The following is a 72089-nucleotide window of genomic DNA, read 5'->3' as shown; positions in this document are numbered from 1 at the left end:
CACCGAGCGTTCCCTACTCACCTGATGTTGCTCCAAGCAGCAAGCAAGCGCACGGGTACTTACAAGTCTTTCCCTTACAATCTTCTCTTCTTTCAGGATGGAATATTTTTTTTTACTGGAAGCCTCTAACAGAATTCCCCTCTAAGTCTCCTGGGTCAGATCAGGCACCTTCCCCTGGTCACTGATAAAGGAGCTAAATTGCCATTATTGGCTCAGGCTCGTGGTCCTGCTCCTTGGCTGCACATCGGGGAAAATTTTAAAACATATTTTCACCTGCACCCAACTTGCAACGATTCTGATCGAATTGTTTTCGGGTGGTGCTGTAGCTCAATATTTGTAAAATGCTTTCACAGAGATTATAATGTGCAGCCAGGGTTAAGAACCACTGCTTGAATCAAACATGATTAATTCTCTTAATATTTCACAATGCCTGAGCAAATCACGGTTCTGTTAAGGAAGAAGGTAGAAATGCCTGAGGGATTGGCCATCAAGATTTATTCATCCAAATTATCTCATTCAAGGATGACCTATGGAATAGATGGAAATAATGACTAAATTTCCCACTTGATTTTCATCATCTAACATCACTAAGAGCTACCAGAGTCTAAACAAGTTATTTGACTAAATCTAGGAATAATAACACAACAGCTATTCTCTATTCCTTAGTTACCGGAAGTAAAGCCTTTCTGAATGAGCTACCAAACCACGTGGCACAGAGCTCAAGAAGTAACTATTCCTTTGTGGGGCACCTAATGAATTAGCCTTATTTAATGAATTATGTAATTAATTGCATGATTAATATAATTAATTATGGGGTGGGAACATGGAGAGATGATCAAAGGGTACAAAGTTTCAGTTAGAAAACATGTTTTTGAGATACATTGCACAGCATGGTGACTATAGTTAAAAATGTAATGTATATTTCAACATTGCTAATGGGGCGAATTTTAGATATACCACAAAAAATGATAAGTATGTGAGGTGATGGATTTAATTAGCTTAATTTAATCATTTTACAATACATAGATATAGCAAAACATCACATTGTACCCCCCAAATATATATAATTATTTGTCGATTAAAAACAATTAAAAATTTTTTTTAAATCCCTCTAGTTCTGAATTTGAGTTGGAAGTATCAGTATGATATTGTAACATTCTTTTTTTTTTATTTTCATTGTAATTAATTTGTGTGTGTGTGTGTGTGTGTGAGAGAGAGGGTCTCACTTTGTCACCCAGGCTGGAGTGCAGTGGCAAGGATCTTGACTCACTGCAACCTCCCCGTCCTGTGTTCAAGCGATTCTCAAAGCTCAGCTCTCCAAGTAGCTGGGATTACCCGTGCACATCACCATGCTCAGCTAATTTTTGTATTTTTAGTAGAGATGGGGGTTTTATCATGTTGGCCAGGCTGGTCTCGAACTCCTGACCTCAAGTGATCTGCCTCCCAAATTGTTGGGATTACAGGCATGAGTCACAGCACCCAGCCTCAGTATAGTTAATTTTATACTACAATTTAATTATCTTTATAATGCACTTATTTTTTTCTGTTTATTTTTTGAGACTGATCTCCCTCTATCGCCCAGGCTGGAGTGCAGTGGTGCAATCTCGGATCACTGCAACCTCTGCCTCCCAGGCTCAAGCTCTTCTCCCACTTTAGCCTCCATAATAGCTGGGACTACAGGCACAGACCACCACGCCCACCTAAGTTTTGTATTTTTTGTGGAGAGGGGTTTTGCCATGTTGCCCAGGCTGGTCTTGAACTCCTGGTCTCAAGCCATCTGCCTACATCAGCCTCCCAAAGTGCTGGGATTACAGGAGTGAGCCACCGTGCCTGGTCAGTATAATGCACTTACTTCTTAAACTCTGACTTTCTTTCTGCCACTTTTGCTTATAATTACATAATTTTTTGATATTATAATATTTACCCTTAGGAGAGATCAGAATCATACATCATTCCTCACAGAAATTGAGAGACTTTTTTCCTGTTAAACAGCATTTTTTAGTGATTTCTCTATTGCCATGGTAAGGCAAGTCAAGTTAAATCAGAGGAGAATGTTTAAAGGAATATTCCTGAAAATTGTCTTATTTCTTATCTTCACTTTTGTGAATGGATACAGAATTTGTGTCTATTTCATGAATTTCAGATTAACTTGTATAGAAAGATCATTATGCTGTTCTCTAAAATGCAAATGTGTTACGTTAATTTACAAACTGTTTGAAAAGTTAGGCATTTCCTTCATTCTCCTTTCATTTAAAATACATTATAAAAGCATAGACATATTCAGATCATGTAGAGTATGTACATCCAAAATAGGTAATTAAACAAATTATCTTGATTCTGCCATTGGAATTTTTAAAAACAACTTTACTGAGATATAATTCACATACTATATGGTTCGTCCATTTACAGTGTACAACTCAATGTCTCTCACAGTATTCACAAAGTTGTGTAACCACCACCACAATCAATATTAGAACATTTTCATCACCCTGAAAAGAAATTCTGCATCCTTTAGCCATCATGGCCGTCCTCTTCCATGTCTCTTCACTTTCACCATTCCTAGGCAAACACCATCTACTTTTTGTGTCCATAGATTTGTCTGTTCTGGACATTTCATATAAATAAAGTCATACAAAATGTAGTTTTCTTTTTTAAAAATTGTATGTTATTGGCCAGACAAGGTGGCTCACGCCTGTAATCCCAACACTTTGGGAGGCGGAGGCTGGTGGATCACCTGAGGTCGGGAGTTAGAGACCAGTATGACCAACATGGAGAAACCCCGTCTCTAATAAAAACACAAAATTAGCCGGGCATGGTGGCGCATGCCCGTAATCCCAGCTACTCGGTAGGCTGAGGCAGAGAATTGCTTGAACCTGGGAGGCGGGGGTTGCACTGACAGAGATCACGCCATTGCGCTCCAGCCTGGGCAACAAGGGCAAAACTCTATCTCAAAAAAAAAAAAAAAAAAAATTATATTTTAGATTCAGAGGATATGTGTGCATGCTTGTTACCTGGATATATTGGTGGATATTGGGCTTCTAGTTTACCCTTTACCCAAATAGTGAACATTGTACCCAAAAGGTAATTTTTCAGCCCTTGCTCCCTTCCCACCCTCCCCTCTTCTGGAGTCCTCAGTGTCTATAATTTCCATCTTTATGTCCATGTGTACCCATTGTTTAACTCCCACCTATGTGTGAGAACATGTAGCGTTCGGTTTTCTGTTTCTGAGTTAGTTCATTTATGATAATGACCTCCAGCTCCACCCATATTGCTATGAAATATATGATTTCTTTTTTTTTGTGGCTATGCTTCTTTTAAAAAAGTATTTTGTTTTACCTTTGGCCACTGAAAAGACCTGGAGATAATGACCAACCCAGTAAAAATAACACCTAGCTCACAGACTGTCTTATAAATACCATTTCCAAATCAACGGAATTGATGCTTGGAGGAATGACTGATTCTAGATATGGACCAGAAAATGTATGTGATGAGGCTAAAACATCATGTCATGACAAAAAGCAAATAAATGATCAATTCTACTGGGATCATATAAAAAACACATGGTGCCAACTTGAAGAAGCTGCCACTGTTCAAAGACAGGACAATTTGACCACTAATATGAATAATGGATTAATCTATTGCGATAAAGTGCAACAAATATGTTTAGAGCTATAAATTCATAATGATGCTTTAAAAAACCCTATTGGTCTTCTTCAGAGCACAGGAGGAAACCAACTCATTATTTTGAAATCTGATAAAGAGCATTTATCATACATTTATTCTGCCTTTCTTGTATGCATACAGATAATGAGGGGAAGCCAGGTGTGGTGACTCACACCTGTAATCCGTGCACTTTGGGAGGCCGAGGCGGTGGATCACCTGAGGTCAGGAGTTCGAGACCAGCCTGACCAATATAATGAAACCCCGTCTCTACTAAAAATACAAAATTAGCTGGGCATGGTGATAGGCGCCTGTAATCCCAGCTACTTGGGAGGCTGAGACAGGAAAATCCCTTGAACCCGGGAAGTGGAGGTTGCAGTGAGCCAAGATTGCACCATTGCACTCCAGCCTAGGCAACAAGAGCAAAACTCCGTCTTGAAAAAAAAAAAAAAAATTCTCAAAAAGAAGCTATCTAACACTATGTGCCTCCTAATAAAATTACCACCTACAATGCAATATTATCAAGCAGACAGAAAACCTTTAATCTGAACAAGCCTCTGTCATTACCAATTTACAGAAAATACAAGAGAGAGGACCCTGTTCAATAGCACCATTGAACTATCAGAATCCATTTGAGAAAAAAGTTTTTAAAAATATATACATAAAACAATGCACCCTGTGAATGCAGTCAGAAAAATCTAGAATATGGACTATCTATAGGACAAATAACCCAATTTTTTCAACAAATAAACTGCAAAAAAAAAATTGAGAAAGAACCTATAAATTAAAAGAAATATACCAACCAGTTGCAGTGTATGGAACTTATTTGAATCCTAAATTGAACAAACTAAAAAAAAAATGAGATAAACTTGAGCAGTGATTAGATACACTGGATACTTGATTATATTAAGCAGTTATTGTTCATTTCTAAGTGTGATAATATGATGGTATGTTTAGAAAAAAGAAATTATTTTTTAGAAATCCACAATGAAATATATTCAAATGAAGTGATATTGCTTCTGGGGTTTGCTTCAAATAATCTAGTATGGTGAAGGGTGTTGTATTAGGTATCTATTGCTGCATAACAAATTACTCCTACATTTTACAACTTAAAACAACAAACATTTATCTCAAAGTTTCTGTGCATCAGGAATCCAGACCTGGAGCCATGGCTCACACCTGTAATCCCAACATTTTGGGAGGCCGAGGCAGGCAGATCACTTGAGGTCAGGAGTTTGAGACCAATCTGGCCAACATGGTGAAACCCTGTCTTTACTAAAAGCACAAAAATTATTAGCTGGTCATGGTGGCGTGTGCCTGAAATTGACTGTTTGAACTCAGGAGGCGGAGGGTGCAGTGAGCTGAGATCATACTCTAGCGCCTGGGCCATAGAGCAAGACCCCGCTTCCAAAAAAAAAAAAAAAGTTTCTGTGGGTCAGGAATCCAGAAGCAGCTTAGTTGCATGTTTCTGGCTGAAGGTCACTGCAGTTATCTGAAGTCTAGAGGGTCTGCTTCCAAGTTTACTCGGTGTTTGGCTGAACTCATTCCTCACTGGCTGAAGCTAGAGATCTCATTTTCTTTCCACATGGGCCTTTCCATAGACTGCTTAGTTAATAGCAAGATGTAGCAGCTAGCTTCCACCAAAATGAGAGCCTAAGATAGAAGCTTCAGTCTTTTATAATCTAATCTCAGAAAACACACACCATCGCTTCTGGCATATTCTGATGGTCACACAGACTAACTCTGACACAACCTGGAAAAGGGACCACTGATGGGTATAAATACAATGAGGACCATTAGGGGCCATCTTAGGAACTAGCCACCACATTGACCCAATGTTTTATGGACTTAGGTCAAGTGTTCATCCTTCCCCTGACCGTAAACCCAAGCCTGACTGGTGGACCATAGTAGTATTTCTAGTCTTTGGTTTCATTTTTCAAACAGAAATTGCTGGTAAATTTTAGATCTTCTTCTACAAGGAACAACCTGATTTATATGTGCAGCCAGGCAAGCAACTTAATGCCAATATTTATACTTGGAAGTTTATCCTGTTAAGTTTTTTACTTTTCGAGCTGCATTTCTGTGATGGGTTTGAATATCGAGATGCACCAATGAACACTATCAAACCTGACTGTATTTACTTTTATACATAGCATATTTAGCTGGCATAACAAGTATTGTTTAATTAATGTCTAAATATTTGCTTTTTCTTTCCTTTTTTTCTTTTTTCTTTTTTTTTTTGAGATAGAGTTTCACTCTTGTTGCCCAGGCTAGAGTGCCCCTCTAGCCTGCAACCTCTGCCTTCCAGGTTCAAGCGATTCTCCTGCCTCGGCCTCCCAAGTATCTGGAACTACAGGCGCCCACCTTTATGCCTGGCTAATTTTCGTATTTTTAGTAGAGACAGGGTTTCACCATATTGGCCAGGCTGGTCTCGAACTCCTGACCCTCAGCTGATCCACCCCACCCCCCGCCCCCCTTCCCCCGCCTCGGCCTCTCAAAGTGGTGGGATTACAGGCATGAGCCACTATCCCTGGCCAATATTTGCTTTCTTTAAATCTGTGTCTTAATAGCATCCAGCTGATAGCTAGCTACCCATGAAAATTATTTGAATATACTTTTGCAGCAGGGGCATTTTAATATGTTTCTTTTGCAATCCAGAACCTTTAAGGAGAAGTTGTTTTGGTTTAGATTACTTGTTTTTATTATACTATAGCCAGTAGTTCATGTTTAAATTTCGAACTGCTAGTCTAAATTCCACGAAGGCAAGAACCTGGTTTGTCCTCACCACTTTGTCTTCATTGCCTGATAATAGGATGTAATGTTCATGCAATGAGTGTCTATGGAATTAATGCATGATTTCCGGATTCTAGCAAGTTGAAAAACTGAATACCTCCCTCAAGACTGAAAATTTAAAATCCTAGCATACATGATAAAAATTAAGTCATAGATACAAAATACTAACTAGTAAAAATAGAAAAGAACAAACATTTACAGAGCTGTTTTCTTAGCATTCTGTCTGATTTTGTTTTTTCTTTTTTCTTTTATTTATTTATTTTTTTGAGACGGAGTCTCGCTCTGAAGGGCAGTGGCGTTATCTCGGCTCACTGAATCTTCCGCCTCCCAGGCTCAAGCAATTTCCTGCCTCAGCCTCCCGAGTAGCTGAGACTACAGGCACGAGCCACCATGCCTCGTTAATTATTTTTTGTATTTTTAGTAGAGGCGGGGTTTCACTGTGTTAGCCAGGATGGCCTTGATCTTCTGACCTCGTGATCCGCCTGCCTCAGCCTCTCAAAGTGCTGGGACTACAGGCATAAGCTACCGCGCCTGGTAATTGATTTTTTTTTTTTTTTTTTTTTTTTTTTTTTTTGAGATGGAGTCTCGCTCTGTCTCACCCAGGCTGGAGTACAGTGGCGTGATCTTGGCTCACTGCAGTCTCCGCCTCCCAGCTTCAAGTGACTCTTCCGCCTCAGCCTCCTGAGTAGCTGGGACTACAGGCGTGTGCCACCACACTGGTCAATTTTTGTATTTTTAGTTTCACCTGTTGGCCAGGCTGGTCTCAAACTTCTGACCTCAGGTGATCCACCTGCCTCAGCCTCCCAAAGTGCGGGGATTACAGGCATGAGCCACTGTGCCCGGCCAACTGTCTGATTTTCTTATGATTGCATTCAAGTTAGGGGAAATACCGCGGTAGAGACTTTTCTGAAACAGTTTCCTTGCAAAGAAAACAGATATTTAGATACAGCATGCTGAAACTGGGCACAAGCCTGGTTGCAGGTTTTATCATGTTACAGATTTTGCATTATTACGATAATTAAAGAAACCTGCTGTTGAGTTAGTTCTCTCAGGCTGGATTCTTCATTGACAAGAAATGGAAGTTACTGGTGGAGTTCTGTGGCATCATCTTATCAACATTATTTGTTGGCCTCTAGTGTTGGCAGGTCGCTAACAAATAGGTAACTGAATAAAAGAATTTTAATGAATCACACCTACCCAAATCCCATTTGATCCAGTTGAATTCGGTTGCTTATTCCTTCAATCTAGGGGCTTTTAGCTGTATATTCATTGTTTTGTGTTCCTATGTTAATGAAGTTCTAGTGGACGTTCACTTGTAAAACAGGTCTTTATTTTCGCACTAGTAGTGTCTAGTACATCCAAACCTATTTATTGTTCTTCTTGCCAATGAATGTAGCCAATAACACAATGTAAACAAATGAAACTGGAATTTAAGTTTCTGAATATTATGAAGTTGTGAAAGTTGGCAGAATCAAAATGCAATCATTAATGTTAAAACAACAACAACAAAACTCTAGAGCCAGGAAAGGCCATGAAGAGAGGGTTCTCATGCTTGTATGCTTGATAACAAAGACTATCACAAAGACTCTACAAAAAGCAACCTTGCACAAAGGCCATTGCAACCTTACACAACAAATTCTTTTGCAAGGACATCTGCCCAGTAACTGCCTATCCAACCCTGGACTGGCGTCACCCTTGTTATTGATCTTTGCAGCCAAGGATAATCATTTGAAAACAATTATGTCATCCTCCTTCTTTTCTTAAAAACCTTTGTATTATTTTACCTCTGGGAATATGCCCATAGTTTACTCTGACTTGAATAATCCCACTGCAATACCCTATTCCCAAATAAGTACCTTTTCTTTTAGAGAGCCTCTCTCTGTTGTGTAGGCTGACAAAGTCAATGAAAGTGATGTTTGAGAGCTGCTCAAATGACAACAAAAGTTATTGTCAGATAAGGATCTGGCAGAGTTAAGTCAATTAAAAATTGAAAAAAATGAAAATTTATATGGATGCTGTATTAAATGCTTCAAGACAAAATTATCTAAATAATAACTGGCTAAGGCTGGCCTTTGGAAAAATTAAAGTCCTGAAATATTTTTGCAGAAAATAACGAATCTGTGATCATATTCTGCAAGTCAGAAGTGAAATGGACATTATATTGTCACTCCCCCAAAAATCAACACTTGATGGCCGGGTGCGGCGGCTCATGCCTGTAACTAAAGAAGGTCCCAAGTGCAATTCTTTTTATCATTTTACTATAAAATCTGTATTTATTTTTTTCATGATTGAGAAGTAATGGCCTTGCATGGTGGCTGCATAAATGTCATCTTTTGAGAGTGTCTGTTCATGTCCCTTGCCCACTTTTTGAGGGGGTTGTGTTTTTTTTTTGTAAATGTGTTTAAGTTCCTTGTAGATTCTGGATATTAGACTTTTGTCAGATGGATACACTGCAAAAATTTCCTCCTATTCTGTAAGTTGTTTGTTCACCCTGATGATAGTTTCTTTTGCTGTGCAGAAACTCTTTAAAAGTAATCCCAGCAGTTTGGAAGGCCAAGGCGGGAGGATCACCTAAGATCAGGAGTTCAAGACCAGCCTGGCCAACATGGTGAAACCTTTTTTCTACTTAAAAAAAAAAAAAAAAAAAATTATCTGGGCATGGTGGCCCATGCCTGTAGTCCCAGCTACTCAGGAGGCTGAGGCAGGAGAGCTGCTTGAATCCAGGAGGCGGAGGTTGCAGTGAGCCATGATCACGCCACTGCACTTCAGCCTGGGTGACAGAGCAAGACTCCATCTCAATAAAATAAAATAAAATAAAATAAAAATAAAATACTTAAATTGAAATTAAATGAATGAGCTATTTCATATTACTGTAGATACCTCCATTATATTATCACTTCCAAAAAATGTGTATATTGCCACCTCTAAAAAAACAAAACGTGTTTATATATGTGTGTGTCAGTTTGGTTATCTTAAAAAAATGAATAATGTCAACTTTTCGCAGTGTGTTCTGCAGAACACTAATCCCAAGCAGTCATCTGTGAAAAAAAAAAAGGCATCTGCAGTGGTACAGGATGTTTTCTGTTTCCCACACCCTATTCTCTATTCTGCTTTGTTCCCAAAAGGCTGATCTATATAGACTGCAGGTTCCTTTGCCCTCTGCCTGGGGAGAGAGGGGAAAAGAGAGACCAGTAGGACATCAAAGGGGATGCGGAAATGCGGCTGAATATTTCTAGGTCTTTTATTGGCCTCCACCTGGATTGTTGTTAGTTGGCTGTATCTTCCAGCTAAGATCACAGCTTCTTTGAGGAAGTCCTAGCCATTTAGCTCTTCCCTTCAGTCCCAGTAACTGGTCCCCCTCCCTTGCCTTTTTAGGTTGGGAGGTGGCAACAGTATCACAACATTCCTGTTGGCTTCCCTTTATTAAATGCGTCTTTTGCCGGGCGCGGTGGCTCACGCCTATAATCCCAGCACTTTGGGATTATAGGCCGAGGTGGGTGGATCACCTGAGGTCAGGAGTTCGAGCCAGCCTGACCAAAATGGTGAAACCCCGTCTCTACTGAAAATACAAAATTTGCTGGGTGTGGTAGTGCATGCCTATAATCCCAGCTACTTGGGAGGCTGAGTCAGGAGAATCACTTGAACCCGGAAGCAGAGGTTGCAGTGAGCTGAGACAATGCCTCTGCACCCCAGCCTGGTGACAGAGCGAGACTCCATCTAATAGATAAATAAATAAATAAATGCTTTTTTCCTTTTTATAAATTTAATTTTAAGTTCTGGGATATATGTGCAGAAGGTGCATGTTTGTTACACAGGTAAACATGTGCCATGGTGGTTTGCTGCACCTATCAACCCATCAACTAGGTATTAAGCCCCGCATGCATTAGCTATTTATTCTGATACTCTCCTTTCCCCCACCCCCCATCAGGCCCCAGGGTGTGCTGTTCCCCTCCCTGTGTCCATGTGCTCTCACTGTTTAGTTCCCACCCACTTAATAAGTGAGAAGATGCAGTGTTTGGTTTTCTGTTCTTGTGTTAGTTTGCAGAGAATAATGGCTTCTAGCTTCATCCATGTCCCTGCAAAGGACATGAGCCTATTCCTTTTTATGGCCGCATAGTATCCCATGGTGTATATGCACCACATTTTCTTTATCCAGTCTATCATTGATGGGCATATGGGTTGATGCCATGTCTTTGCTATTGTGAATAGTGCCGCAATGAACATATGCATGCATGTATCTTTGTAATAGAATGATTTATGTTCCTTTGGGTATATACCCAGTAATGAGATTGCTTGGTCAAATGGTATTTTTGGTTCTAGGTCTTTGAGGAATTGCCACACTGTCTTCCACAATGAACTAATTTACATTCCCACCAACAGTGTAAAAGTGTTCCTATTTCTCCACAGCCTTGCCAGCAGCTGTTGTTTCTTGACTTTTTAATAATTGTCATTCTGACTGGTGTGAGATGGTATCTTTTTGTGGTTTTGATTTGCATTTCTCTAATGATCCGTGATGCTGAGCATTTTTTCGTATTTGTTGGCTGCATAAATGTCATCTTTTGAGAGTGTCTGTTCATGCCCCTTGCCCACTTTTTGATGGAGTTGTTTTTCTTGTAAATGTATTTAAGTTCCTTGTAGATTCTGGATATTAGACCTTTGTCAGATGGATAGACTGCAAAAATCTCCTCCCCTTCTGTAGGTTGTTTGTTCACTCTGATGATAGTTTCTTTTGCTGTGCAGAAACTCTTTAATTAGATCCCATTTGTCAATGTTTGCTTTTGTTACAATCGCTTCTGACATTTTCATTATGAAATCTTTGCCTGTGCCTATGTCCTGAATGGTATTGCCTAAATTTTCTTTTAGGGTTTTTATAGTTTTGGGTTTTACACTTAAGTTTTTAATCCACCTTCAGTTAATTTTTGTATAAGGTATAAGGAAGGGGTCTAGTTTCAATTTTCTGCAGATGGCTAGCCAGTTTTCCCAACGCCTTTTATTAAACAGGGAATCCTTTCCCCATTGCTTTTGCCACGTTTGTCAAAGATCAGATGGTTGTAGATGTGCGGTCTTATTTCTGAGATCTCTATTCTGTTGCATTGGTCCGTGTGTCTGTTTTTGTACCAGTACCATGCTGTTTTGGTAGCCTTGTAGTATAGTTTGAAGTCAGGTAGTGTGATGCCTCCAGCTTTCTTCTTTTTGCTTAGGGTTGTCTTGGCTTTAGAAGCTCTCTTTTTTGGCTCCATATGAATTTTAAAGTAGTTTTTTCTATTTCTGTGAAGAATATCAGTGGCAGTTTAATGGGAATAGCATTGGATCTATAAATTACTTGGGGCAGTATACCCATTTTCACGATATTGATTCTTCCTATCCATGAGGATGGAATGTTTTCCCATTTACTTGTGTCCTCTCGGATTTCCTTGAGCAGTGGTTTGTAGTTCTCCTTGAAGAAGTCCTTCACATCCCTTGTTAATTGTTTTCCTAGTTATTTTATTCTCTTTGGAGCAGTTGTGAATGGGAGTTCACTCATGCTTTGGCTCTCAGCTTGTCTATTATTAGTGTATAAGAATGCTTGTGATTTTTGCACATTGATTTTGTATCCTGAGACTTTGCTGAAGTTGCTTATCAGCTTAAGAAACTTTTGGGCTGAGACGGTGTTTTCTAGATACAGGATCATGTCACCTGCAAAGAGACAGTTTGACTTGCTCTCTTCCTATCTGAATACCCTTTCTTTCTTTCTCTTGCCTCATTTCCCTGGCCAGAACTTCCAATACTGTATTGAATAGGAGTAGTGAGAGAGGCCACACTTGTCTTGTGCCGGTTTTCAAAGGGAATGGTTCTGGCTTTTGCCCATTCAGTATGATGTTGACTAGGAGTTGGTATAAATGGTTAATGGTTCTTACTATTTTGAGGTATGTTCCATCGATGACAGTTTTTAACATGATGGGATATTGAATTTTATCGAAGGCCTTTACTGCATCTATTGAGATAATTGTGTGGCTTTTGTCTTTTGTTCTCTTTATGTGATGCATTATAATATATTTATTGATTTGCATATGTTAAACCCGCCTTGCATCCCAGGGATAAAGCCAACTAGATCGTGGAGGATAAACTTTTTTTTTTTGAGGATAAACTTTTTGATGTACTGCTGGATTCAGTTTGCCAGTATTTTATTGAGGATTTTTACATCAATGTTCGTCAGGGATATTGGCCTGAAATTCTTTTTTTCTTGTTTCTCTATTAAATGCTTAATTATCCACTGTGAGTGAACAATCTGTCTTCTTCTGGGACACTGATTGATATAATGGATAAATACAACATTGTTCTCTTGGAAAGATTAAAAATTCACACCTGCATATTAAAAGCTCTAGTATTGCAGTAGATAATGTCTAAGTTAGGCCAGTGTTTGCCAAACTTACTCATGAGACTATTTCTCTAATATATCTAAGAATATCCCTTGAAAATATTTGATTATAAAATTCCTTGCCTTAAAAACCACAAAATGGGCCGGGCACGGTGGCTCACGCCTGTAATCCCAGCACTTTGGGAGGCCAAGGCGGGTGGATCACGAGGTCAGGAGATCGAGACCACCCTGGCTAACACGTTGAAACCCCATCTCTACTTTAAAAAAAAACCAAAAAAAACAAAACTTGGCCGAGCACAGTGGCTCACTCCTGTAATTCTAGCACTTTGGGAGGCCAAGGCAGGCAGATCACTTGAGCTTTGGAGTTTGAGACCAGCCTGGGCAACATGGAGTAACCCCTTTTCTACTAAAAATACAAAAATTAGCCAGGTGTGGTGGTGCATGCCTGTAGTCCCAGCTACTCAGGAGGCTGAGGTAGGAGTATCGCTTGAACCCAAGTGGTTGAAGATGCAGAGAGCCAAGATTGTACCGCTGCACTCCAGCCTGGGTGACAAGTGAGACCCTGTCTCAAAAAAAAAAAAAAAAAGTAAATGCAGTACTAACCTAAACACACACACACACAACCAAACTTAATGGTTTATACTCTTGATGACTATTGTCAATCATTGTAAGCATCTAATTGTTCTGTGCTGTGTATGAAATATCGATTTCCTTAAGGTCAATTGAGGTGTATAAGCTTAAAGCTGTTAGTCGTAGTATTGACTTGTTCCAAGTGGCTGTACTTTTTATATTGTTCAGTTTTTATGATTCCAAATTTGTCTCGTATCAGGCTTACAAATGTATCTTAATTGCTACCCACGTGCTTCTCAACTTTAGTGCCTGAATTTCATGACATCTATTTTGGCTGCCTGGAAACTTTAACCCCTTATGTTCAGCATTTCAGTTATGTAAAATGTTGCTGTGCATGTACTCTTTTAAACCCTGAGGTGGAGGTGATTAATTCTGTGTAGTTCTGGCCTTTCAGCACATGATAGAATTGTATTTCTGAGTTAAGGGACATGTATGATTTCTTAGTCAAGCTTTTAATCACCATGTGAGACGCTCTAAATCCCCTTTTGCCTTCTGTCACAGTTAGGTTTCTCCTAAAAATACTAAATTGGTCAAGTGTGGTGGCCCATGCCTGTAATCCCAGCTACTTGGGAGGCTGAAGCAGGAGAATCACTTGAACCCGGGAGGTGGAGGTTGCAGTGAGCTGAGATCAGGCCATTATCTCCAGCCTGGGCAACAAGAATGAAACTCCATCTCAAAACAAAAAAACTCATGCATATTTATTTACATAACTGTGTGGTGTAGTGGACAGGCTCAAACACAGGTTTGAATCCCTGACTTCTACCACTTATTAGCTAGTCCCCTAGCTGGAGGCCCAAATCCCTTACTATAAAATTGGGACAACACTGTTGGAAGGGAATCAAATTATAAGAATTACCTGAAAATAAAATCATTAATAAATAGTAGCTATCAATTTAAGTATATTAACTGGTTACTGTGGCAATATATATAATTATAAAATCACCATCAATCCTTTCATTCATACGTTAACACATATCACTGGTTTAATTCATTGAAGGCAAATACAACTTTTCCCTTACTCTCCTTCCAAGATTCCACTTAGGCTGGTTACCCCAAATGTAATGGAGAAACATTAAGTGTCACTTTTAAACCAGTCTTTAATTTTCAATTCAGGTGTGAGGCACATATATACACACAAACATTAATTTAAGGAAGCAAGAATGTAGAATATAAACATGTACGGCAGACATTACTTCATGTATTTTAAAACTTACTTTGAATTAACTTCATTGTTTACATGTAAAAGAAAAATATTCACTTATACTTCCACTTCCCTTTAAAGTATTCTCAAATTATATTTCTTGAAACTCCAATAGAAAGCATTCTCTCTTAATCATGGCAAGGGGTGGGGTACTTATTGGTGACCAAAATCTAGTGACACCATCTTTCATGTTCTTTGCCATACTCTTAAATGCCTGGCAAACAGTAAATATTTACCAGATGAATATGACATTTAAAAAATAGATTTCAAGAGATTGAGATTCTCTAGCCAAGTTGAGGGACTACATCATTTTGAAGCACTCTAGAAAGGGGATGTGATTAAATGTGACTGCATGCCTGGGCTGGCTGCTTCTAGGTATAGAGCTGTGTTAAGGCGTGGGAATAGGAGAGCAACGCCCTAGGGAAAAGAGGGCACTAGGGGAAACAATGGTTGCAGTGCACTGCAGAATGACCAATGGCACCTACTTCCAGAGTTTTCCTTCAACTAAAAAGAGATGGCATTTTCTTATGATTCAGTAACTGCATTACTTACATCAGCAACATTATGGTTTTTATAGATAAGCCTAGGCAACTAGTCTCTATTTACACCATCCCATCCAAACCCAACTAACCAAATTTTAGAACACCATCAGATAGTTTCTTGCATTCAAGACTTCAACTCATAACTCTTTGAACTCGTATTAGATATCAGGAATCTAAGATGTATTATAGGCATTCCTATAATTAGCCATATTTACAAGATACAAAATATTTGGATAAAAAGCAAATTTCATCACATCGTATAATGTACAGATAAGGTTTATAAAGTAAATTAATTTATTTTTAGCACCATATATACAATCCAAACACTGCAAATTAATTTCTTTTCAAACTCAAAAGATATTTTTCATTAATCATGATGGCACATCCTCTCTCTCAATAAACGCAAATGCTGTTTTATGGGCTGTGTGGTAATAGTTTAACATTTAGTAATTGATGATATAAAATTATTTTCTCATCAAGACTAGGCTGTATTTCCTTTAAAAAAAAAAAAAAAGCTCAGGTTAAACAGCCAAAAATTTGTGATTATCATCACAAATAATCCAAGATTTAAATAACCAAGGGCCTCCAGAGGCCCCTGTTCTTCCTTTTGCCTGTCTAAAATTCAATGGAATATATTAAGTGTTAAACTGGTATGAAGAGGTGGAACTAAATTCTTTGAAACACAAGGTAGAATATCACTTTTTACTTAAACTTGGAGTCCTTTACATTTATAACTGCTATTCAAAAAAAATTAGACAAAGACATCTAGATTTAGATTAACATGAACTATCAAAGGGATTATTTTGGATCATTAAAGGAAACTTAACAGTAAGCCTTCATGTACCAAATACTAACATTTAAATTAATTTCAAAATCTATAAAGGTATGTAATTATTAATTTGCAAAGGAGAAAACTGAGGCTCAGAAGTTGCACAAAACCATGGAACTAGTAGAACTGAGCTTTAGAAACCAAGGCTGTCCTCCTCTACTATACATTATTTCTCCTCAGTACACAATAATAAATTGGTTCAAAATTATCTAGACCTTTAAAAAGTATATAATGGAAAGTGCTTTTAGTATTAAAACAGTTTTCATGAATGACCCTAACAAATTTTGTCTAAAAGCTTACTAAAATGCTGACATCATTTATAATCCTTCATTTATTTGTAAAAAGATGAGGACACACATTAAGTGAAGTGCAATTCATTTGTTTTCTACAAAATAAGTTAATTTTAAGCAAAACAATCTCAATGATGATAAATGCATGTCATTATTTATTTAGATGTTTCAGCTCTCGCACTAAGTTTTTACAAGCTGGTGAACACTGACAAAATTATTTCTCCCACAGAACTATAACCACACATCCCCAGACAGTATAAATATATGGTTGAACTAACATTAATACACATCACCATTTTATCAATTACATAATAAAACAAATTATCAAGTATCCAAATATTAAGTTACACAGCTCAAAAGGCATATAAAATATTAGATGTCTGCTCAATTCATTAGCAGAAACCCATTTCTTTTTTTGCAAGAGAGGTTGGGAAGGAAAAAAAAAAAAATCACACTTTCAAACAAAAATAAGTTGGTAAACACGCTTCTGATAAGTATGGAAAAAAAATTACAAGAATTTCAGGAAGTTTATGATTACAATAACAAAGCATCTCTACCTTTTAAAAAAATATTTTACTAAATTAAAGAGCATATTCTACATGTTCTGCACAAGACAAAGGCAACATTTTGCTAAAAATAATTAATAGCCCCCTCCCATTCTTTTCTCAGGCCCTCCCCGTTAAGTTGCACCTCAGAGTGCAAACATTAAATTAATGTAAGGCTTTTTTGTCTGAAGACATTAAAGACATGTGCTTCTGTACAATGTAGATTTTCAAAATGGAGGTTTTTTTAATAACAGCACAAAGTGAGATTTATAGAAACATATTAAATAATCACTGTAAGACTTGGTAAAAAAAAAAAAAAAAAATCAATGGTTAAGCAAACCTGATGTATACCGGTATGAATGTGGGAGATGTAAACATAAAGTGAGCAGGCAAATAACCATGTAGGCCCTACTTTCAATGTTTGAAATGAGTGAAGGAATAAACCACATAAGGTCTAGAGTGTTCATAGTTCCTGGGATTTTAGTTCTGTATGGTACTAAAAATATACAAGTATTGTGCTGGGTATTTTGGCACCTAATCTTCCTAAATTTCTTATGTATTGATAAGATTCTGGCATGGGAATAGATTTAAACAAGTCATAACTCAATACTCCATGATTTTGGGAAAGGTCAATTGATACAAATGACAAGCACATTTTATACGCTGACAGCAAGAATCTTTTGCCAAGTATCCAAATAGGTTGACTGTAACCCAAATACAGAGGTTGCCAAATCTGTCTAGCTTGTGGCCTGGTAAAACTGCCTTTCAATACTCCTATGGAAGCTTCATTAGACTTACTAAGCCAACATGTTGGCTAATATGTATAACAAATTAGACCCTATCTCAAGTTCCACTTCCAATAGCATTAGGCACCCCAATTTTATTGAATGCAACAGTTGTTTCTATGACCGTTGGAATCTTTGAAACGCAGCCGCATTTTAGGACGATACTTCTCCAAATACAAAAGTTGCTTGCTGTTAAAAGCTCCACGCCGCTTTCTGGGAGGGAGAAAAAAAAAAAAATGAAAGAAGGCAAAAGCCCCCTACAGTAATATTTAGTGTCTTATGGACAACCATCACCTTTCTTGTGGCAATTTATCTTTTGATTAATTAGGCTGTGACCTGATGCAGAAATGAATATGAACAGGCACATCAGTGCAAATGGAAAATATCATAAAAAGTTAATTTTCCATATATCTTCTTTTGAGTATTAGTTATAATAGTCAACTCACAAATCCATTTATATGTAAGTCCAAGAAAAGACAAAACTAATTTATAGTGAAGTCAGAAGTTGCCTCTGGTAGCAGTGAAGATGACTACAAAAGCCACAAAAGCATATTCTAGAGCACTCAAAATATTCTGTGTCGTATTGGATGGTTAATTTGACTGTTATTGTCAACTGGTCTCCTTTAGAGACCTGTGCATTTTATTGTCTCTTTAATTATATCTTAATTATACCTCAATAAAAATACAAAATAACAACCAACATATTCAATCAAGTATTTAAAGCAAAACAATAATTCAAAAACTCTTGTTGGATTAGAATCTTAATAATATAAGCATCTGCATGAAATGCAAAAAAGAATGTAGTATCTTGATTTCCTGGTTTTAATACTATCTCAAAAAAAATCATGATTTGATGGGCTATTACTCACTGACATTCAATAAGGAAATGAAAAGAGAATCCATTACTTACTGTCTTATGAATTGTACTGCATCTTCGTATTTCATTCCACCTTCAATCAATGCTAGGGCAACAAGTACTGGAGCTCTGGTAAGGCGAGAATTTTGATAAATACTTTTTTCAAATTCAAATCTTCATAAATTTATTTCTCCAAACACTCCCCAACTCAGAAGTATCATTATCTACCACCCTTCCTGTTCAAGTAATACCTATGACAAACGTTGACTTTATATTTAAAAAATTATAAGGATGTTTCAAGTTTCTGTATTTTCATTATCAACCCAGACTTTTACCTAGAATCAAATTGATAAATTCATTTACCTCCCAAGGCCTGCAACGCAATGAACAGCAATACAACAACCAGGTTCTTCACGAAACTTAATTTTTACAAGACTTAACCAGTCATCGACAATCTGGTTGGATGGTGGTGCGCCATCATCAAAAGGCCAATCCTAAGTCAAAAGAATATTTAAATATTAAAAATTAAATATCTAAAATAGATCATTAATATAAACACTGTAGTAATAATCCTAAATTTCTAACATGCAAATGTTTTCAAAAGCATTCTCATTGTTATGTTTAATCACATCTTACTAAACCTTGTTGTCTACCAAATGTGACTAAATGCTCAATCTTTACAAAAATGTTTCACAACTTCAAATCCTTGCTTAGCTTTTCACCTTTATTTAGAAATTACGATTCTGCACAACAATATAATTTTTTAAATAGCTTTCTGAGGTCTATTTATGACTTAAATAGATATTTGAATTTACTATTTAAATAAACTTTTGTAGCACAGCACCATAAAAACAAAGGAACTGTTAAATACTTACAAGAACATGGATACCTTCTTTCTCCACAAGAGTAGTGTCGTAAGTTGCTTCACACACTCTTACTATTGTGGTAACTCCATACTTCTTAAGTTCCTGGATAAAACATACATTAAACTAATCTTAATGGCTAACCACATCACCATTACTCAACATTTTATATTCTGATCATCTCTGATCAGTAAGTATGCTGGTTAACAGAAAATCATTTAAATAATGAGATAATCTATTTATGTTTAACACAAAAGCAAATTTTGTTTTAAATGACAATGCTAGAATGTAAAAAGAAAAGTTCTAAATACCATACATATTTTTAATAAACTGGAGTTTTCTTTTTTTTTTAAATGGTGTGCCCCCTTCATACATTGAAGTTGTTTATAGTTATGGTAATACCAGATTGGGATGAAACATTAACTAAAAGGGGCTAGCATCAATGCAGACAAAGGTAAATATAACTAAAGGCATTATTTATAACTAATTGAGTAATCTGACTTGACTCAATTATACTCACTCCTTAAACTTTACTCATTTGAAATACATAGAATGAAGTCTTAAATACAGTAAAAAAGCGCACATACCATTTAAAACTACAGGCTTCAAAATGCATTATTACTAATTATAACTCTCCTGACATTACACACACACACACACGTATATATATAGTAACAAAAATTATATATATACACATAAATAAAATATATGGTAATAAAAATTAAAGTACCATTAAAGTATTTCCCAGCCAGGCGTGGGGGCTCACACCTATAATCCCAGCACTTTGAGAGGATGAGGTGGGTGGATCACCTGAGGTCAGGAGTTTGAGACCAGCCTGGCCAACATGGTGAAACTCCGTCTAAAAATACAAAACTTAGCTGGGCAAAGTGGCGCACGCCTGTAGTCCCCCCACCCCCCCACCAGCTACTCAGGAGGCTGAGGCAGGAGAATTGCTTAAACCCGGGAGGCAGAGGTTGCAGTGAGCCAAGATCACGCCACTGCACTGCAGCCTGAGTGACAGAACGAAACGCCGTCTCAAAAAAAAAAAAAGTATTTCCATATGTTCTGAGAGGCCTATTTGCTGTTTCTTAACAACTGTAGGTATTTATAAAGTAAAACATGTGCACATCCTGATATATTATTCAGCATTCAATTCCTTTCTCCTAGTAAAGAGGCAGGTAGAGTTTTGGCTACATAGCTACCATTAGGAAGGAACAGAATTTGTAGTTGAGGGATTCTAAGCATCAAATGGGGTCCAAGACCAACCAACTTTGATTTATGGCTTTAGTCATTAAGTTAAGCAGATATATAAAAAATCCATAAATGGCAACCTTTCCCATGCAAATTTCTTGCAAGATAAGTAAGAGTTATACTGTTTTACTGTCCACATATCAATTTAAGCAAACTCAGGTGCAAGAATTATTAACTCAAGCACATGCCCTTCTCAAAATGTATAAATATACCTCTAACCTATAGAAGACACTGACATTTATTTCTGGGAACTGGAATTGTACGTATACCATCTCATATTTTCCAAAGTACTATTTATTTTGTTAGCTATAAGCTCCACTATTATATTGCAATCAATTTAAGCTACTAAAACATATCAAATCTTACCTCTATAAATTTGTTTAAGGTCGCATTGGTTGGATTGTGTGTAATAAGAAATCTCATGTTCTTGTATGTGACTTCCACAGGAGCTGGGCGGTTCATTCGAGCCATGTTAATTTAGTTAAAAAACACTCAATAGGGTTATGAAATAATTAAAAAAAAAAATCGAATACAGAAATGATGCAAAGAAACTGAAGTCTACTTCAATATACTCCACTTGAAATTCTCAGTGCTTGAGTATGAAGTTGTAAGTAATGATAAATGAAATGAACCTCCTAACAAGAAGCAGCAATTCTTCAATCCAGTAATACTGAGGCCAACAGAAAAGAAGTGCACTGAGGTTTACCCCATCCAGGTCAGAACTCTTGTAAAATGCTCTGTGGATTTCAATTCAACACTTCTGTGTCCAGGATAACCACTCTTATGGGGGCTTCTTGGTGGAGTAGTAATCAGTTTCTACAGTTCACTTGTCTGCATAGAGGTCGTGCTGTGCCTGGCAGTAATCTCCACTGCCCTTCAGAAACTCCATAAATGTGTGACCAAGAACACCACAGAATTGCTGTTTAAAACAAAAAGACAGAAAGAAAGACAGAATAAGTTATTTTCCAATTCAAAAGAAATATATTAGGGTTTTACACTATTTAAGTACACAACTATCTAAAGCAGGGCCTGAGCCACTTCATCAACTTTTACTTGAATCGCAAAATTCAAGGGGTGAGTACAGATTAAATCAATCAGCATAAAACAAGCAGTCAGATAGATTAAACTGAAATCCATGATCTATTACTAAGATTCCTCAGAAAAGAAAAAAAAAGCCCATTGTTACATTTTTGTGAAATTCATATACATACTCTCATATATACATATTCATATATATTCTATCTATATAGTTATATTCTTTCTCTATATCTATATATAACATATAATTATGATTCTATTAATTATTCCTTTTGATAGTTGTTTTCTTTACTTTGTAATTACATACATAACTTTGTTTTTTCCAACTAACGAAAACATTTTTACACATTAATACAAACTCCAGATAACTCTGAAGTTATTAGTCTTGCATAATTTACTTAACTCATAAACTGAAACATCTTAAGTTCCTTTCCAACTTTATGCTTTTATATCCTTTTCTTAGACTGATTTAAGTGTGTCTATATTTAGAATCTCATTTTATCCTTAACAATCTGTTATCATTCCCATTAAACTGAAGACGAGGAAAATGAGTCTCTGAAAATCAACTTGTTATATGAAATATAAGAATGTATGCTTATGAATTTAAAAAGGAACTCTCATTTATAACTATAAAGAAAATATTCATAATTTTAATAGTGTTTTTTTTTTTTTTTTTTTTTTTTTCAGACGGAGTCTCACTCTGTTGCCCAAGCTGGAGTGCAGTGGCCGGATCTCAGCTCACTGCAAGCTCCGCCTCCCGGGTTCACGCCATTCTCCTGCCTCAGCCTCCCGAGTAGCTGGGACTACAGGCATCCGCCACCTCGCCCGGCTAGTTTTTTGCATTTTTTAGTAGAGACGGGGTTTCACTGTGAGCCAGGATGGTCTCGATCTCCTGACCTCGTGATCCGCCTGTCTCGGCCTCCCAAAGTGCTGGGATTACAGGCTTGAGCCACCGCGCCCGGCCAATAGTGTTCTTTTGTATTTTAAAACCAAAATGTCACACATACAACTCAAAACTGAAATCCAACTCAGAGAAGGGGGACAAAGGGATGTTGAAGGTGGAAGTGGTAGGTCTCAAAGTAAAGTAACTATTGTAACCAACAAATATAAACAAATATGAATGTATTTATATTTTCTCTAAGTTCCCCCTTAAGAACTAAATCATTTTATGCCAATATCAAACATTAAACCAATAGTCACAGGATACTTTTAAAATATGTACATGGAAGACACTGATGTTAATAATTAGTCTTCTTCCAAATACTTTATAAAGTACCCGTGTACTTGGGAGTAAAGAGGGCTCTAAGGAAAGCATTAATAACAGGTTAACAAGAGCAGTAATTCATAGCCACTTCCTAAAGCATTTCATGTATACTCTCATCACCAAAAAAGTTTTAACAAAAGGTTCCATTAGTTTCTACGCTTAAATGTAAGCATTTGAAGTCTTAAAATTCAAACGATCTGCTCCCATTTCCATTTTACACCTTTAAATAGTCCCATGCTATAGTTTCTAGAACTTTGCTAAATTTTAAGAATAATTCTTATGATGATTACTGCAGAAAACATCAAGTCAAAAACCCAGTCTACTTTTCTGGTAAAACACAGAAATAGCATTAACGGTCATTTATCAAAAGGTCCCATAAGAAAGGTAACTTTCATTATCACAAGTTTATTCAAACAAGCCCTCAGAGGTTACTCCCCCTACTTGGTCAGCTGGGTTAAAAAATTAAGTGTTTAAATTACAAAGACATCACAGTTACAGTGAATAGAGACTGTAGCAATCTGAAAGTAATTTCATTATACTTTCACCCCAAGTTCTAAATACTATCTCTGTAGAATAAAGTGTATTCTGACACTTTCCCAATGACATACAATGATCTTTAAAAGCTTTATAATGACTTAACACAGTATTCTAATTTCCAGGTATTACTTCTCAATTAAAAGCTGATTTGAGACAGTATTTCACACCACTATTTCCCTATTTAACAGCTAAACTCCTGTTGGCTACAACCTAGTCGGGCCATATCCCTTCATGTAAGTAACCACTTTGATCAGGAAGCAGAGAAAGCACTATATTAAGAATTCCTTTCCTGAACTGGTTATTTTTACTGAGTGGAGCCACCTAGTGGCTGGGGGGACTCGTCTGTTAAAGCAGTGGTGACGACCCATAGCTTTCTGTTCCGCCCAAGACACTCCTCCATTCCCAATATCCTACCCACAGGAAAAACTATCCATGATGGGGATTTTTTCCCTCCCACATATCAGTTGCATTATAATCACAATCGTATACAAGAGGGGAGAGGAGGAAAGAGCAATCTCTGTGCAGAAGCTTAAGTCACTATTATACTGCAGAGTCAAGCCAATTAATGTGTATAACTCTTTTGCCAAATAATTCCTTGAATAGTCTGTTCCACATCTACTTAGGTCTTAGGGCACCTAGGAAAGCATGCGTAAAATGCTGCTCACTCTTGGGAATGATCTAGTTTTCAACTGACTAACAGGAAGCACCGCCTCAGGATCTGGATGTCGAGCAGGTCAACGGTTCCAATCGTAGTGCAAATCACTTAATACTCGTGGACTGGTAGGGGGCTCCGCGGCCAGAAGATAAAAAACCCTCAGAATTCTGGCTGTGGTTGGCTACTGCTGCCACAAACCAACAGGAGGCAACAACATATTACACCACAGAGTTCAGGAACAGTTCTAAACAGTCCCCGATTAAAAGGACGCCATCCAGGGCCCTTCCAAAATTGGCAGGGGAAACGTATGCTGGTGCCCGGACGGGAAGTCCTTCGCGTCAGTGTAACTAACAGTACACTGTCAGTTTCCAAGACGCTCCGACCCAGGCCATTTCTCCACGACTGGCCCAGAGAAAGGACAAGACTAGACTTGTTCCCATTATCACGAGCCCGAGGTGGGGCGATAAATCCGGAACAGCTCGAATTACCAGGTGGAGCCTGGGAGGAGGGCGGGGCGGAGGGCCGAAGTTCTCACCTAGTAGAACCCCTCTCTGGCCCGGGCAGGGGTGCAACTCGCGGAATGCCCCCGAGGGCCGCCGCCCCGCGCACGCGGCTGTGTGCGCCCGAGCACGCCCGCTGCGCCCCCTCTCTGCGCCGCAATCACGGGTTCGCGCCGCGCCTTCAGTCAGGCGCGGGCGCCGAGGCCATTTTGTCTGAGGCTCGGGTCCCGGCCGTCGAGCACAGGAGTGCAGCTGCACCCAGTGGCTGTCCCGCGCCCACCCCGGAGCTCCGAGAAGCTCTGGGACCAGATCGTTACCACCCGTGCCAGGCTGTCCCGCCTACCCCACGCCCGCCCGGATCTGGAGGCGAACCCGCCACCGCCGCGCCCTCCCCGTATCCGGCTCCGCAGTGACACGCGCAACCCTCGCCCCACCCCGGGCCACGTCTCCCGCTCCCAGTACAGCCACTCTCCTCCGGCCGAACAAAGAGGCCCCGGGACGCCGCGGAGCCTGCCATGCCCGGACGGGTCGCACCAGACCAAAGGGCCAAGGGCGGAGGCGGCGGTCACAAAGCGGCTTTTGTGCCACCCACCCGACCCGCTGCGGAAGCCGAAATTACCCCCGGCCGCCGCGCAAGCCGGACCGCGCCGCCCCCGTCGCCCCGGGCTCGGGAGGGACTCAAAAGCCTGTGCCTCCGGCGGTCAACCGCCACCCTGCAGCCCCGAGGGGCCCGGCGTCTGCCTCCGCACAGCCGGCCGCAATCGGCCGGCCACAGGGCCGTAACCAGCCCGCTCCCACCCGGGACCCACCGGAACTGCAACCCCGGGCAACCTGGAGGAGACGCCGGGCTCCGAACAAAGGCGACAGCAGGGATGGGGGGCCAGTCGTGGATTCCCAACCCGAGAGGCGACGATGCGACGGCTACTCACAGGAATATGTTTACTCATTGAAGATTGTGGCCTAATCATACAGCCGGTCCCGAGGCGGCGGCGACACAGGCGGTGGTGGCGGCTGCAGGGCAGGAGGCGGCGGTGGTCGTGGCGGAGCGGCGGTGGCGGCGATGCAGGCGGCGGCGGGGGCACCAGACTCTACCATGCAGTGAGCGGCTCGGAGCAGAGCGCGTAGCCGAGCCGGCCCGCAGCCGAAGGAGCCAATACACGCGCCGAGGCGCCCTTGCGTCACAAGCCCTCCCCTTTATAACCGGTGCGACGTGCAACCCTCCAGCCACCAATCGCGGCCTGGAACCACGGGCCGGGAGACCACAGGCGGGGGCGGAGACCCGCCCCCCGCGGACGTCACTCCGCGGCGGCCGCCGCCGGTGTGAACCGGTTGATGAATGGCTAAGCGCCGAACCGGAGCATCCCCCGGGCGGGGGAGGGAAGGGGCTGCCGGGAGGACTCCGGGATGCAGGAAGCCTGAGGTTAAGAATGGGTGGGAGCGAGAGAGATTCCGATCTATCGACTGGAAGGACTCCTGCTGCAAACCACGTTTCTCATAATTAAAACCATCCAGGAGTGCACACTTGTCACATGAGGAGACTCGAAGTTTGCCTGAATGGTAAAATGCAATCCCTCTAGGGCTGGAACCGCGTCTCAGTGTCGACCCTATTTTCTACTGCCTTAACCACGGTCATCTTTGCCAGTGGTTTACCTTGGCACCTGGGCCCCGAGTACATTCGTCATCAAATAATATTTATGTCGCACGACCGCTGTACTCGGTGACTCAACACCTTGCATGCCACGGCCTTAGGCTTGGTCAAGATGAAGCGTCCCTGGGGGCGCTTTCAAGCGGGGAGAAACTTACCTTCGCAAAACTTAATGCTATAGAAGATGGGGAGAGTATCTTTTGATGTAGACGAAGCCCTGTGCTCCCTACATTCTTTTTCTGATCACGCCTCTATACTACGTACGCGTGCAACTGCAGTTGGCTCAATTGTGGCATTTCGAAATCACATGCATCCTTTGTACTGCTGCTCACTTGATATGTTGTCTCAGATAATGAAAGGTTAGGAAGTGCTTAAAGAAAGTGTTTTGAGAAATTAAGAATCTTCGGCTTTGTCAAACACTGATGTAATTCTTTGCGTCAAAGCTAAAGCTCTTCTTTATGTTCGTTTTTTTATGTTCGTTTTCAGTCCTCTTTTACTGACTTCATTATTTAAGCCCCTAAGAAGTAAAGTCTTATCGCAGTTCTGTGCCATACAAGGGCAACTCTGTTACTTATAATCTGAAAACTCTTTCTCCTCAGCTCTGGGGAAGGAGTAAACAGGATCTTTACCTGCTTTTGAAGAACTCAGTTTTCCACTAACACTGAAGCCTTTGTTTGTTATTTTCACTGAGTATGAGATTGGAGAGGTCTTTAGGGATCAATTTTTGTCCTCTCTCAGTGCGCTGCAGCATCCTAGGATTTATTTAGAGACTCTGGTTGTATAGTTACTCAACTTTCTTAACACTGTAAGTAAAATAAAAACTTTCAAAAAACAAAAACAAAATCCTGGGCCAGACTTTCAAAGGAACAAAAACTAATCGTCATTTTGAAGAAAATGACTCACCTAGGACACATTTTAATCCATTAAAATCAAGGGAAACTAGCACACTTGAGAAATATGTCCCTTTACAAATATATGATTTAAAAAAGTAAAGACTCTAAAATCTTAAATTCTAAAAAAAATATAGAAAGCTTAAAAAAAATCTTGGGTGGTAGGGGCAAAGCTAAGCAGGCTGGGGAATTCAAAGTCAAAAAGGGACAGATTTCATCATATATAAGAACTTAAAACTTTTATATGGCAAAAGACTTTTGAGAAATGTTAATTTCACACTGGGAGAAAATATTGGTGATACTTCATGGGTAGGGTTAATATAAAAAGCTTGGCCAGTGTATATAATAGTGTAGTTAAAAAGCACATATTCAATCAGCCACTCTTACTCCAAAAGTTGGCAAACACACATAATTGGAATAATGAAACTTTTTCATGTAATGGCGTTTCAAAAAATACGTTTGGTGGGACAAGATATAAACTCAGCAAATGATTAACAGAGCCAAATCTGTGTTAGCCAATTTTCTTGTAGAACTTGTGATACAAGTTGTGAGCCTTGTGATCCACAGATCCTGTAATTACCACAAGCAGTGCTGACATGAAGTATCCAGTCAGCTATGCTCATCAAGTTCTAAAAGCTCTCAAATTCTCAAGTGGCATGGGGGTCTTAGCCTCTCAGACCAGGTACCATCTTATTCTACGATGGAAGTAATATATTTAAAGGATGAAAAAATAAGGCTTTTGCTGTTGAGAGAAATGACGCACTTTATTTTATTTTATGTATTTATTTGAGATGGAGTCTTGCTCTGTTGCCCAGGTTGGAGTGCAGTGTCACGATCTTGGCTCACTGCAACCTCAGCCTCCTGGGTTCCAGCGATTCTCCTGCCTCAGCCTCCCAAGTAGCTGGGATTACAGCCACCTGCCACCACACCTGGCTAATTTGTTTGTACTTTTAGAAAACCCCATGTTGACTAGGTTGGTTTTGAACTCCTGACCTCAAGAGATCTGCCTGCCTCAGCCTCCCAAAGGAAAGGACACATTTTAAACAAGACGTAAGTGTGGTCTTACTGACCAGTCCATTAAATATTCCTGCTTCTTTGTCAGCTGCCATTGCAGTTCACTGCTATGCTGAGGGTGTCTGCTGTATTGAGTTTAATACTGTTAAGCTGCAGATTCTTAGAGAACAGTAGAACATCCCAACATTGGTCAGGAGACTCCTGTGATTTGAGGACTCACTAACCCTTACAGACTTGCACTCAGAGCATTAGCACCTGTACTTTTTTAAAGTGGGTCTCTAACAAACTTGAAAATAGTGCTTTCAGACATCAAAAAGTGAGAAAACACCTCTAAAAGTCAGTGCTTACTCTGAGCTCCAGGAGAAGCTCTAATATAGAGGATTTTCCCTCCTGCTAAACAAGATTCTCGGCTGGAAGTTACTTCTCTCAGCAAAACATGTGTCCTTGACCTCATCACGATAGGCAGGACTTTCTACTGACGATTCAAAACATAAGAGCCAACAGTTGGGAAATAAGACTAGAAGAATATTATAAGGAGGTTGAGCGTAGTGGCATACAGACTCATGCCTGCAATCCCAGTACTTTGGGAGAACAAGGTGGGTGGATCACTTGAGGTTAGGAGTTCAAGACCAACCTAGTCAATATGGTGAAATCCCATCTCTACTAAAAATACAAAAAATTAGCTGGGCATGGTGGCAGGTACCTCTAATCCCAGTTACTTGGGAGGCTGAGGAAGGAGACTCACTGGAGGGCCGGGAGGCAGAGACTGCATTGAGCTGAGATCGTGGCACTGCACTCCAGCCTGGGAGACAGAGTGAGACTTCATTTCAAAAAAAGAATATTATAAGGAATGTTTTTATGGAAGATGAAAGACTGCAGAAGGCAAGAGTGCAGAGGAAGACTGGCAAATCTTGATGAAGAAGAACAGAGAAATCTTTGCCAGAACGGCAGATCTAGTAAACATTGATTCCATTTATACCAAGTTTACAAAAGGAGTGAAGGATTCCTTGATTTTCAGTCTTCTCAGATTGGTTGGGGCTACAAGGAAGTCTGATAAAAAAACATTTAATATAGCAAGAGTAATATCATTGCAATGATAGATTAAATGGGACAATACCAACCTAGAAAAAGACACTAGATTGCAAGATATAATGACAGTCTAGCAAATATACTTAGTAGAGGCAAATACCCCAATGGGCCATAATCTAGTAAGTGTCTGGATACTGGTGCGGAGGGTAAGTTCCCATACCCATATTTAACAAGAGTCCTAAAAATTCAAGTATGCCATGGCTACTGTCAGCATTGTTAAAGTTTATTTCCCTCTTGCTGTTTTAGAGCAGTCTATTTTATATCCAATTAATTTTCTTATATGATTATTAAAATAAATATGTAGTATACAGGCATGCCTTCATTTATTGTGCTTTGCAAATACTGTTTTTTTTTTTTTTAACAAAATGATGGTTTGTGACAGCTTTTTGTCAAGTCCATCAGAGCCATTTTTCCAATAACATGTACTCATTTCATGTCTCTGTGTTACATCTTGGTAATTCTCCCAATATTTCAAACTTTTAAATTATTATTACATCTGTTATGCCAACTTGTGAACAGTGATCTTTGATGTTACTATTGGAATTGTTTTGGGCCACCACAAACTGTACCCATTTAAGATGGCAAACTTATTTGATAAATGTATATATTCTGACTGCTCCGCTGATCAGCCAGTCCCTCAGCGAGACATGGCAATACTGAAATTAGGCCAATTAATAACCCTACAAAGGCCTCTAAGTGTTCAAGTGAAAGGAAGAGTCCTTCATCTCTCACTTTAAATCATAACTAAAAATGATTAAGCTGAGTAAGGCAAGTTGAAAGCAGAGATAGGCTGAAAACTAGGCCTCATACCCAAAACAGTCAAGTTGTGAATGCCAAGGAAAAGCTCTTGAAGGAAATTAAAAGTGCTACTCCAGTGAACACAGGAATGATAAGAAAGTGAAACAGTCTCATTGTTGATAAGGAGAAAGTTTTAGAGTTCAGCATTCTCTTAAGTCAAAGCCTAATCCAGAGCAAGGCCTTAACTCTCCTCATTTTTATGAAGGCTGAGAGAGGTTAGGAAGTTGTAGAAGAAAAGTTTGAAGATAGCAGAGGTGGGTTCATGAGGTTTAAAAGTAGAAGCCCTCTCCCTAACATAAAAATGAAAGGTGAAGCAGTAAGTGCTGATGGAGAAGCTGCAGCAAGTTATTGAGAAGATTTAGCCAAGAACATTGATGAAGGTGGCTACACTAATTAACAGATCTTCAATGTAGACAAAACAGTCTTACATTGGAAGAAGATGCTATCCAGGACTTTCATAGCTATAGAAGTCAATGCTTGGCTTCAAAGCTTTGGAGGACAGGCAATTCTCTTGTTAGGGGCTGATGTGGCTGGTAACTTTAAGTTGAAGCAGATGCTCATTTACCATTCTGAAAATCCTAGGACCCTTAAAAATTATGCTAAATCTACTCTGCTGTGCTCTATAAATGGAAGAACAAAATCTGGTTGACAGCACATCTGTTTAGTGTGGCTCACTAAATATTTTAAGTCCACTGTTGAGACCTACTGATAAAACATGATTTATTTAAAAATACTATTGCTTGTTGACAACGCACATGGTCATTGAAGGGCTCTGATTGAGATGTACGAGGAGATTAATGTTGTTTTCATGCATGCTAACACAGCATCCATTTTGCAACCCATAGATCAAGGATTAATTTTGACTTTCAGGTTTTAATATTTAAGTACATTTCATAAGGTTATAAGTTGCCATAGATGGTGATTCCACTGATGGATCTAAGCAAAGTAAACCAAAAACATTCTGGAAAGGATTCTAGATGCTATTAAGAACATTCATGAGAGGAGGTAAAAATATCAGCATGAACAGGAGTTTGAAAGAAGTTAACTCCAACTCTCATGGATGACCTTGAGGGGGTTCAAGACTTCAGTGGAGGAAATCACTACAGATATGGTGGAAATAGCAAGATAATTTGAGTTAGAAACAGAGTCTGAAGAGGTGACTAAATTGCTGCAATCTTATGATCAAACTTGAATGAATGAGGAGTTGCTTCTTATGAAGGAGAAAAGAGAGTGGTTTCTTGAGATAGAATCTACCACTGGTGAAGATGCCGTGAGCATTGTTGAAATGATAAAGAATTTATAATATCACATAAACTTAGCTGATAAAGCAGTGGGCGAGTTTTAAGAGGACTGACTACAACTTTGAAAGGTGTTCTCTTGTGTGTAAAATACTGTCAAACAGCACTGCCTGCTACAGATAAATTTTTTGTGAAGAGTCATCAATGCAGCAAACTCCAGTGTCTTATTTTAAGAAATTGCCACAGCCACCTTAACCTTCAGCAACTACCTCCCTGATCAGTCAGCTGCCATCATCATTGAGGCAGGATTCTCCAACAGCAAAGATTGTGACTTGCTGAAGGCTCAGATGATTGTTAGCATTTTTTAGCAAAAGTATTTTTAAATTAAGGTATTGTAGGGTACCCGTTTCCCCCACTTCCTTTCTGTGTCCTGACCAAAATCACAGTGACCCACCAGCCGTAGCCATAGGTTTTCCTCAGCTGGCTTGAACCCAAACCAGCTTGAACATTCCCAGGCACTGATAATAGTATCTAGGTTTACTGGAAAGAAACTGACCCCGACCCTGAGCCAAATTCCTTAAATTTTCATGTAAACTCCATCTTCTCACCCCCTGACTACAGACTTATGTGGGTAAAACAACCCTTTTCTCTTGCTGTCCATCACAATGATACATTGCAACACCCTGCAAGTTTCTTTAATCAATGTTTTGGACTGATCACTCTGGCATTTGGAGCTTCTTTCTTTGAAACCTCAAACCAGCCCTGTCTCCAAATGGTTTGGGGTACTCTCTTGCAGGAATTCTCCTGCTGCTGCTTTTAAGGCAACTCCAGCTATGGGTTCAGTGGGACAAAACAGGTATGTACATTTTCTAGACATAGTGCTATGCACACTTAACAGACAACAAAGTAGTGTAAATGGGAAACAAAAAAATGCATGTGGCTTCCTTTATTGTAATATTTGTTTTATTGTGGTGGTCTGGAGATGAACTTGCAATATCTCCAAGGTATGCCTATGCTTGAATCTCTATGAACATATAATTTGCACTGCGTAAATATTATTCAAAACTAAAACATGCTCTATGTTAAAAAGTGACTTAATATTCTTCCTTAAGACATTGATTTAAAGTTTTAAAGTTTTATCAAAAGTCTTGAATAAGTTTTGATGAATAATCAAAACGCTGTAGCAGTGCTACATCCTAATTTCAGTGGGAATTTTAGACACAGAAATTTCCAATGAGCAAATAAACTTGTCACAACAAGCCTTTTAAGGAATCTGGCCTAAAGACAAAGTCCAAAGGTCAATAGCTGCCTGTAGGCTACTGTGTTTTGTTCAGAGTCAGATATATAGAAACAGTCACCCACCTAGGAGGGTACTACAGATGTAAATGTTTATCTTAATAAATGAATCCTGCTGCATCAGAAGTGACATCTTATCAAGTCATCAAATCAAACCATTTGAGGTAATATTTTTTCTGTAAAATTGATTAAGGCAATTTTGAACAACTTTTTTTTTTTTAAGTCTATTTTAAGAAACAATTCTCTTCAATCAGTCTCTATTAGGCCCATTCTCTGTCCCTTATTTTTCATGTCTAATTGTAATCAATCTAAATATAAACCTGAAAGTTGCCTAGGTAGTCTCCAAATCAAATGAGAATGTGTATTCACGTTAGTAATTCTGCCGCTTAATATAGTATTTACTTCTATAGGAGCTTAGTATGCATGTTAAGGACTTAGTATGCGTATTAAGATGTAGTCAACACAGTCAGACCCTGTCTCTACAAAAGAAAAAAAATTATCTGGGCATGATGGTGCATTCCTGTAGATGTAGCTCCCTGGAAGGTTGAAGTCAGAGGATTGCTTGAACCCAGGAGTTTGGGGCTGCAGTGAGCTGTGATCATGTCACTGCACTCCATCTGGGGCAACAGACCAAAGACCCTCTCTCTCAAGGAAAAACAAAAAAGAAAGGATGGACAGATTGATTAGTAAGATAATACTTTTCATTTCCATGCTGAAAGTCACCATTTCCTTGGGGCACTGAATAAAGGATTTATTATGAATCTATAAATAACTCATGACTGATTTGCCTACTGGTACCTGGAGGAATCTGGTTTGAGAAGACTCTTCTTATTTTAGTAAATTTGGTGAAATTTCTGTTGCTGTTCTATAGCCTGAATAAAAATCATTTGGGAACTGAAAATCAGGAAGGCCGCAGTCTCCATGTGATTGTTTAGAACATGTTGAATTATGCCACAGTCTGAACTGAGGCAAAAATAGCTTAGGAAAGGAGAATTTAATCTGGCTAGAGAAAGGGAATGGAGTATAAATAAATTTTAAAGGTTGGATATGCATGCTATGGCAAAGCTGTCACTTGACAGGTTTAATTTACAGAGTTGGCATTTAGGCTGCAGATAATCCAGACAGACACTGACCTAAGCAGCATTACTGGGGCAGGCCTTACATAAGGAGAAATGTTGTTGAACAATTTCCTGCAAGCATAATAATATTTATTTAACAAAAGCTACAATAGTCATGCTTTTTTCCTATCCTGACACAGTTGCTTTTTAACTAGGGATGTTCAACAAACATTGCTATCTTCGTGTATTTCTATAGCTCCATTCATGGTTGGAAGATACTGAACAAAAGAGAAAATGAGTATAAGCCTTTTGAAATTTTTTTTTTTTTTTTTTTTTTTTTTTTTTTGTTGAGACAGAGTCTCGCTCTGTTACCCAGGCTGGAGTGTGCAATGGCGTGATCTTGGCTAACTGCAACCTGCATCTCCCGGGTTCAAGTGATTCTCCTGCCTCAGTCTCCCAAGCAGCTAGGATTACAGGCACCTGCCACCACACTTGGCTAATTTTTGTATTTTTAGTAGAGATGGGATTTCTCCATGTCAGCCAGGCTGGTCTCGAACTCCTGATCTCAAGTGATCTGCCTGCCTTGTCCTCCCAAAGTGCTGGGATTACAAGCGTGAACCATCATTAAATATAGTTGTCCTATAATGTATTTATTTAATCCTCAGACATATTAATGCACATAATAAATACTCAACCACTATTTATTTGGATTCTATCATATTGCTTTCCCACATAAAATTCTATTAGGGCATCCCATTCCCAGTTTTTCTAAGTTTTCTTTGCAGGGTTCTTAGTCTCTTAATCCCATTAACAATGGTGTTCACTAGAGTTTTGTCCTAGGGCCTCCTGGACTCACTTTCCACTTTCCTTGGGGTTTTCACCTACATCCACAGCTGTGGCTGTCAACCTTCCCTCCTTCCCCAGCACATATGTGTTAAATGCCTAGCATATGCCAGGCACTCTGCTATCTTATGAAAAACATAAACATGTTTTCTGCCCCAGTGAAATTTATATACAGATGAGGAAAGAGAGAAAATAACAAGTAAATAAGCATAGAATATATTTATAATCTGTGCTGTGAAGGAGGTCAACAGAATGGCTGGGGTGACTTACTTTAGACAGTGAAGTCAGGGGTGGTGTCTCCCAGGAGATCCACATCTAAATGATGAGAATGAATCACAAAAAGAGGGGGAGGAAGAGAGATATTTTTGGTGGAGGAAATGACAACACAAAATTTCAGGTGGGAGTTTGGTGGTACTCAAGGAGTTGGAAGACCTGAGGGACTGCAGCAATATAAGCAAAGGAAATAAGCCCAGACATCTAGCAGGGACTGGATCATGCAAGACCTTGCAGGCCATGGAAAGAGTCTGGATTTATTTCAGGGACAGTGAATCACACCACATATCAGGAAATGTGTTTTAAGAAAATTGTTTTTCTGTTCTGTGGAGAATGGATTGGAGAAGGCCCTAGAGTAGAATTATTTTAACAGGGTGAAACACTTGAGATTTCCTCCCTTGTCAAATGGAAGGCAATGTTGGTGTTGACTATGATCAGGACAGTGGAGTCAGAGAAAGTGGAGAGATTAGAAATATGGAAATACAATGGAGAAGATTTACATCACAAAATGCCTCACTGCCTCCAAATTGTTGTCAAAGGCCAGAGATATAAGGCCATGATTTTGAGCCTATTTTATGTTGTGGTGCTGAATATATAGGCACACTGATGAAAAGTTCCGTAATTTCACATTTTCATTAGCAATATGTTTGTAAGGAATAAACCAGAAACTTAAAATAAATAAAGGCACTCAAATTATACTTAGAGAAAGACACTATTTCTGAGGGTTTTGAGAATACAGCAGCGGGACTCCTAAAAATTGTGTATTTAGGTTTTAAGAGAACAATTAAACTCTTGATAGATTACTATAACAGCAAGTATAGCTAAAATTTATTGTGCTCTTATTGTTTTCCAAGCTATGTGCTAAACACATATTTGCACTGTTTTGTTGAATTTGTTAGAATACTCAGACTCTGAGATAGAAATTAGTTAAAAAATCAACTCATAGTGGGTGATATCACTTGAAGTATCTATATAATGAAATACTTTTCAGATATTAAAACTATCTTGGTGGCTCACGCCTGTAATCCCAGCACTTTGGGAGGCCAAGACAGTTGGATCACTTGAGGTCAGGAGCTGGAGACCAGCCTGACCAACACGGAGAAACACTGTCTCTGTCTCTACTAAAAATACAAAATTAGCTGGGTGTGGTGGATGGCGCCTATAATCCCAGCTACTCGGGAGGCTGAGGCACTGGAATCACTTGAACCTGGGAGGCGGAGGTTGTGGTGAGCCGAGACCACACCATTGCACTCCAGCCTGGGAAACAAGAGCAAAACTCCGTCTCAAAAAAAAAAAAAAAAAAAAAAGAAAGAAAAACTTAATGTCTTTAACATAAAGAAATAATTGTAATGTTAAATAAAGAGAAATAACACTATGAAAAAAGAGAAAGAAATAAACTAAAATGTTAACAGGTAATAACTGACATTTAAATACTTTATGGGTGTCACTGGGTGATGTGATGATAAACAATTTTTTATTTGTAACTTCCTATATTTTGTAATTTTTTTTCCAAAAATGTTGCTCTTACAGTTGGGGAAAAATCATTTCAGATAAATGCTCAAAGAGGTTGCACTGATAGGTCTGTAGCCTTATTGTACTTTCTGCAGCAGAGATAGAAACACCAGCTTATCCTAACCTGACGGCAATTGTCAAAAACATTATAACCACTTTCATTGTGATTCCGTGTTCTTGGATAGTTAATCTGATTATAATTTACTTTCAATGTGTATTTATTAGCCATCAAATGTGAGAATATAATGCCCAACCAGTGAGAAGCTCCCTGGGGACTTAAAGTTGTTTATATATCATGTTTGTGGCTATAAACCAAGAAATTGCCTCTAAACGTTTGGAAACATCTAAAACCCAAGGTGACTTGGGTATAACTTAAGGGAGGCTGCCCTGGAATGTGATTGTAAGCGAAACAAAATCAATTTTATTTTATCTGCCCAGAGGAAGATTGTGAGAACAGAAGGAAGATGATGACTGGCTACACAGAGGAGAAAGGTCTAAAGATTTGAAGGTTGTCAGTGTTTATCAGGCACTGTCTAGGGAAGAGGCATTGAATCTGTACTAAATATGCTGGTTGTTGTAGAAATACACCTTATTTTAGGATAGTATTAATAACTGACATTTATTGAGTGCTTACTATGTGTTGGCTACTGTATTAAGCACTATATTAATCCTTTCATAAATCTCTCCAGATTGATGTTATCCCCATTATCAAAATCAGGACATGCAGCCTCAGAAAGCTTAGGGTCATACAAGTATTATGTGATGCAGCTGGAATTCAAATTCCAGTGGCTTAACTGTAAGAGTCCCTGCTTCCATTACTCTGTTAGGCTGCACTCATGGCCTTGAAATATCCCTTAAGGTTATTTACTTTCTTATTCTCTGGTTCTTTGCTAAACAAACAAGCTGTCAATTATTAATTTGGCTTCCTACATATTCTGATCCTGTAAAGGAATTATTCCATTACAAATGCACTGGCATTTGGGCTTATATGTCATCCTTCCATGAGTTTAGTAAAAGTGAATCATAAAATATGATTACGCAATACTTTACTGAAAATCTGCCCTTCCTTTTCATTCTGATGGCTATTTCAACAGAAGTTGTTCCCTAGACTAATGCTACTCCCACTGTAGTCTGTGAACTGGTGCCAATCTACAAACTGATCTGAGAGGAGATAAGCATAGAAATTGAGAGCAAGCATTTAAAAACTTTTACAGCAATTTGACAGGGTAACTTTATTTCTATTGAACTTAATTTCAAAAATTAGACTTTGTGGCCAGGTGCAGTGGCTCACACCTGTAATCCCAGCACTTTGGGAGGCCGAGGAGGGCAGATCACCTGAGGTCAGGAGTTAGAGACCAGACTGGTCAACATGGCAAAAACGTATCTTAAAAAAATATACACAAATTAGTGGGCCATGGTGGCACATGCCTGTAATGCCAGCTAGGGTGGCTGAGGCAGGAGAATCACTTCAACTTGGGAGGTGGAGGTTGCAGTGAGCCTAGATCGTGTGCACTGCCTTCCAGCCTGGGCAACAGAATGAGACTGTCTCAAGAGAAAAAAAAAAAAAAAGGCTTTGTGTTTTGTTTTTTACTTTTCACTTCTCTTTTCTTTTTTTCTTTTTCTTTTTTTTTTTTTGAGACAGAGTCTTGCTCTTGTCATCCAGGCTGGAGTGCAATGGTGTGATCTCAGTTCACTGCAACCTCTGCTGCCTGGGTTCAAGTGATTCTCCTGCCTCAAGGCTGATTCTTAGCCTCCCAAGTAGCTGGGATTACCGGTGCTTACCACCACACCCCGCTAATTTTTGTATTTTTAGTAAAGACAGGGTTACCCCATGTTTGCCAGGCTGGTATTTTTCACTTTTCAAGTAATTTGTTTTTATTGGGAGGCACTATTGTAAATGATGAAAACTATGGAAATTGGTTAGATATGTTATGAAATACATTACCATGAGGTACCTTCCTTAGTCTTTCATGAATGAGGCCACTCCCTAATCTTCCACAATATTATATATTCCTGGTATGTCCATCCTGGGTTGCTGTTGTCAAGAAAAAACACCATTCTGGCCAGGTACGGTGGATCACCCCTGTAATTCCAGTACTTTGGGAGGCTGAGGCAGGAGGATTGCTTGAGCGCAGGAGTTTGAAACCAGCCTGGGCAAACCTGCCTCAGACTCCCAAAGTGCTAGTATTACACGCATGAGCCACCATGTCTGGCTGTGAAATTCATTTTTTTTTTCTTTTTTGAGATGGAGTCTCATTCTGTCACCCAGGCTGGAGTGCAGTGGCGTGATCTTGGCTTACTGCAACCTCTGCTTCCTGGGTTCCAGTGATTCTTCTACCTCAGCCTCCTGAGTAGCTGGGACTACAGGCATACACCACCATGCCTGGCTAACTTTTGTGTTTTTAGTAGAGACAGGGTTTCACCATGTCGGCCAGGATGGTCTCCATCTCCTGATTTCATGATCCGCCCGCCTCGGCCTCCCAAAGTGCTGGGATTACAGGTGTGAGCCACTGCGCCTGGCCGTGAAATTCATTTTTTAAACCAAATGATTTTTTTTTTTTTTGCTGCTATTTAAGCCATTTTTCTTTTATTTAGTGTTCATTGTGAAAAGTAAATTTTCTGTTTTTACAAGTAAGGATGGAAATGAAACTGTCAAATAGCTTTATACACTATCACTTCCCCTAATAACTCCACTGAAGTCCCTGCTGTTTACAAGTATCATTATATTATGATCCTTTTAATTAATGTAGAACAGTTTTTTTTTTTTAGAATAGCTTTAATAATCTTTGTTACAAGGGAGTATTTATAAGATATATTTTTCTTCATTGGCATGTTATTTGTAAATGTGAACTGATTTTGGTGAAGTTAAACTTGTTAATTTCCCGCTAATGGACATGGTGAACATCAGTGATTCATCTCTCCAGTGTTCTTTTGACTGATAAGGGGAGCAGAGTGAGCAAAATGATCTATCCTTCATGCCTCCATACAGTCAAGCAATCCTTATGGCCTTTGATGTGTCCTGTTTAAAGCTATTCACCCTTCAACATTTATTCAGTGCTTACTATGTGCAGGCACTGTAATAGACACTTTAGGAGCATTATGTAAGTCTTACGACAATCCTACCTGACAGATGAGGAAACTCATTCCATATCTTTATTTCTTTCTTGAAACTCTCTTGTTTTGCCTACATTTATGGGGACCCCTGGGATGGCTTGTCTTCCTCTGCCTCGCTGCCCTATAGGTGTTGGTATTTTAAAGAATATTTCCTATTCTCTCTCTGCCATTCTCATACACTTTACAGTTTCAGACTTACTTAGAGGACTTCTTTGATCTCAACTTCCAAACATTCAATGATGACTCTAAGATGTGCTTCCAGTAAAGTCTTCTCTTCTGAGCTCTGGGTGTATATATATTTCCATGGGATGAACTGAGGCACCTCATATTCAACATGGCTTAGACTGAGTCAATAATCTCTTTTCCCCCATGAGACCTGTTCATCTTACTGTTATCATGAGACAATGACTGGAAACTTTGTCCCTCAGGTGCTCAAGCCACAGACATGGCAGTCTTACTAGACTCCTCCCTTTTCTTCTTTTCTGTCTGACTAGCTACCACATTCTATTGAGACTGGAGAGCAGTGGCTCAGAAACTGTCCCCCTCCTTCTAATTTTTTACTGTGAAAAGCATTATTTGTTCATTTGCTGCTTCTTTCCTTCCCTGCTTCCTTCTCTCCTCCATCCCTCCCTCCTTCTTCCTTTTACTTCCTTCCACAATATTTTCTGAGTTGTACTGCAATAACTTAATTCAATGACTTGTCTTGTCCCATCTAATCCACCCTGCATTTGAAAAATGCATATGTAGTCGGGCGCGGTGGCTCACGCCTGTAATCCCAGCACTTTGGGAGGCCGAGGTGGGTGGATCACAAGGTGGTGGATCACTAATTTTTGTATTTTTAGTAGAGACAGGGTTTCACCATGTTGGCCAGGCTGGTCTCAAACTCCTGACCTCAGGTGATCCACCTGCATTGGCCTCCCAAAGTTCTGGGGTTACAGGCATGAGCTGCCATGCCCACACCTAATATTAATTTTTAAATTAAATTTTCCTGATTTCCTCATCAACACAGATATTCCATTCCCTGTACTTCCATTGTACCTTGCAAATACCTCTGCTGCATCATTAAAAAATGATGATAATCATTTTTTAAACATCATCTATCTCCCTCATACCTTTTGAAGATCCAAGGCAGAGGCTGTGTTCTGTTAATTTCCCTGTGCTTAACACAGTGCTTGGCACATAATAAGTATTCAATAAGAAACTAGCATATTTTATGCTATTATTATTTCATACTTGATTTCAGGATGTTTGGATGACTCTGCTAGTGTTTGGTAGAAAACAGAAACCCTGAGAAATAGGATCTGGCAGCAGACAATGAGATTAGAGGATGAAATCAAGAAGTGATGATGATAACAGATGGGTTTATCTTCGATAGTATCACCTAAGTGCTACAGATCGTTTACTAATTTCTGCTTGTTATATTTGGGCATTTCTTGTAAAAGCCGATTAACAACTCACTTTTACATTACTGTTTAGAATAATCATACTTTTTATTCTTTGAAATGAATAACAAGAAGTGACAAGCAGTATCAGTGACTCAGGAATAAATTATTGATGTAGTACAGATTCACCCAAAGCGATAGTGACATGCTGATCTCTTTGGCAAAGCCTTTGCTCAGAGAATTTTAGACTTAACTTCCCCTGTGGTATCATCCTCCCATTATGCATTATGAGGCATACAGAAACCATGCCCTGAGAAAATATCTAACAAGGCACACCTAAGGCAAGTTTGCTGTAATATCTTTAAGTTGTTTTATTAGGCAGAGCATAGTGGCTCAATGCCTGTAATCCCAGCACTTTGGGAGGCCAAGATGGCAGGATCGCTTGAGCCTGGGAGCTTGAGACCAGCCTAGGCAACATAGTGAGACCTCATCTCTACAAAATACATATATATATATATATATATATATGTATTTGACTAGCTACTCTGGAGGCTGAGGCAGGAGGAAGCCTTGAGCTGTGATTGTGGCACTGCACTCCAGTCTGGGCACCAAGGCAAGAGCCTGTCTCAAAATAAATAAATCACAGTAAAAAAAATTTTTAAATTGAGAAAATAAATTGTTTTCTTGTATTAGGGTGATTAGATTTTTAGATTTGCAAAACGTGAACTTGAAAACTGGAGTAACTTTTTGGAAATTTAGGGAAAATATTTCTATTATCTTTATTGTGTTATACCAAAGAAAGGGTGAATAATATTAAAGTTTAACTGAAGCCAGGTATGGTGACTCACTCCTGTAATCCCAGCACTTTGGGAGGCTGAGGCAGGAAGATCACTTGAGGCCAGGAGTTTGCCAGCCTGGCCAACATAGTGAAACCCTGTCTCTACTAACAATGCAAAAATTAGCTGCGTGTTCTGGTACACACCTATAATCCCAGCTACTTGGGAGGCTGAGGCAGGAGAATTGCTTGAACCGGGGAGGCAGAAGTTGCAGTGAACTGGGATCACACCATTGCACTCCAGTCTGGGTGACAGAGTGAGACTCTGTCTCAAAAAAAAAAAAAAAAAAAAAAAAAAAAGTGAGAAGTGAATTGCATAAGTTCTTTTGACTAGTGAGTAATCTATACATAAATTGAAATTACTGACCAATCAGTGGTATTGATAAAGAGCTTATTTAAGAACAGATTTTACAATACAGAGGGCCCTCTACTTATGATGGTTCAACTTTTATGATTGTCTCACTTTTGCCATGGCTGTACTGAGATATTAAATGCATTTTCAACTTAAAATATTCTTTGACTTAAGATGGGTTTATTAGGACATAACCCAATTGTAAGTTGTCAAGAAGCATCTGTATTTATAATAGTTTTCCTTCAATTGCATCCTTTTTGGGAAGAGAAAGACTGGTAGATGGCTACTGTACTTATAGGGCTTAACTCAGTATGGCAAATATCCTGTGATAGTCACACCCTAATTAGGCTTTTATTCTGCAACCATGCACACAATTTGTGATACTATGAAAACCATTAGAAATGACCCTTAAGGTTCTTAGTTTTTAAAAATTCTTGGCTTCTACATAGTTATCTTTTATTTTAAAATGGTTTTTATCTTTGCAAAGCACTGTAACTACATAACCCAGCCTTTCTACCTGCAATGGTCATTGTAAAAGGAAATTGTGAAGTGTTTACATCTACATGCCTTTTTGGGGGAGGTGAGATTTAAAAAGATGTTAGAGTGATGAAAGGCAGCAAATGCAGTAAGGTGCTGGGGAATAAAGTTTTTCTAAACATAAGATGAAAGAATTTTAGAACCATGCAAAGGTAGAGCTGGAAAGGCCTGGAAGATCCTCCAATTATACCTCAGGAAAAAAAGCTCTGGAAGGATAAGCGACTCACCCTATCCAAGTGCTCACAGAAAGTGGCATTTATCTCAGAGCCAATGGGAGGTCCTCATAACAGAAATGAACCTTGCATTTCCATGCAATTTAACTCCTCAAATGATTCTCCTTCTATTATCTGATTGCACCTCTTCCCGACTCTAACACTGCATTGGGAGGAGCTATCCTGTTTTACTTAAAAAGAGATTAGAATTCACCGAGTAAATGAGCCACTCAAAACTTAAAACTGGGCCAGGCATTATGGATGATGCCTGTGTTACTGGCACTTTGGGAGGTGGAGGCAGGTGGATCACTTGAGGTCAGGAGTTTGAGACCAGCCTAGTCACCACCCAACATGGTGAAACCCCAGCTCTATACAAAAAATACAAAAATTATCTGGGTGTGGTGGTACATGCCTGTAATCCCAGTTACTTGGGAGGCTGAGGTGGGAGGATCACTTGAGCTAGGGAGGCGGAGGTTGCAGTGAGCTGAGATCCTGCCACTGCACTCCAACCTGGGTGACAGAGCAAGACCATATCTGAAAACAAAAAGAAAACAAAACGAAAAACTGAAAACTGAACTTCCAGACTCATTGTTCCTTTCATAAAATTGAGATCCATGGGTCTATTAATTAATATACAAATTTCTCTGAGGCTGTGGCCTCCAAGCCCTTTAGAGGCACTTGAGATGATTTCGATTCATAAGGTGGGGTCTGTGAATCCTAAAAGCTCCCAGGTACTGTTGCTGTCAGGTAGCTCATCATTGCTAGACCGAGTGGATGTATGCCTTTGGTAATACAAAGTTGATATGTCATTCAGGGAGACAAAATCCTCCATAACTACTGCAATAGGCACAGAGATTTTTTGTGGTGCCAAGAACTATGATAGCAGCGGCAGCTACACTGGCAGTAGTAATACTTCCGGTAACCCAGGCCTCATGTCATTTATACAAATGGATGACTGAAGACACTGGAGAAAGGGAGATACTTTTTGGGCATCAGGAATTTCAAGGATTTTCCTTCCTATTAGTCTAGATCTAATCTAATGACTGTGATAAGAATATTGAATGGTTAAATATTCTAATTTCCAGTGAACTCTCCAAAGGTCCTTGTTTCATTCTAAAAACCTGTTTCAATCTTCTAATGATGGAAATGTTTGCCCTGGAAAGTCGTGTACCTCTACTCAGGGCAGCCTCTAAAGATCTACAGAATCCATTTTCTTTGCTGAGCCAACTAGATCTTCTTTGAAGAAGAAAGGATCAATTAACACTATTCTTATATTACCAGAAATGAACAGCAATTGTTTTGGGAGTGGAAAGATGAAAAGAAAAGGAGGTATGAGTCTTCTAGGAATACATGGAATAATTGCTGCTTTGCTTGGCTGTGTTCTGATATCAACCACACGTTAACAGAAACCATACTATGTGATTCAGAACTTCCGGCATTGACGCTAAAAACACAATTGTCTCCTTGTATGATTCTGATATAATTTCTGCGAAAATCTACTATACACCAGCATTGCCTAAGAGGTGGATATACAAACATAAATAAGAGTAAGATTGTCCCCAAAAGTGACCCATGTGTAAACAGTGACAATACAGCTTGATAATTTGTTCCTTTTTTTGAGACAGAGTTTCACTCTGTCACCCAGGCTAGGTGTGATGTCAGCTCACAGCAAACTCTACCTCCCTGGTTCAAGCTACTCTCATGCCTCAGCCTCCCCAGTAGCTGGGACTACAGGCCACCACGTCTGTCTAATTTTTGTATTTTTAGTAGAGATGGGGTTTCACCATGTTGGCCAGGCTGGTCTTGAACTCCTGACCTCAAGTAATCTGCCCACCTTGGCCTCCCAAAGTGCTGGGATTACAGGCGTGAGCCACCGCACCCGGCCTAAATTATATAATAGATGTTCCTTATTGTGTGCTATGGGAAGACTGAGGAGAGATACCTAATTCGGCCTGGAAGGTTTGTAATGTGGCAGTGGAGATAAAGCCCTTGAAACAGTCTTCTAAGCATTTGGGACTTCAGTCTAGAAGAAAGTGTATAAGAATTTCTGGTCAAGTTTTGGACAAGATACTCTCAGTATTATGATAAAAGAACATGAATAGAATGCTTTTCATATGCTTTGAGGTTTAAGAGAGACCAGAAGCTTGACAAGAATAGAGAAAATTTCTACTGTAATGGAATATACTTAAAAAAAAAACTGCAAAACTAAATTATAACTAAATACACTTCTGGTGAGGATTGTAAAGTCTTTTTATTGCCTCTGAGAGGAGGCTACCATCTGTTACTTTGAATATTTGTGCTTTCAGTCTTCTGAATTTTTTAAAATTTAAATTAAAGCACTGAATTACTCCTCCCCTCCCAAGATATAGTCAATGTCTATGGAAATTTCTAGATTGGTAATTGGAAATTTTCAGATGTGGTTATAAGCCTCTTAAAATAAGGCCAACTGATACTACTAACTTTGATGCCCTGCTATTTTTCTTTCGTATTTTCTGTTTTAAACAACTGTAGCCATAACCTTTTGAATAACCTGAGTCAACTATGTTAATTGTACTCCATTACAATTATAATCCCAGGCTGGGCAATGGTTTTGTTTAGTTTGGTTATGTTCATGACACAATTTCCTCTTCCTTTCTCCTCTCCTACAATCCGGTGAATTTTAAATCATAATTTACCTTTCCTGCTCATATACACAGATATTAAATTCCAACTCCCCCAACCTAATCAGTGATAATACAATAAATTCTTTACCAGGAACGTACACATTCCTTAGCTGTCATTCATTAGTTAGAACATCAAGATCTAAATATGTGCTAATGTCCAGGGAAAGCTGACAAATTTAGCAACACTGAGACACTAAAATAGCTATACTGCATGACAGGATACCAAACTGGCTTTCATTAACCTGTCTTGGCCAAGAAGAACTTTATTTTTAGGCCACCTATGTAACTGGTTATTTATAAGGAGGAAGCACATTGACCTTTGGCTTTCACTACTGAAACATACAGTCATGGAGACCAAAATTGTGTGTGAAAATCATTCAGCGACCACAGGAGATTCTACCTGAACCTGAGTCACCAACAGCATCCTGTTACTTTATGGCCCTGAAGCATGGTTTCGGGTACAAAATTTCAGCCTTGTATTAAAAGCAGACCTTTGACATCAACAGATTACATTAGACTAAGCTGTATCACACAATTACTGAGGACTTATTTGATGATGCAAAATTTGTAGTTCAAAGTTGAATAGTATACTTTGGAGGAAAAAACAGTTTTAATACAATCGACATACACAGATATACATTCTCTCTACTGCTTTGCAACTTTGGTGACAAGTTAAATACGGTTCTGGTACATCTGTATGAAGACTCTTGTGCAACTACCTACATCATAGTTCCCAAGAATATTCATTTGAAAAAGGTTATGATCATAAAACAATGTTAAAAATAGTGAACTTAATATGATAGAATCCTAGTTTTGAGACAAAATATTTGTACATGGGAAAAAAGCATGGAAAGAAATACGTGAAAATGCGTATAGTGACTATTTGTGAAATCAGTATGAATTGTGGATGTTTTATTTTCTGTTTTCTATTTTTTGTTGTTGTCCAAATTACCCACAGCGGCTGGGTGCAGTGGCTCATGCCTGTAATCCCAGCACTTTAAGAGGCCCAGACAGGGGGATCACCTGAGGTCAGGAATTCGAGACCAGCCTGGCCAACATGGTGAAACTTTGTCTCCACTAAAAATACAAAACTAGGCAGGCGTGGTGGCGCACGCCTGTAGTCCCAGCTACTTGGGAACCTGAGGCAGGAGAATCACTTGAACCTGGAAAGCAGAGGTTGCAGCGAGCAGAGATTGAGCCACTGTACTCCAGCCTGGGCAACAGAGGGAGACTTCATCTCCAAACAACAACAACAAATTACCCATAGTGGCTTGTAATACTTTCATAAATAAAAAAATCTATCAACAGTTTCCAAAAGGTCCAGGTAATTATGGTCAAGCATGTACGATTAGATTCTCAAAGCAAAAATAAAGGTTATTTAAAAAAAAGTATGGGACTGGGCACAGTGACTTACGCATGTAATCCAAACACTTTGGGAGGCCGAGGCAGGCAGATCACCTGAGGTCAGGAGTTTGAGACTGGCCCAGCCAACATGGTGAAATCCCTCTCTTTACTAAAAACACAAAAATTAGATGGGCATGGTGGCAGGTGTCTGTAATCCCAGCTACTCAGAGCCTGGGGCAGGGAGAATTGCTTGAACCCAGGAGGTGAAGCCTACAGTGAGCTGAGATCATGCCACTGCACTCCAGCCTGGGCAACAGAGGGAGAACCTGTCTCAATTCAAAAACAAACAAACAAACAAACAAACCAAAACCCAGTATCACTATGGAAATGTTTAAAAACAAACCTCCTATTCACATATGCACTCCAACCAAGGCTCGAGGAGCTTTTACAGGCCCTTTATCATGAAAGCTCGCGTGGTCTACTCACCCCTCTATGTAGCACTGTTCTTTCTTCAGGCAGAGTCGTCTGAAGAACGCTTCAACCTTTGTAGCTTCACCCTCAGGTAGAGTCGTCTGAAGAACGCTTCAACCTTTGTAGCTTCACCCTCAGCTCACCAAATGGTGACCCAAGCCTCTTGCAACTCCTTTTATACTCCAGAAGGAGAGGGGGGCCACACCTTTTCTTCCCTGGTTGATTACATTATCTCTGATTAATCACATCATCTTTTTTTCACACCGCCGTTAATTGTAATCCAGGGAGGGGCTCATGAAGCATTTTGTTTTGAATCTATTATGTAGATTAAAAAACCAGTCACTGAGGGTTATCTAGTATGGCTCACATATCTCAGTTTTAAAGTTTTTCTTTCAATATTTTCATTTGTTTAAACTTTTCAAGTTGACACATAATAATTGCACATATTATGGAGTACATAGTGATGTGATACATATAACATATAGTGATTAATTAGATCAGAGTAGCGTATCCATCATCTCAAGCATTTATCACTTCTTTATGTTGTGAACATTCAATATCCTCCTTCTGGCAATTTGAAACTGAATATTATTGTTAACTACAGGCATCTTACAATGCTATAGAACACTATAATTTATTCCTATGTAGTTGTAATTTTGTATTCTTTAACAAATCTCTCCCTATTTTCCTCTTCCCTCTACCCTTCCAAGCCTCTAGTATACCCTGTTCTACTTTTTACTTCTATAAGATCAACTTTTTTTTTTAGTTTCTACATATGAGTGAGAACATTCTGTGTTTAACTTTCTGTTCCTGACTTATTTCACTTCTATCCATGTTACTGCCAATGACAGGATTCCATTTTTCTGTGGATAAATAGTATTCCATTGTGTATATATACTACATAAAGGTTTTCTCTCTTTCTTTCTTTCTTTTTTTTTTTTTTTTAAAAAAAAACAACTTCAAATCTTGTCAACATTTTATCATCTTTAAAAATAAATCAGGCTCTCTCCTCCTGCCAAAAGGAAAGAAGGCCAAGGGGAAGAAGGTGGCTCCAGCCCTGCTATCATGAAGAAGCAGGAGGTTAAGAAAGTGGTGAATCCCCTGTTTAAGAAACAGCCTAAGAATTTTGACATTGGATAGGACATTCAGCCCAAAAGAGACCTCACTGGCTTTATGAAATGGCCCCGCTCTATCAGGTTGCGGCAGCGGAGAGCCATCCTCTATAAGGGGCTGAAAGTGCCTCCTGCAATTAACCAGTTCACTTAGGCCCTGGACCGCCAAACAGCTACTCAGCTACTTCAACTGGCCCACAAGTACAGATCAGAGACAAAGCAAGAGAAGAAACAGAGGGTGTTGGCCCTGGCCAAAAAGAAAACTGCTGGAAAAGGGGACATCCCCCCTAAGAGACTACCTGTCCTTCGAGCTGGAGTTAACACCGTCACCACCTTGGTAGAGAACAAGAAAGCTCAGCTGGTGGTGATTGCACACGACGTGGATCCCATCGAGCTGGTTGTCTTCTTGCCTGGCCTGTGTGGTAAAATGGGGGTCCCTTACTGCATTATCAAGGGGAAGGCAAGACTGGGCCGTCTAGTCCACAGGAAGACCTGCTCCACTGTCGCCTTCACACAGGTTAACTCGAAGACAAAGACGCTTTGGCTAAGCTACTGGAAGCTATCAGGACGGGTTACAATGACAGATACAATGAGATCCGCCATCACTGGGGAGGCAATGTCCTGGGTCCCAAGTCTGTGGCTTGCATTGGCAATCTTGAAAAGGCAAAGGCTAAAGAACTTGCCACAAAGCTGGGTTAAATGTACACTGTTAAATTTTCTGTACATAAAAACAATTAAAATAATACAAATTTTCCTTCAAAAATTAAATCAGGGTTGTGTTTACATTAACTTAATAAACCTTTTCTGAACTTCTACCATGTACCCTGGAACTCTGGGCTGTACTTGGAGAGAGGAATAGAAGGAAAAACAGGACATGGTCACAGGCTCTACACAGCTCACAGGCTGCTACAATGGAGACAAACAAAAAAACTGAGAGCACCTATGTAGGAATGTGGCATAAGGATATATAAATACTGCTGTGAGTAGCGAACACTTTAGAGTGCTTGCCTGGTGCCATTCTAAGCCTGTTCTACATATCAACTCATTTTATACTCACAACAAACCTATGAGGTAGATCTTGTGATTTTCTTTACATTGCAGATGAGGAAACTGAGGTACAGAAATGTTATGTCACACAGCAAATAATTTGAATCTGGATTCAAAGCCTGACTTCAGATTATAACAGACAAATCACAGTAATGCCGAAAGTGCTATAGTAGGGAAAATAAGAAGTGCTAAGGGAAATCGGAGAGGGTCATCTAACTGAGACTTGGGATTCAAAAAAGGCTTTCATGAAGAGGTTACGACCTCAGAGCTGAGTTGTGGCAGAATAGTGGGTTTTGGAATATGGGGGATGTGGGCAGGAAAGAAACGGGGAGAGCCTAGAGGGAATGAAACAAGTTCCTGATTGTGAAAGAATTTATATTCCATACTAGGGAATATGAAATGATGAGATAATGGGGAATTTTAAAGGCTTTTAAGCAAGAAAACCTTAAATCAAATTTGTGATTTTTAAATAAATGTTGGAGAGAGCAAGAACAAAGGCAGAGAAATAAATTTGGGGTCTGTGTAGCATTAAAAAATCCTCCCCTGGCTGGGCAAGGTGGCAGATGCCTGTAATCTCAGCACTTTGGGAGGCCGAAGCAGGTGGATCACTCGAGGTCAGGAGTTTGAGACCAGCCTGGCCAACATGGTGAAATCCTATCTCTACTAAAAATACAAAAATTAGCCAGCATGTTGGCACACGCCTATAGTCCCAGCTACGTGGGAGGCTGAGACAGGAGAATCACTGGAACCTGGGAGGCGCAGGTTGCAGTGAGCTGAGATCGCACCATTGCACTCCAGTCTTGGCGACACAACAAGACTCCATCTCGAAAAAAAAAAAAAAAAAAAAAAAAAAAAAAAAAATCCCCCCTACTAGCCTTAAACTTCTGAACTCCTGGAAGGCATTCTCTTAAGTGTGATTAATCTTATTATATCTGAGTAGGGCAGAGCCAAAATGGTGCTCGTGAAAGGAGAATGCTCAAATAAACTTTTGATGGGAAATAAGTGAAAACCATCTATCACTACTTTAATCCACAACTTTTTAAAAAAGAATGTTTTCTCAACTTTTTTAAGGTGTAAAGCGTAATTGACAAAAATTAAATATATTTATGGTTTACTGTGTGTTGTTTATATATACACACACACACACATACACATTGTGAAATAAAGCTATTTAACGTATCCATCACCTTACATAATTTTTTTGAGATGAGAAAATTTAAGATCTAATCTATTCAAAATTTTCATGTGTGTAACACATTATTATTAACTATAGTCACTATACTGGGTAACAGATCTCCAGAACTTATTCATCCTAACTGAAAGGTTGTACTCTATATATTTTTTTACATTTTTTGAGGCCGAGTTTCGCTTTTGTTGCCCAGGCTGGAGTACAATGGTATGATCTCAACTCACTGCAACCTCCGCCTCCCCGGTTTAAGCAATTCTTCTGCCTCAGCGTCCAAAGTAGCTGGGATTACAGGCATGTACCACCATGCTCGGCTAATTTTTATGTATTTAGTAGAGATGGGATTTCACTATGTTGATCAGGTTGGTCTCGAACTCCTGACCTCAAGTGATCCACCTGCCTTGGCCTCCCAAAGTTCTGGGATTACATGCGTGAGCCACCGCGCCCGGCCAAATGTTGTACTTTTTAACCAACATCTCCTGATTTTCCTCCAACCCTCAGCCCCCGGCAACTACCATTCTATTCTCTGCTTCTATGATTTTGACTTTTTTAGATTTCTTTTTTTTTTTTTTTTCTTTCTTTTTTTTTTTTTTTGAGACGGAGTCTTGCTCTGTCGCCGGGGCTGGAGTACAGTGGCCGGATCTCAGCTCACTGCAAGCTCCGCCTCCCGGGTTTACGCCATTCTCCTGCCTCAGCCTCCCGAGTAGCTGGGACTACAGGCGCCCGTCACATCGCCCGGCTAGTTTTTTGTATTTTTTTAGTAGAGACGGGGTTTCACCGTGTTAGCCAGGATGGTCTCGATCTCCTGACCTCGTGATCCGCCCGTCTCGGCCTCCCAAAGTGCTGGGATTACAGGCTTGAGCCACCGCGCCCGGCCGACTTTTTTAGATTTCACATAAGAGATCATAGAGTCTTTCTGTGCCTGGTTTATTCACTTAGCAAAATGTCCTCCAGGTTCATTCATGTCATAGCAAAGGACAGTATTTCCTTCTTTTTTAAGGTTAAATTGTATTCCTCTGTGTGTGTGTATATATACTGTATATACACATTATGTATATGACTTTCTTTATCCACGTTTTAAAATCTACATTTTCTTTATTTGTTGGCTATTGTGAATGATGCTGCAATGATCAAGGGAGGGAAGATGTCTCTTCAACATACTGATTTCTTTTCTTTTTTTTTTTTTTTTTTTGAGACGGAGTCTCGCTCTGTCGCCCAGGTTGGAGTGCAGTGGCCGGATCTCAGCTCACTGCAAGCTCCACCTCCCAGGTTTACACCATTCTCCTGCCTCAGCCTCCTGAGTAGCTGGGACTACAGGCGCCCACCACCTCGCCCGGCTAGTTTTTTGTATTTTTAGTAGAGACGGGGTTTCACTGTGTTAGCCAGGATGGTCTCGATCTCCTGACCTCGTGATCCGCCCGTCTCGGCCTCCCAAAGTGCTGGGATTACAGGCTTGAGCCACCGCGCCCGGCCCAACATACTGATTTCATATCCTTTGGATATATACCCAGAAGTGGGATGGCAGGATCACATAATAGTTCTATTTTTAATATTTTTAAAACTCTGAAACTACTTTCTGGATATTCTTGTTTTAAGAAAATGAGTAAATATATTTTGAATAACAGAACCAGGTTTCTTTTTATTTTTCTTTCCTTTCTTTTTTTTTCTTTCTTCTTAGAACCAGGTTTCTCACCGCTAGAGAAAAGTAGATACAAATATGGAACATGGGAAAGCTAGAATGAATCTTGGAGTGTTAGATTGAATTTTGAGCATGTCTAATAATATTCAGATTTTGGTTCCTAAATACTATTTTCCCCTAAAAGGAAATGGGCCTTACTGAGAAATGACTGGTTCCAGGGCTGGGTCAGGAAAAGTACAAGATAAGACTAGATTTCTTTTCTTTTTTCCTTCCTTCCTTCCTTCCTTCCTTCCTTCCTTCCTTCCTTCCTTCCTTCCTTCCTTCCTTCCTTCCTTCCTTCCTTCCTTCCTTTTCTCTCTCTCTTCTTTCCTGCCTGCCTGCCTGCCTTCCTTCCTTCCTTCCTTTCTTTTTTTTGACAGAGTCTCGCTCTGTCACCCAGGCTGGAGTGCAGTGGCGTGATCTTGCCCCCAGGGAGCTAGCAATTCTCCTATCTCAGCCTCCCGAGTAGTTGGGATTATAGGTGCCCACCACCAAGACCGACTAATTTTTTTGTATTTTTAGTAGAGACGGGGTTTCACCAAGTTGGTTCTAGTAGAGACGGGGTCCTATTTGCTATTTCTACGTCTCCCCGCCATCCTCATAACCATTCTGATGTGTTTGATGTGCATCCTGTTTTGTGTGCATGCATTTTAACTTACATAAATGGTATTGTGATAGAAATCTCATTTTGTGTCTTTTTTCTTTTCTTTTCTTTTTTCATTTGTGAGACAGGGTCTCTATATGTCGCTCAGGCTGGTGTGCAGTGAATGGAGCAATCTTGGCTTACTGCAGCATCTGCCTCCTGGGTTCAAGCAATTCTCCTGCCTCAGCCTCTTGAGTAGCTGGGATTACAGGCACGCACCACCACGCCCGGCTAATTTTTTTATTTTCAGTAGAGATGGGGTTTCACCATGTTGGTCAGGCTGGTCTCAAACTCCTGACCTCAAGCAATCTGCCTGCGTCGGCCTCCCAAAGTGCTGGGATTACAGGAGTGACCTGTCGTGCCTGGCCTCCCCTTTGTTTTAAACCCAGGACTGGATTTTAAGATCTATTTATGATTCTATACACATCTGGGCTCCTGCTTTTGCTAATGGCTGGATGGTAGGCTGTTCAAGGAGTAAGTGCATCTACCACATTTTGTTTATCCACTCCTCAATCATGTACACCAGATTCCATCATCATCCTCAAATATGTCTCCCTTTGGATGTTTAAAAGTTCTTAGGGATGGATACCCAGGAGCTAAAGTGCAGGGGCATGGTGTATAGTTATATTGATTTGACCAAGAAACTCCAGATTGTCTTCTGGAAGGCTGTATCAGTGTCCACCATTCCTATTACCCCACCCCCAAACCCTCCAACACTTGGCATTATCCAACTTCCCAATGTTTGTCCATCAATGGATCTAAAGGGTTATGTCATAGTATTATTTTTTTTAAATATATATACCTCTGATTGTTAAGTTTAAACATATTGTCATACATTTGCTGAGCTTTTGACTTTTTTTCTGAAGACTGCCTATTCATATCCTTTGCCTTTTTTTTTTTTTTTTTTTTTTGAGACAGAGTCTCCCTCTGTTGCCAGGCTGGAGTGCAGTGGCATGATATCAGCTCACTGCAACCTCTGCCTCCTGGGTTCAAGCAATTCCCCTACCTCAGCCTCCCAAGTAGCTGGGACTATAGGCAACGCCACCAACCCTGGCTAATATTTTTTGTATTTTAGTAGAGACGGGGTTTCACCATGTTGGCCAGGAAGGTCTCGATCTCCTGACCTTGTGATCCGCCCCACTCACCCTCCCAAAGTGCTGGGATTACAGGCGTGAGCCACCACACCTGGCCATCCTTTGCCTATTTTCTTTTAGATTTCCTGTTCCTTGTTGATTTGTAAACCATAAAGAATAATGATTAATCATGAAGGATAGTGATTACTCCTATGATTGAGGTTGGAAGTGGGATGGAATCCTGGAGGGAGATATAGGGGATTTTAACTGCATTGTAATGTTTAATCCTTCAGGTTAGGTGGTAGGTCAAGTATACTTATCGAATAACTCTTTTAATCTTTGTTAATATTACATGTTATATAATTTTAAACAAATCCTACAGGTTATAATTTATTCATTATTCTAAATCAGTACTTTTCAGGCCAGGCACAGTGGCTCATGACTGTAATCCCAGCACTTTGGGAGGCCAAGGTGGGTGGACCACCTTAGGTCAGGAGTTCAAGATCAGCATGGCCAACATGGTGAAACCTCGACTCTACTAAAAAAACACAAATTAGGCAGGTGTGGTGGCACACACCTGTAATCCCAGCTACGTAGGAGGCTGAGGCAGGAGAATTGCTTCAACCAAAGAGGAGGAGGTTACAGTGAGCTGAGATTGCACCACTGCACTGCAGCCTGGGCAACAGAGTGAGACTCTGTCTCAAAAAAATTAAATAAAAATAAATAAACAAATAAAAATTATTACTTCTCAAAATGCGGTTCCCATACCTAGTATCATCAGCAACACCAGAGAACTTGTTAGAAATGCAGAATTGGCTTGGACTTCAGACCTCTAGAATCAGAACTCTGGAGGTGGGGCCCAGCACTCTGTGTTTTAACAAGCCTTCCATGTGATTCTGGGAGAGCTAAAAGTTTTGAACTATTATAGGGGAAAACTAAAGCATATTTTCATGCTATCTTAAAAAACAAGAAAATCTCTTTTGCAGTCTCAACTTTTTTTTCTTTTTGCATGCTATTTCTTGGTATTTGCAGTATTTTATATGCTTGGACCAAGTTTCTTTCTTTCTTTCTTTCTTTTTTTTTTTTTGAGACGGAGTCTCGCTCTGTCACCCAGGCTGGAGTGCAGTGGCGTGATCTCGACTCACTGCAAGCTCCGCCTCCCGGGTTCACGCCATTCCCCTGCCTCAGCCTCCTGAGTAGCTGGGACTACAGGCGCCAGCCCCCGCGCCCGGCTAATTTTTTTGTATTTTTAGTAGAGACGGGGTTTCACTGTGTTAGCCAGGATGGTCTGGATTTCCTGACCTCGTGATCCGCCCACCTCGGCCTCCCAAAGTGCTGGGATTACAGGCGTGAGCCACCACGCCCGGCCTGGACCAAGTTTCAAAATTCTATTAATTATTTATTGTTTATGCAAAGCCACAGCTTCAAATACTGAACATGTAACTTTATCACTAAGTGTCTTCAATGCAAATTAAACTAATCTAATTTTTATGATGTTTTAAAACACAGAATATCCAACATTGATCTTTTGTAATTCAATTGCTAAATCATTCAGTCTCAGTTTTTGCAAGTTTATTCTTTTTATGAAGAATGGAAATCGCTGTAACAATGTTCACTGAACTTTCAGTACAATTTTTTGAAATCTTGTTGCTAGAGAAACTGAGAACAGTTCTAGATTTTCCTATCTCTCTGATGCCAGCTCCCAACCAGAACTTGGGAAACATTTCCTTTTGAACAACCTGTCATTTCCCTACTGGTAAACACTCAGGCTCAGATTCCAAAGAACTATTCATGGTGGTGATTAGCCCCAGTCTTGCTAAGATAAACCTCTAAAAATTTGCATGTACATTTAATGTCAGCAAATTTAAAAAATTTTCCCACTATTTTGCAAAATAATTTCAGAGATAGTTTATCTTTCTTTCTTACTAATCTCCATTTGGCTATACAAGACTGGCCTCAGGTAAACTCTGACTGATGCAAGTGAAATTTGTCTGTGACACCACATCCACTTTTTTGTTCTTTTAAACTGCTGTCTGGGCCTGCCTGTATTCCATTGGTAGGATTCTCCCCAACTTCTCTCTCACTAGGGCCATGGCTCTTTCTCCAGATTCTTGGCGGTTGAGGTGTCCTCACTGTGCCCTACAGGTTAGGATAGTCACCCTCCTTCCCCCTTGCCATGGAAACACAAAGTAAACTGTAGGGTCCCTATTTCCTCAGGGTTCTGATCTGCTGACAAGGGTGTTAATGGTTTAAGTGGAATTAATCAACCTTGACTGATTGTACTCAGCTTGTGGTTTCACACTTCTTTGAGGAAAAACTTTCATTGTAAAAGGAAGTAAAACAAACAAATGCAGAATTCAACTAATCCATTGAGTGAGGGTTAGTTTCGGCACTCAGCCAGTTGGCTTTTTTCTCTGGGGTGAAAAGGTACTCTCTAAGGCAATGGTTCTCTACTGGGAGCCTTTGCCGGGCACGGTGGCTCAAGCCTGTAATCCCAGCACTTTGGGAGGCCGAGACGGGTGGATCACGAGGTCAGGAGATCAAGACCATCCTGGCTAACACGGTGAAACCCCGTCTCTACTAAGAAATACAAAAAACTAGCCGGGCGAGGTGGCGGGCGCCTGTAGTCCCAGCTACTTGGGAGGCTGAGGCCGGAGAATGGCGTGAACCCGGGAGGCGGAGCTTGCAGTGAGCTGAGATCCGGCCACTGCACTCCAGCCTGGGCTACAGAGTGAGACTCCGTCTCAAAAAAAAAAAAAAAAAAAAAAAAAAAAAAAAAAGAAAACCCTATTGATGCCAAAACCATGTTTCCAGAAATTCTGATTTAATTGGTCTGAGCCTGGGCCTGGGCATTGGTAGTATTGAAATCTCCCAGGTGTTACTGACATGATTTTTCATCTTTATCCTGCTTTAGAATCACCTGTAGAGCTTGGTAAATCAGGATTCCTGGCTCCACTGCACAATTTCTGGTTCACTAGGTCTAGAATAGGGCCTGATGATTTGCAGTCTAACAATTCCCAGACTGATGTTGATGCTGTTGGTCCAGGAACCACATTTTGAGAACCACTGCTCTAGTGAAAATGTGAAAACCATGGTGGCTAGATGGGTTTTGCCTCGACCAGGAAATACTTCTACTCTCCCCGCCCTCTTAAAAATACTTGTAAACTTAAGAATGGTTAAGAACATTATTCTCCTTAATTCATTCACTTTATCATCATGAATCCATGGAAGCCCCTTTCATTTTAGTTTTAAACATATTTAATTTAATTTTTATTTAATAAATATTTAATTTTAATTTTAAAAATATTTAACCTTAATTCCCAATCACTACTCCTATTCTGTCTTTTCCCACTTTCTCTAACTCATTTGACATGTTACCCAGTTGAAGTGCCAATCCTCAGAATTAAGTCATAGAGCTTTTTGCTTTGAGGAAAATTTTAAATTGGAATGCTTTAGGGGGAACTTTATGTTACAAAAAGACTCTATGCTGCTAAGACTATCAAATATGTTATACTTTAAATGTTGTATTTATCATTATTTACATAAATAATGTAATAAAACCTTTCCTAATCGATAAAAATTGATACTGCTTTTTCTTGTAGTGATACTTATTTTCTATAAATTAGGAAATACTATAAAGAAATTCTTTAGAGTATTTATTATCCTTGAGGACAAAACACAGTTATCACAACTGACACAAATGTTACAGAGGAAAAATATTGTAAATCATACATCAATTTTAAAACAGGTTAAAATTATATGGATAAAATATAAATGGTGATTTGTTTCCCATGAAATTCCTGAGTTCAGATGTTTTTGAATACCACAGTTTTAATCTAATCTTGTTATATAATTCACTCTCTCAGGGAAATTAATGGGATATCCTTAAACTTTTGTGATTGATTTTCAAATACCAGTAAAGCAGAGTGATAAAATGATCTGTGCCAAAATTAAATATAGCTATTGATTTTTCTTTATCCTTTTCCTTGTATTATTATTTTTTTTCCCCCAAGAATCTAGCTCTTGTTGCCCAGGCTGGAGTGCAGTGGCAGGATTTCGGCTCACTGCAACCTCCGCCTCCCGGGTTTGAGTGATTCTCCTGCCTCAGCCTCTGAGTAGCTGGGACTACAGGCGCCTGCTAATTTTTGTATTTTTGGTAGAGACGTAGTTTCATCTTGTTGGCCGGGCTGGTCTGGAACTGTCGGCCTCAGGTGATGCACTGGGCTTGGCCTCCCAAAGTGCTGGGATTACAAGCTGGGCATAGTGGCGCATGCCTGTAATCCCCGCTACTCAAGAGGTTGAGGCAGGAGAATCACAGTCTGGTTGACAAGAGCGAGACTCTGTCTCAAAAAATAAAAAAGTGCTGGACTTATAGTCATGAGCCACCGTGGCCAGCCTAAATACAGCTATTGATTTTTAACTAGCCATAATCTTCCGGAAGGCTGTCAGCTTTGTGATCCTTTGATATGGGTGGGCCACAATCTTTCTGACTAACTTATCAAAGCTACTATAAATGTGTTTGTGACGTTGCTCTAAGTATTACATTGATTTTTATACATATTTCTACATTTATTAACATTCAATACCTCATATTATCCCTGAAAGAATCATATGACACGTATGTACAACTGGCAAATGCCACTAATTTTAGTTATAGAATAAATGAAGTTTATTCACCATTTAATTAAGGAGAGAAATGCATATTATTGCTTTTTTTTTTTTCCTTTAAGACAGAGTCTCGCTCTGTTGCCCAGGCTGGAGTGCAGGGGTGAAATCTCGGATCACTGCAACCTCTGCCTCCCTGTTCAAGTGATTCTCATGCCTCAGGTTCCTAAATTGAGTAGCTGGGATTACAAGCATGCCACCACGCCTGGCTGATTTTTTGTAATTTTAGTAGAAATGGGGTTTCACCATGTTGGCCAGGCTAGTCTCAAACTCCCGGCCTCAAGTGATTTGCCCTCCTTGGCCTCCCAAAATGCTGGGATTATAGGTGTGAGCCACTGTGCCTGTCCTATTACTGTGTTTTTAATCCTTCTAAATCTTTCTTCATCCACAGGGACCACACACTATGTATTTTATTGCCTAAAATACTGTACTTGGTGCAATGTTTTATATGAAAATATTCTAACAATTATTATTATTATTTTGTGGTGGAGTTTCACTCTTGTTGCCCAGGCTGGAGTGCAATGGTGCGATCTTGGCTCACTTCAACCTCCGTCTCCTGGGCTCAAGCAATTCTCCTGCCTCAACCTCCAGAGTAGCTGGGACTACAGATATGTGCCACCACGCCCAGCTAGGTTTTGTATTTTTAGTAAAGACAGGGTTTCACCATGTTGGCCAGGCTGGTCTTGAACTCCTGACCTCAGGTGATCCACCTGCCTTGGCCTCCCAAAGTGCTGGGATTACAGGCATGAGCCACCATGCCTGGTGACAATTTTTATTATTATTTTTATAGAGATGGTGTCTTGCTACGTTGCCTGGGCTAACTCTTGGGCTCAAGCAATCCTCTAGCCTCAGCCTCCTGAGTAGCTGCGATTATAGACTTGAGCCACTGCGCCCAGCATAAATGCTTTGTAAGTACTGCATTGACTTAGACCCCAGTTTTAGAGATGTGTGTGTGTGTGTGTGTGTGTGTGTGTGTGTGGTGATGGCTTCTGAGTCATTACTTTCACTCAGTGGAGAAATGTATCAGGTGTACAAGTTCTGTATTCAAATGTCCTTAGAGAACCATTGCTCCTAACTTAGAGTGAACCTGGATGCCAGAGAGATTGCATGGCACCAGATGTAGCAGAAAAACATTTGCTTTCTGTTTCCTTCCAATTACACTGTTAAACCATGTCCAAAGTAAAACTTTTTTACAAAACATAATTGCCATATGTTGTTAATGTGTGTTCAATGTGTGATGAATGACAGTTTCTACATTAAAAAAAGTTTGTTCGGCTGGGCACTGTGGCTCATGCCTGTAACCCCAGTACTTTCATAGGTCAAGGTGGGCAGATCACTTGAGGCCAGAAGTTCTAGACTAGCCTTCCAAAATGGTGAAACCCCTTCTCTCCTAAAAATACAGCGATTAGCCAGGCAAGGTGGTGTGCACCTGTTATTCCAGCTACTCAGGAGGCTGAGGCGTGAGAATCACTTGAAGCCAGGAGGCAGAGGTTGCAATGAGCCGAGATCACACCACTGCACTCCAGCTTGGGCAACAGAGTGAGACCCTACCTCAAACATTAATTAATTAATTTTTAAAAAGTTTGTTCAGGAATTTGCTATATTTTGTTTGTGTAGCTTTTATTTTTCATTTCTTTATTTTTATTTTTTTTTATTTTTTGAGACGGAGTCTTGCTCTGTCACCCAGGCTGGAGTGCAGTGGCGCGATCTCGGCTCACTGCAAGCTCCGCCTCCTGGGTTCATGCCATTCTCCGGCCTCAGCCTCCTGAGTAGCTGGGACTACAGGCGCCCGCCGCCTCGCCTGGCTGGTTTTTTGTATTTTTAGTAGAGACGGGGTTTCACCGTGTTAGCCAGGATGGTCTCGATCTCCTGACCTTGTGATCCGCCCGCCTCGGCCTCCCAAAGTGCTGGGATTACAGGCTTGAGCCACCGCGCCCGGCCCGTTTGTGTAGCTTTTAAAAAAAAATCCCAAGTATATTTCCCCATACATTTCTCAATGCTGTTGCTCATTAGTTTACAAGCTTCCTTCTCCAGCTTTATAAAGTCATTTAGAATTCTAATCCTGTCCTCCAGAGTAATAACCATTTATTCTAATTTGCTATTATCTATAAATTTAATCATGTGCTCTAGTCCCTCAACCATAAAACTGATGCAAAAGTTAAATAGCTTTGTATTCAAGATAAAACAATGCATACTATAGCTTGGTAAGCATTATTTATTGAGCAAACTCACTGTGAATCTCCAACCAAACTATTTTTTAAAGAGCTCTACTCTAGCCTTTATTTTTTCATGTAATTATTGTTTGTAATACAAAATTAAGATATTATTAATGACAAGATATATTCATCTTATTCTTTTCTTTTTTGAGACACAGTCTTGCTCTGTGGCCCAGGCTGAAGTGCAGTGTCATAATCTTAGCTCACTGTAACCTCTGCCTCCTGGATTCAAGTGATTCTCATGCCTCATCCTCCCAAGTAGCTAAGAAAACAGGTGTGTGCCACCACATCCGGCTAATTTTTGTATTTTTAGTAGATACCAGGTTTAACCATGTTGGCCAGGCTGGTCTTGAACTCGTGACCTCAAGGGATCCGCTTGCCTCAGCCTCCCAAAGTGCTGGGATCATAGGCATGAGCCATCTCGCCCAGCCTTATTGTTTGCTTTTAATCTATCAAGTCTCTTAAAGGAGAAAATGAATGCTTATAGATTTTGATGCCTCTGTCAGGTCAGTAGCTCTTCAAAGGCAGTGTCTGGTGATAATATTTCTGTGACTACCCTAACCTTCTCATGAAATAGGATGAAGGCTCACATTGGGTATGTAATACCTTAATGCAATACATTAATTATCAATGGATTAGCTAAAAAGCAGATATAATTTGATCAGTGTCACAAAAAGTATATTGTGCACTATTCCTTTTTCCAGACAATATTTTTTTGATAGCTTATTCCCAAATAGAATTCGATCTTTTGGGGCCTAGATACTGATTGAACATGCTCATGTGTTTTTGTAAAATTTTGTAACAATAAAATATTTTAACTCTCATAGTTATAATAGGATTGATTTTTGTTTCACTCTCCAGCTTCCTCCCCTCCATCACACTTGCTCTTCAGCTGAAAGGTGTACAGTGGCATAGGACATTTTTGAGATTTAATTAAGGGGATGGTGAATGGGGAGATTTTTTTGTGTGGATTTAGTGGCATTTATTTACCTGGTTTGCACCTACCTCCAAGTACAGCTAGCTGCCTTGGTATAGAAATGGTTTCTAGAAATAGCCCTACCATCCAATGTGCTGGGCTGGCCCATACATAGGACGTATGCAGCCATGAACAGGTCCTGTGGTGCCTGGTACTGGTAGTATGTGGGCATGGAGGAGATTCAAGATTTGAGGGGTATGAATGAATTCAGAAGCTAAACTGTGGAAAATCTTATAGTCAAAGATCAAAAAACAACTTAATAGAGGTTTACCAAAATTTGACAGTATTCCTGAAAATTCGTGTGACTTCACTCATAATAAATTGTGACACTAAAAGAAAGTTTTCAAAATTTCAATAACAATTTCAATTACGTATGTGAGAGGAAAGATTGAACTGTATTTCTATTTTTTTCTTTATTAACTATTACGAAGTTGTCATAAGAAGAGGCAATCAAAGAGTATGTGGCTGGCCAGGCATGGTGGCTCATGCCTGTAATCCCAGCACTTTGGGAGGCCGAGGTGGGTGGATAACATGGTCAAGAGTTCAAGACCAGTCTGACCAAGATGGTGAAACCCGTCTCTACTAAAAATACAAAAATCAGCCAGGCATGGTGGCAGGTGCCTGTAATCCCAGCTACTCAGGAGGCTGAGGCAGAGAATTGCTTGAACCGGGGAGACAGAGGTTGCAGTGAGCCTGGGTGACAGAGCGAGACTCCATCTCAAACAAAACAAAACAAAAAAAGAGTATGTGGCCAAAATCATGCAGATAAAAGTGTCATAGGAGACTGGACATGGTGATTCATGCCTTTAATCACAGCACTTTGGGAGGCCAAGACAGACGGGTCACTTGAGTCCAGTAGTTAAGACCAGCCTGGGCAACGTGGTAAAACCCCAACCCTACAAAAAAGTAAGAAAAGTTGATCAGGCATGGTGGCTCGTGCCTATAGTACCAGCTACTCAGGAGGATGAGAGAGGAAGATTGCTTGAGTCCAGGAGGTTGAGACTGCAGTGAGCTAAGATGGCACCACTGTACTCCACAAAAAAAAAAAAAAAAAAAAAAAAAAAAGCACGATAGATATGGGTCAGGAACGTAATACAAACATTACAAATATTACATTATCTCTTCTGGATTTTGTGATGTCTATGTAGGCATTTTGCATTAAAAAATTATAATTTGTTATGTTTTTTCTTTCCAAATAAATGTTCATTTTTGGAATAATTTTTTTATTGTTTTAGTTAAAGAGAACCCCCAGACTGAATACATTCCAGGCCTCACAGATCGGTATTTGCCCTTGATTCCATCTATTCCCTACTAATTAAACCAATCCTCTTCTTTGTCTGTGATTAGTTTAGAGGTGGACAGTCTCTGCCCATTGGCTGTGAACCAGGAAGCAGGTAGCCCTCATTGCTGGCAGTTATCTTGATGGACGCCAACCCAAGAGGCAGGCAGAACTGAGAGGACTTTGGAGCCTGAGGGAACAGTGCTTGAAACCTGATCTATCTTTGGACGCACCATATAGAAGTTCTCTAGTGTTTATAATATCAGAATTTTCACAAGCAAAGCTCATTCTTATATTTAGTTGAATAGTTGAAATTATAAAGCTAGGTTAAAATGCAAACAAATGTAGAAAAATAGTGCTCATTTTTCTAAAAGACTTTCCGTTGGTATACAAACCATTCTAATCATTACATCTCTGATAGTTTATAACATTGAAGCTATAAGTAAGTATCAATCTGGATGTTTTAAGGTACTACTTTATTAAATGTTGCTAATTTATTTTAAAACTGCTAATTTATTCAATGTGAAAATATAGAAGACTAGGAATAAGAAAAAATGAATTCATGTATACCTCTATAAATTTTATTTTGATGTACTTCCTTCTGATCCTTTTTCTATGTATATGTTTTATTTGAAAAAATATTTATCGTACTTTATATAAAATTTTATCTTCTCCTTTTTTTTCTGTTATTCCCTGTAGTTTAGCACAGAAGGGCATCCATGTTCACAAATTCAGGGGGCTTTTTCTCATTGTAGTCTATGTGAACGGTGTCCACTGGAGTTGTGCAGTCAATACCCTGTGTGACTGTATGAGGCAGCCATTTACATCTGGGCATCTGAGCCTTCATGTTTACCTAGAGCATCTTATGGTACCGTCCTAACTACAGATTTGGGAATAAAAAGCAGGGCAAACCTTTCCTGGCTGCCTTCCAGTACCACCATATAAATTTAATATTCAGCCTTTGTGCCTTTTTCTCAGGCTGGCTTTGTCTGTAGCTGTGTCCCACAGCTCTCCTCTTACGAGGTTACATCTATGCTTTTTCTTCACCTTGGAATAATCTGCTGACTCCAGTGGATGAAAAAAAGTGTTAAGTAAATTAACCTCATGGCTGTTTTAATGATCGCATTTCATGGTTATATCATTTTGGATGGTTCCAATTTGACTTCCTTCTCTCAGTTTGTTTGGATTGATTTTTCTATCTGCTCATTTTGAGAAATCTATACTGTTATTATCCTTGCCCTATCTTGAGAAATAGTTAATCTTCATGATTCTATTTTCTTTTTGTCAAAAAATGAAATATTACTCATAACTCTATAAAAGTACCTAAATAATGGTGAAAAGCCAAATTACATAACCAATTGTAATGATAAAATATCCTATTTCTTTAATAGTGAAAATACTAACTTACTGGTAACTGCAGACATATTTTTACACTTAATCGATAATTTTTAGTTCTCTGATAGCTCCTGCCAATTCCTCTTACGCAGATATTTTGCCAATATAGGATGTGGGTAGATGAGGGATTACTCAGAAAAACGGAACCTCATTCTTGGCTGATAGGATGATGAACTATGTGATAAAATGCATAACGTTTTCCTCCACCCTTGGTTCACAAAACTTTTAGTTTTCTAACTTTTATTTTATGCAAACAGGGTTGGCTGCTCAAACCAAGCTTTTGAGAGAGTACAGCAAACAAAGCAATTTCTTAAAGGTTAAGCCCCTCCTCTATAAAAGGAAAGAAAGGGTGAGAATTAAAAGGGAGAGAGGTAGAAAGGGAAGGCTAAGTTGTTAGAAAAAGAGGCAAGAGAGGCAAGAGAGGGGTGAAGGAGGAGGAGCAGGAGTGAGAGAAGCAAAGTAATCTGGTCAATTATTTTGCCTAAAAGTTTGAGAGATATCTGCTTGAATTGATGTAGGAAATTAAGCAGTTTGATCTTTGTTCTAATATTTGTCTTGCAATAAGACCATCTTATTTATCAAATGTTATATAGAGAAAGAGGAGATATTATTTTTTTTGAGACTCTGGAGAACCTAGACACCTGTCTAAATTATATGAAAGTTCTGTAAAGTTATTAGCATATATATGTATCTATCCACACACACATATATATATTTTGAGACGGAGTTTTGCTCTTGTTGCCCAGGCTGGAGTGCAGTGGCGCAATCTCAGCTCACTGCAACCTCTGCCTCACTGCAACCTCTGCCTCCCAAGTGATTCTCCTGCCTCAGCCTCCCAAGTAGCTGGGATTACAGGTATGTGCCACCACGCCCAGCTAATTTTTGTATTTTTAGTAGAGATGGGGTTTCATCGTGTTAGTCAGGCTGATCTCGAACTCCTGACCTCAGGTAATCCACCGGCCTCGGCTTCCCAAACAAATATTTTTATAAAACATATTCTGTAGTATAAATACTCTGTGGAGGGTGCCACCAAAGGTGATATTAAACCTTTCTTTTCTTTAAGACAGAGTCTCACTCTGACACCCAGGCTGGAGCACAGTGGCGCAATCTCGGCTCGCTGCAGCCTTGATCTTCCCTGGGCTCAGGTGATCCTCCCACTTCAGCCTCCTGAGTAGCTGGGACGACAGGCGCACGCCACCATGCATGCCACCATGACTGGCTAGTTTTTCAGGCCTGGCTAATTCGTTGTTGTTATTGTTGTTGTATTTTTTTGCAGAGAGGAGGTTCCACCGTTTGCCCAGGCTGGTCTTGAACACCTGGGCTCAAGCAATCAGTCCACCTTGGCCTCCCAAAATATTAGGATTATAGGCATGGACCACTGTACTCGGCCTTAAAAAAAAAAAAAAAAAAAAAAAAAGGCAGAGAGTCACTGTGTCTCCCAGGTTGATCTCTAATTGCTGGGTTCAAGCAATTCTCCCACCTCAGCCTCCGGAGTAGCTGGGACTACAGGTTCACACCACCATGCCAAGCCAATGCTATTTTCAAACAGCTCAATGGGAGCAGAAAATACATTATGTGTGCTCAAGTCATCTGCACCATGGCCCTCTGTGTTACTAGTGTGTTTGAAATTTTGTGCATCAGTAAGAATTTCAGTGACTCACTAGGCTTTATGAACCAATATATGTAGGAGTGGGTTACCCAGCAACCACTCCATGGCTTTAAGATGAGAAGGTAGGGGAAGTGAGGAAGTCACACTTACCTGTCTGCTGCCTGCCTTCCTTCTCCCACAGCCATGCTCTTGGCTGGGGAGAAAGGGTGGATGTAGAGCCTCCAAGAGCTGCGGTACTATTAAAAATCCATTGGGTTTCTTTCATAAACACATAGATGCTTTTCTAAATCCAGCAGAAATCTGACTCCCTGACCTGATCGTTAGATGTGTGGTCAGAATCCCAGCACATGAACTGGCGCTGCTTCTGGGAATTATGAGTCAGCCTTTCATGTTCTTCCTGGTGTTGAAGCAAGTCTCTGCAGAGGAGAAAGAGCAATCTGTCAGGTGAGCTCATCACTGCTATCGTCACTGTCTAAGCTCTGACTTCCCAAGAGACCATGCAATGTATGTGAAAGAGCCCTTTTCGAATTCCAGAAACATCACTGTCTTGTTATGTGACCTTGGACATGGTTACTTAAGTTCTCAGAGCCTCAGTTTTCTTGGTAAAAATGGAAGAGTTGTCACCGAAACTTAAACAGTTAATGTATGGGAAGTATCATGCAGATCTAGAAAAGTGAAAATATTATTTTATAATACTGTGGACACAGTATAAAGCACATTAGATATTATTTATGCCCTTTACATTTTCAAAAGTTTTTGAGATATCTACAGTATAAGGAGAGGAGAAAGACCTATCAAACAGTAGATGACTATTTGTTAGGTCACTATTCACTCAGCACTTACTGGTCAATATTCTGTGCAAGGTCTGTGGGTTACTGTGGTGATACGAGAATCTGTAAGATATATGGTGTGTCTTTAAAGAGTTTATAAATCTAGGAGGAAAGATTGAACATAGACACAAGCAATTCAGAAGAGAACATGTGCTCTGTGTAAATAAAATGTGCACATAAAGTAACTGCTATCGCACTTCAAAGCAGACTAATTCTGAGGAAGACTCACTGTAGAAGAAACGCAATCCAAGCCAGTTCCAACATGTGTTGAGTATCCATTATGAGGACTGCTCAGGTATTTGTATATTCAATAAGGACTCTCAGACAAAAGAAACTGCCTGAGTCAAGACAGGAAGGTAGAAATACATAATGTAAGGTGCAGCAGGGAACAACAATAAGCTCACCTGGAAGCAGTGCCCTAATAAAGAAAGATAAACTTGAAATCATTTTGACGAAGTGCATAACATCATGGATGCCCTTACATATAAATACAACATTTGGTCTTTTGTCTGCAGATAGTGCAAGTAATGCAACCTATGGAAGCCCTTAAGAAGAAAAAATCTTTTTTTATTTTTATTTTTATTTTTTTTGAGATGGAGTCTCGCTCTGTCGCCAGGCTGGAGTGCAGTGGTGTGATCTTGACTCACTGGAGCCTCTGCCTCCTGGGTTCAATAAATTCTCCTGCCTCAGCCTCCCAAGTATCTGGGACTACAGGTGCATGCTACCATGTCCAGCTAATTTTTAGATTTTTAGTAGAGACAGGGTTTCACCATGGTGGCCAGGATGGTCTCGATCTCCTGACCTTGTGATCCACCTGCCTTGGCCTCCCAAAGTGCTGGGATTACAGGCATGAGCCACCGCGCCCGGCCTAAAAATCTTTCTTAAAAAAATATTTTTGTTCTGCTTGCGGATATATCATACATGGTCTTCTTCTCTGTTGAACTGAATTGGCTCTGATTCTGGGAAAGATTATGTAAGAATTCTTCATTTTTGATAATAGAATTTCAACTTTGTTATCAGCTATTCTAGAACCCAAAGCTTCTGGAAATTTATTTTATTTTATTTTATTTTTTTGAGATGAAGTCTTGCTCTGTCACCCAGGCTGGAGTGCAGTGGTGAGATCTTGGCTCACTGCAACCTCCGCCTCCCCGGTTCAAGTGATTCCCCTGACTCAGTCTCCCGAGTAGCTGAGACTACAGGCACCAACCACCGTGCCCAGCTAATTTTTGTATTTTTAGTGGAGATGGGATTTCACCATGTTGGCCAGGCTGGTCTTGAACTCCTGACCTCAGGTGATCTGCCCGCCTTGGCCTCCTAAAGTGTTGGGATTACAGGCATGAGCCACTGTGCCTGGCCTGGAAATTTCTTTTTTTTTTTGAGACGGAGTCTCGCTCTGTCACCCAGCCCAGGCTGGAGTGCAGTGGCGCGATCTCGGCTCACTGCAAGCTCCGCCTCCCGGGTTCACGCCATTCTCCTGCCTCAGCCTCCCGAGTAGCTGGGACTACAGGCGCCCACAACCGCGCCCGGCTAATTTTTTGTATTTTTAGTAGAGACGGGGTTTCACCGTGGTCTCGATCTCCTGACCTTGTGAGCCTCGGCCTCCCAAAGTGCTGTGCCTGGCCTGGAAATTTCTTAAGGCATTAAAATACAGTGGTTGAAACTCCTGGCACCACCCTTTTGTATATTGGTACCAAAAGAGGGATTTAAACAATTGATAATTGGAAGAGTCTGTCTTAGAGATATGTTGTCTCCTTAATGTCCCTACTCACTAGAACTCAAACATTAACATTTGTATCAGTCAGGGTTTAGTGGAAAAAAGAAACCACACCAATTATTTTAAGAGAGAATTGATACAGGGAAATTTAGTTATATAGATATTGGAGGACTGACAGGGGAAAAAGGAACAAATACTCAGATAAAGTAATTGCAGAAAGCAGCTGCTACCAGTAGGCCTGTGGGGAAAGGTGAAAGGTTGGGGTTGTTGGAAGCTACAAGCTTGGAGAAGGTGGAGCCTGGAATCCAGACCTCTGAGGTGAGGAAGTTGCCTGGATGGCACTGGTGCTTCAGAACGCAGAGGAGAATCCAGTGGAGCTGGAACCCAGATTTCAGAAGATACTCTGAGAGAGTGCCATGAACTGGGTTCTGGGAGATGGGGAAATAGTGGAAACTAGAACCAACTGCTACTAGAAAAAGCTAGAACTGCTGGGGTGAAGAACCACAGCTAGATGATACTGACAGGAATAGCAAGCAAACCGGAAGGAGTGCGTTCTCTAGCTCCCCCATTGGCAGAACCTAACCGGAAGCCAGGTGGCAAAATGACACTGGTGGTTACCCACAACCGGCTTCAGCATCACAAGGCCAAATATGGAAGAGTGGGTTTGATCCTGAAAGAGTACTAATAACTAGCACTACAGACACACAATTCACCAGGATAACTTATTTACAATTGAGAATTTTGAAATCTATACTGGCGTTCTGATTTAGTAGTTTTAGAGAGGGACTTAGAAATCCTCACCTTTGAAAAACAGCCTTGAATGATTTGATGCAGGACATCTTCTAAACACCCTTTCAGAAATGCCGCTCTAGTCTGTCTAAGCTAAATCCCTGAATCAAGTTAGAACAAGGGTTGGTGACGTGCTCAACTCCACTAATTTAGGAGTTAAGCTCAATAATTAATTTTACTTTCTTAAGTTTTTTCATTAAAAAAATGTTTATATTAAGAGTGCCTCTGAGGTATCTTCAAAAACTGCAATTTAAAGATTTGTCCATTGTGGTATGCAACATCTCGCATTCACATATAATGTTTATAATTCTAAAACATATAAAAAGAAAATGATTAAAATGAGATAATATATACAAGTTCATGTGAAAAGGCAGGTTTTTCACATGAACTTGTATGTTTTTTCTTGTCAGTCAAAAGAAAAGAAAAGAAATAACACTTTGCATTTCTCTTTTGCTTTGGCTGCAAGGAAGCTCAGAGTCATTCAGTAGAATCTCATCCAAGGCTTCCGTTTGGATAATTTTATTTTTACATTTTTAAAAACTGTGAGTTGCTTCATCTTTTTTTCTTGAAACATATTGAACAATAAATTCATATAGGAATTAAAATTATACTTATTTTTCAAAATGCTTTTACATATAATGCTGTGAAGTTCTCACTTATTAAACTCAGGGTATAATAAAGGCCCAAATTGATGTCCTCTTAGAAGAAATTCATCTGCTGTGGCAGTTTTGAGAAGGTACTGGTCTTCAATATGAAATGATTTTTTCTTACAAATATGCGTCGTTAATATATCCTCCAGGACTCTTTACACTTTAGAAGCTAGATTAAAAGCCTATTGAGTGCTGGGCATGGGGGCTCATGTCTGTAATCCCAGCAATTTGGGAGGCCAAGGTAGGCAGATTATTTGAGGCCAGGAGTTTGAGACCTGGCCAAGATGGCAAAACTCCATCTCTACTCAAAACACAAAAATTAACTGGGTATGATGGTGCAGGGCTATAGTCCCAGCTACTTAGAAGGCTGAGGCATGGGGAGAATAACTTGAACCTGGGAGGCAGAGGTTGCAGTGAGCCAAGATGGTACCATTGCATTCCAGCCTGGGTGATAGAGCGATAGTATCTCCAAAAAAAAAAAAAAAAAAAAAAAAAAAAAAAGCCTGTTGATACAATTCTACCTTTTAAATATTTAATTTATTTCTACTGTTTGTATAGTCATATCTTAGAAACTTGAGAATGACAATAAAACATTATTATGCTGGGAATAGGCAATCCATTAAAAATTCAGACACAGAATACTACAGGCCAGGGGTGTCCAATCTTTTGGCTTCTCTGGGCCCCAGTGAAAGAATTATCTGGGCCACACATGAAACACACTAATGCTAACGATAGCTGATGAGCTTAAAAAAATCGCAAAAAAGGTCTTATAATTTTAAGAGAGTTTATGAATTTATGTTGGGCCATATTCAAAGTGTCCTGGGCTGCATGCATGGATAAGGTTGCTCTAGGCAAATAAAATGTCTTAGTTCTGAGTGAACTTATTGTAGATTGACATGGAACTGGTTTCATTTTTCTGCTATAACTTACTACCTTGCAGAATTTCTTTTACTTATTTATTTATTTATTATTTATTTATTTATTTTCGAGGCAGAGTCTCACTCTGTTGCCCAAGCTGGAGTGCAGTAGCACGATCATGGCTCACTGCAACCTCTGCCTCCCGGCTTCAAGCGATTTTTGTGCCTCAGCTTCCCAAGTAGCTGGGACTACAGGCATGTGCCATCATGCCTGGCTAATTTTTGTGTTTTTCAGTAGAGAGAGGGTTTTGCCATGTTGGCCAGGCTAGTCTTGAACTCCTGACCTTAAGTGATTTGCCTACCTTCATTTATAGACATCACATTGTGTATGGTGCCTGAGAAAGTACATAATAGTGAAATAAATATCCTAGACACTTACTTTATAGTTGTTTTTGATGACTCTTAAGAGTGATTAAAAAAAAAAATAAAAGAGTGATTAGGCCGGGTGCGATGGCTCATGCCTGTAATTTCAACATTTTGAGAGGCCGAGGGCGGGTCACTTGAGGTCAGGAGTTTGAGACCAGCCTGGCCAAAAATGGTGAAACCCCATGTCTGCTAAAAATACAAAAATTAGATGGGCATGGTGGCACATGCCTGTAGTCCCAGCTACTCCAGAGGCTGAGGCAGGAGAATCGCTTGAACCTGGGAGGCAGAGTTTGCAGTTAGCTGAGATTGTGCCACTGTACTCCAGCTTGGTTGACAGAGTGAGACTCTGTCTCAAAAAAAAAAAAAAAAAAAAAGTGATTCAGTCTTATAAAGGGGATCATTTCACGACCTCAAAGTCTGAATCACTTTGTATGGGAATAAAAAGGAACCCATTGCACTGAATCTCCCATGGTGGAAAACAGTAATATGGTATCTCTCCTATTGTTGAAAGAATATCAGCTGTGAGTAAACATATGAACAATAGAAGTCCCCAGGTCCAGCTGGAAAAAAATGATAAAAGCTATGAGCAAATATATGTTTTCTGGCTGCTACGCTATCATGTTCTTTTGACTAATACAAATAATGTAATTTGGGGGAATATTCAACTCATAGACCCCTTTTCTACCTCAAAAGGAAAGTGCTTCTTATTGCTCTCTTTGCTTATCTAAAGCTTGTCATGGACACAGTCTTGGTGAGAGTGATAAAGAGCTCTGCATTTGGT

At 39.8% G+C, this 72089-nt stretch overlaps 2 protein-coding genes and 1 pseudogene across 6 annotated transcripts; 2 read left to right on the top strand and 1 right to left on the bottom strand.

The window, feature by feature from the left end:
* Positions 1–14520: 14520 nt before the first annotated feature.
* PTP4A1 (protein tyrosine phosphatase 4A1) lies at positions 14521–66458 on the bottom strand. Of its 5 annotated transcripts, XM_050788649.1 has the most exons (7): positions 66193–66299; positions 47179–47478; positions 20970–21522; positions 19365–19457; positions 18853–18983; positions 18544–18618; positions 14521–17846 (listed from the first exon to the last, which is right to left on the bottom strand). In XM_050788649.1, the coding sequence occupies exons 3-7, from the start codon at positions 21072–21074 to the stop codon at positions 17729–17731; spliced, it is 522 nt and encodes a 173-aa protein (XP_050644606.1). In that variant the 5' UTR covers positions 21075–21522; positions 47179–47478; positions 66193–66299; the 3' UTR covers positions 14521–17728. The 5 variants fall into 5 exon arrangements, with proteins under 5 accessions (XP_050644606.1, XP_050644608.1, XP_050644605.1 ...); XM_050788651.1 differs by lacking the exon at positions 47179–47478 and having other exon boundaries at positions 66193–66458; XM_050788648.1 differs by lacking the exons at positions 47179–47478; positions 66193–66299 and adding an exon at positions 25527–27062.
* LOC126953397 (uncharacterized) lies at positions 24165–26870 on the top strand. Its single transcript, XM_050788851.1, has 2 exons — positions 24165–24191; positions 24640–26870. The coding sequence occupies exons 1-2, from the start codon at positions 24165–24167 to the stop codon at positions 25378–25380; spliced, it is 768 nt and encodes a 255-aa protein (XP_050644808.1). The 3' UTR covers positions 25381–26870.
* LOC126953248 (60S ribosomal protein L7a-like) lies at positions 48174–48974 on the top strand (annotated as a pseudogene).
* Positions 66459–72089: the final 5631 nt, after the last annotated feature.

This window comes from Macaca thibetana, chromosome 4 (genome assembly GCF_024542745.1).
Source record: "Macaca thibetana thibetana isolate TM-01 chromosome 4, ASM2454274v1, whole genome shotgun sequence".
Taxonomy (NCBI): Eukaryota; Metazoa; Chordata; class Mammalia; order Primates; family Cercopithecidae; genus Macaca; species Macaca thibetana.
Note: the sequence above shows the minus strand (reverse complement) of the source record. Positions and strands in the feature narration are given on the sequence as shown.

Coding starts and splice junctions, on each gene's coding strand:
- LOC126953397 (XM_050788851.1), top strand. CDS start 24,165: ATGTCGAGCAGGTCAACGGTTCCAATC. Junction 24,192..24,639: donor GCAGGTCAACGGTTCCAATC/GTAGTGCAAATC, acceptor CTCACCTAGTAG/AACCCCTCTCTGGCCCGGGC.
- PTP4A1 (XM_050788652.1), bottom strand. CDS start 21,074: ATGGCTCGAATGAACCGCCCAGCTCCTGTGGAAGTCACATACAAGAAC. Junction 18,984..19,364: donor AAGAAGGTATCCATGTTCTT/GTAAGTATTTAA, acceptor CTTTTGACTTAG/GATTGGCCTTTTGATGATGG. Junction 18,619..18,852: donor TGCGTTGCAGGCCTTGGGAG/GTAAATGAATTT, acceptor TCGCCTTACCAG/AGCTCCAGTACTTGTTGCCC.